The sequence below is a fragment of the Callospermophilus lateralis genome, chromosome 17 (assembly GCF_048772815.1).
Source record: "Callospermophilus lateralis isolate mCalLat2 chromosome 17, mCalLat2.hap1, whole genome shotgun sequence".
NCBI classification, from domain to species: Eukaryota; Metazoa; Chordata; class Mammalia; order Rodentia; family Sciuridae; genus Callospermophilus; species Callospermophilus lateralis.
Window position 1 is genome coordinate 40,532,817 of NC_135321.1, and position 72,089 is coordinate 40,604,905.

Consider the following 72,089-nt stretch of genomic DNA (forward strand, 5'->3'; position numbering starts at 1 on the left):
TAAGTGAAGCTAGCCAATCTCTAAAAAACAAATGCCGAATGTCTTCTTTTATATAAGGAGGACAACCCAAAACAGAGCAGGGAGGAAGAGCATGAGAAGAAGATTAACATTAAACAGGGACGAGAGGTGGGAGGGAATGGGAGAGAGAAGGTGAATTGCATGGAAATGGAAGGAGATCCTAATTGTTATACAAATTACATATAAGAGGATGTGAGGGGAAAGGGAAAAAAAACCGAGAGAGAAATGAATTACAGTAGATGGGGTAGAGAGAGAAGATGGGAGGGGAGGGGAGGGAAGTGGGATAAGAAGGGGATATGAAAGGCAGCAGAATACAACAGACACTAGTATGGCAGTATGTATACACGTGGATGTGTAATCAAAGTGATCCTGCAATCTGTACACGTGGTAAAAATGGGAGTTCATAACCCACTTGATTCAAATGTATGAAATATGATATGTCAAGAGCATTGTAATGTTTTGAGCAACCAATAAAAAATTTTTTAAAAAACAACTTACTTTCTGAGCTACATAGGAAATGTAGAAAATATTTCATGGACACTTATTCCATTATCATTATGCAAAAATTCTGCTCATGGTTTTTCATCACTGTTTTCTTAGTATACTATAAGCATTCATAAGGCCTGCTTTTTCATGATGTATAATAAAATTGCAGTGTTGTATTAAAAAAAATACATAAAAATTGAGGCTGAAATTGAAAAAACGGCAAATAGTATTAAACTATTTTTGAACATGAAATATGAAAATAAATTCTAATAAACATTTGTATTAAAATTGTTGAAATCCAATGTTGCTGTAAAATATTTACTCCCTTAATTCTACACTGAAATTAATGGTGAGTTGCAAAGTAGTTTGAATTTACATATTTAAAAAGTAGGTTTTTTCCCTACTTGTACCACTGAAAACATGCATTTTAACATGTTTATTCATATAATAATAATTTGATGATCACTCACTATATGCTTTCCCACAAAATACTTGTGCATGTAGGCTTACTTTCCCATCTGTGAAAAGCAGAAATTTATATAGCAATTGTGATGATTGAAATGATATTCATACCATAACGGCCATCATATTACTTGCCAAATGGAAAATTTTTGTTCCCTTTATTTAATTTTGAAATAATTTATAGTCATTATTTAATTTATCATCTTTCCTTGAGCCAAATATGATATTTTCCTTGTTCCTCCACCTTCTATTTGTTAATCAACCAAATACAAAATTCTCAGGTGGTACTTAGTGTATGCAGCCATTGCCAGAGGCTGAGAGGCTATTGATTTGATCGTTGTTGTTTTTGGATCAGTCTGAGCTTGGCACTTATAAGGACCTCTTGCAGCCAACCCTTCTTGGCTCACTGGACAAAGTAAACTCCCAGGCCAATAAGAGAGGCCTGCTGAGTAAAATAAATCACTTGAAATGGCACAAAAGCAAGAGTTCTTTTTCATTTTGCAGTCCCAAAATGTGTTGATCTTCTTTCACCAAATACATATTCTATCTTGGGACTGCAGGTGACAGAAGGATCTTTAAAGGCTACAACTGGAGAATAAATGACCACCTACTTCCTTAGGTGAGAATATAATGCCAAATAAGAACATGATATTTTCAAAAAGAAAAAAGAAAAAAAAGCAGTATCATATTTTAGGCTTAATAATATATCTTCTAAATTAATTCAGGTGGCATCTCTATGTATCTCAGTAGAACTATAACTAACTATTTGGAGATTATTTTCCCTAAAAGTTAAATTTCAATAGAATATAAAATGACAAATATTTTTAAAAACAAAAGCCTATTGCTTTAGCTTGAGATTGTTTCATATTTTTATTCTATCCTGAATAAGACTGGAAAGTAAACATTTAGGTATGTGTTTCTTTAAACATTTGCTTCATTTTAACATGCCTGTTAATTCGTTTCCTAAAATTTCATGTAAAATGGAAAACATTCATGTTTCTGAAAGGGCAGAAAATCCTTATTAGAATTATTCAGTATAATTTACTGCATACTGTATAGGATTACCTTTGCACTAAAAAAAAAAATCAAGAGTTGTATCAAAACACTTACTATGAGAAGATTTATGTTTAGAACACAAGCTCATTAAAGCTCTGTTGCACTGAATTCTGAAATTTGATAAGTGGCAAATAATGTATTTATCATGTATGGGGCCATGGGTTCAATGCCCAGCATCACAAAATTTTTTAAAAACTTAATTAATTTCCATTGCACTATATTAATTCTGCTAATAGTTTGAAAAATTTACCAGCTTTGCATACTGATCAAATGAGTCTAACAACTGTCTATGTTATTATCATTAGAATAATAAAGACTAATATTTAGAAGTACGAAATTCTCCACAATAGCTTCAAGATTTTGTGAAGGCCAATAGTCCTAGAATTCTTTTTTTTTTTTTTTTTAATGTGTGCATTGACCACAATGATATCTCCCACTTATCAATGTTCTTATGGTCTTTTTCCCAGGTAGGATTTTGAGCCAATGGTTTAAACACTGACACAGGATAATGTAATTCTTTTGACAACTCTTGTAAAATCTTGTTTATATTTGTTTTACAGTTCAGTTTCTTTCTTTCTTCTCTCTCTCTCTCTCTCTCTCTCTCTCTCTTCTCTTCGCTTCTCTTCTCTTCTCTCTTTCTTTTTCTTCTTCTTTTTCCTAGCACTATTTTTATTTTGTTTTTACTTTCACCTTTACTTATTCTTACCAATGACTTTGGGAATCTTTCAGATATCTTTGTCTCTTAAATGCTTTTTTAAAGCAGTGGACAAACTGCTATTCTAAAATAGTTGAAAAAGTTAGAATTTTTCCTATATATGACTGTATCTTGGAACAATATTCTTAATATCATTATTAGTATACTTAACATCATAATATTATAGCCAAAAAGTGTAATATCTTTTAGCAGAACTATATTAATGTTTGCATCCTCTTATTTTTCTATCATCCTGACAGTTACACACTTACTTTAAGGGGCCAAAAACAAAATGGTTCATTTTGAAGAATGGCCCAAGATAGCACAAGTTTAGGGAAGCACATTTTTTTTTTTTAAGATTTAAAATACGTTACATAAGTAGAATTACAAGCATCAGTGAAAGTCATTGATGGAGTGATCAGCTCATAGAAACACAAATGAGGACAATATCAAGAGCAGCTGTGTAGTAATTAAAACCAATAGGTAGTAGTGCAATTTCTTTGATTAAGACTAGAAGAGGGCTACCTCTGCTAAGAAGAACATGAGTTTAAACTCATAAATATTGAGAGTAAAATATATTTGTTTCATCATAAAAGTGGTGACAGCTAGGCCGAAAGAGCTGAAAACTTGAAGCTATACATCATGGCCTAGATGTTAGTATTATTTGCAGAATGGGGAGGAGAGGGACCACGGAATCCCAGTTCATATGGAGTCTCACGGAGAAAGGGTGTAAAGTGAGGAAAAACAGAGGACTGGATATTAAGAGAACCTAATGCAGGAAAAGCAAACACACTAACAAAAATCAAGAGAGAATCAGCCAGTTAAAGAGCTAGAAAGGAATAACAAAAGTAGTTAGGGAAAAAATAAGAATGTTTTCCATTACAGCAGTTAAAAACGTATTGATGCAGGCAGAAGAGTGATGAACGGAGAAGAATGAATTTTATACATTAAACAGATGGTCTGTTACCAATGCCATAAATCATTGAAATTTAATTGAGATAGGAGAAAAAAAATCCTATATCCAAGACACTGCTCAGGGATGAATGAGGGGCTTGGTGAATCCTCTCATGACAATTCAATGATAGCACGGACAAAATTGTTAACAAATACTTTAGAATTCTAGAACTTAACCAAAGGCATGTAGGAAATTAAGACATGCTTATTTAAGAAGTCCTGAAGCTCTATAACAACAATGTGAGTTCAGAGTTCCCACCTGGCCTATTATCCTATTCCCACTGCATATCCATTGGTTGGAGGTCAGGGAAGCCCACAAGAATATGCATCTTTGCTGTCAGTAGCATCTGATTTTATTTGACCTGGGAGCCTGGAAAAATCTATGTCAGGGTGACACTGTTGAAAACAATATAAAATAATTATAGAATAATAGCAAATAATCTGAGAAGGCAACACACTTAGAAATGATGCAGTTTGAGGCAAGCCACAGACTAGCAGACCAACCAGAAACAGAAGTTCTGGAAAATTAGACAGTACAAGGGGTCTCACTAAGTTTTCATATAGCTCTGGTAGCTGGAATATTGTGTGTTTGTGTAAGACTCTATGCATTATACAGGAAATAAGCAAGAGGCCCTACTTATCTATTCAACTCTGGCTGACAAGAGGCTTTAACTATCCAGTAACCAAAGGTTTGGGAAGAATTGAAAACATATTAACTTTGGGTGTTTTCAAAGCATACATATATCTATCATCAAAAAGGAAAACTCTTCTGGCTTAAGATTAGAGATAATCACTGGGTCAGTAATCATTGGTTGACTACAAAGTCACATGGACTCAAGAGTAATCCCTAGAAAGTCAAGGTTAAAATGTCTCTTTAAATAATTAAAAATTTTTAAAAATTAATGAATTTTTAATAAAAAATGTAAAATCTGATCAGAGAAAAGAGAGGGCATTCATCTGGGGGATGACATACCCTACTGAATCAACTCAAACAAAAAGAAAAACAAAGCAGAGTTGATTTGAAGCAAGATTTGCAAAAATATTATATCAAAAATGTCCAATTTCATGCAAAGAAACAAACCTAGTATCTAGGTTCTAACTAAGTTCCAAGTGCTTGTTGGAACCTAGAAACTTGGAAAATAGAGTAGATGGTAAAGGTTGTGAAAGTATCACTGATGAAGTATTTATCAGAGAAAGAAAAATCAAAAAGCCTATTTCAAATGAATTTAAAGAGTTAAAGAAATCTTTGTATAAAGATAGGCATGACAATATAATGACAATTATAAAATATGAGAATATTAATATTATGCAGATCAACAAAGCAAAACCTCTAGAATTAAAAATCATAATGACAGAAATAAACACAGTTTAATGGCAGATTTTACATGAAAAAAGAAAATTACATAAAAATTAGTGAATGTGAGGAAAGAGAAGAGATAAGAATGAGGTTAAAAAAACAATCTTAGATACCTGTGGTGTACCATCAAGCTTATTAACAAATATACAATGGGAAGTCTTAAAAATAAAAAAAGGCAAGAAAAGTTATTTGAAATAATATCCAACTACTTCTCAAATTTCATTTGATGTATATATTCAAGAAACCCAAGACATTCTGATTATTTAGCACTGTCTATTTTTATAGAACATTCAGTCAAAAATTAGTTAAGATTCTTAATGGTCCAAAATAAGATTCAAAAGCATTACCAGCAAAAATTTTCTTTGCAGATGGTAACTCCATGTAATGACATATACAAAAAGCCTTCATCTATTTTTCTACCCTTTGCTTTAGTTGACCACCTACAACTGAATCTTTTCATAGGAACTCCTCTTCTCAGTCTATCACTTCCTTACTGGGGTATGAAACAATGATAATTAGTGTTGGAGTCAGCTAGATAAATACTGATGATATAAGCTAAATCTTGGGAACTGGAAAACACCATGAACTTTGTTACCTCAACCAAAGTCAGAAAATGGATTCAACTCTGGGGAAGAGCTGACAATTTCCAGGTCAGTTTTGAGAATATCAGAGTAGATAATTAAGATGTTGTACTCTTACAAGTTCATGATCCATCATTGACTGGTATCCAGGTTTTTATATGAAAGCTCCCAAACTAAGTACTCCTGTGAAAAAGACAGAAGCCACATTGTTTTCTATGACTTAAATTTAAAAGTCACATAGTCTAACTTTCCCTTGTTCTAAATGTTTGGAGCACTCAGTTGCCAACCAAGTTTCAAGAGGAGGGAATACAGACCCAACACTCACCAGGGGAAGTATCAAAGAATTCATGGGCATATTTCAAAACCAAAACAGCCTGTCTTATTCCTTCATTTACCTTTCTCTTACATGAAAATTTAATTTGCATACCTTTACATCACAAGCCTGAAGAGCCAGGTTTTATCTTCTGAATCTGATCAAAGTGCAGATGGGGTTCCTTGAATTTGTTTGAGAAAGTATGATATCTCTCAATCTGAACATTTGTGAATTAAAGAAAAAAAAAAAAAAAAGGTTCTACTCTCAATCTCCCAATGAACTATTGTGAATAGATACAGGATCAGGACAAAAGAAAAGCCCATCCACAAAGAGGTGAGGAAGGAGGCATAGAAGTCCCTGGTCCAAAGCAATTCTGAAGCAAGCCAGACACACATACCAATTTTTTGATTAGTGCTATTTCTTGAGATTGTGTTTTCAATGTATTAGCTACATGGGAAAGAAGAGTAACTGGGAAAAAATCTGCAGATTCATATTAGATAGTCCTTGGTTTAACATAAGAACTTAATGGATTTTGAATATACAAACTTAATTACAGGTGAAACTGACTAGGTTGCTGTAATATAAGATAAGAAAATGCAGCAGTTTAAACAAGATGAAATGTATTTCTCAAATAATAGTCTGAGCAGTGGTGTAGAACTGATATGGTGGCTTGATAATGTTAACACAGTTCATTCCAATTTCTTTAACTTCATCCTTAAAGTGTTGCCTGCCCCAAGATGGATCAATAATGCTTATGAATACAGAAAACATACATACATAATCAATGGAAAATTTTGCCAGACCCAGAAAGGACAGTTCATCGGTAATGTATAATAAAATTGTGTCTCCAAATAATATTTAGTTTTATAGAAAAGTATGTAAACTACTTAATTAAATGTAAAATAATACATATTTGCCTTCATAATATGAACTTTGCTACACACACATGTACACACACCCCTTTATGTACACAAAATTAATGAAGTAAATTTACTCAAATTCACAGCTATTATTTATGATTTGGGAAACTGCAGGGTTTTAAATTTTTTATAGAATAAAAATTACTAACTAGAAACATCAAGGTTATTCTGCTTCCTGATTTTACAAGCCTTTACTTATGCTGGGATACTGGATTTTAGAGACTACTAAGGATATTTTATCAGTAATATAACTCATTAGAAAAAAAATATTTTGCAGGTATAATTTCAATTTATTCATGTGTTCTTTCTTCCTCAGTAATTTCTAGAATGTTTTAATGATTAATGCCTGGAAACAAAAACTGGGGTTGGACCCTCTTTATATTTTTGCTTTCTTGCCCTCCTTTGGTGTCTTCTACTTTTGGACTTGATTTCTAAATTAAATCACTACATTATTGGGTCAAAAGTGTTGAATCTCAGAATATAATCTCATTTATCAATAGGGTTTTACAGAGTCACTAGTTAAATGACATCTAGTGGGTAAGAGGGGACCCCAAAGGTAATGACTGGCATGAAGAAGAGTAAAGGATCCACAGAGACATAAAGACAGCTGCAGACATTGGAGTAGCATAGCTGGGAATCAACCAAGAGTTTTCCAGAGACACTAGTAACTAGGAAGAATCCAGGAAGGAGTCTTCTCTTAATTCTTTACAGATAGTTTGGCTCTGCCAGTACCATGACTTATAACTTAGATTTCAGAAGCATAAGAAAATACATTTCTGTTGTTCTAAGCTACCCAATTTGTGACAATTTGTTAGGGCAACCCTAGGAAACTAAACAACTGTCAGAGAAAGAAAATATTGCATTGAAATAACCGAAATAAATGACAATATATAAATATTCACATTTGTAATAACATTCTCATAATGCCCTAGAAATACACAGGCTTTGAAATAACAACAACAACAAAAGATTAATGTGAAAGCTGATCAAAAAGATAATATTTAGAAAACTGTTTTGTTACAAATTGCTATGTAAAAGTTAGTTACATGTAAATTAGAATGATTTCCTCTTCCCCACCCATATGTTAAAGCCAACCATTAACAGAGATATAAATTATTTCACACTCTATACAATTCATCTCAATGAAGGATGAAATTTAAAACTTTGAACTCATAAATCAGGGACAATGCAGGAAACATATCTCTGACTAAATAAATGAGAGTTCAAAATAATTTTCTTTTATCTACATTTTTTTGGGGAATGCAAAATTAATTACTAAATTAAAGTAATCCCAATTAATTTTGAATGCACATAATGTGAATAATTACTATCCCAATTTGGATACGAATGCTGTGTAGCACAAAATTTATCTTGGCTTTCACACTTACTTAGTTAGTAGCCTTATTAGAAAAGAACAGTGGGTATTTGGAATGTAAACAATGACTCCAACATGGTTTGAAAAAGAAAAAAAATAAAGCATTGTAAATAAGGAAATAGTTGTGTTAAGTCAGGATAACAAGTTTGACATAATAAATATTTATTAAATTTAATTTAGGATGGGTAGCATCCCAGAACATGTAATAACAGCTTACTTAGACCTCATTGTCAGTAAAATGGAAATAAACCTTCCTCTTGAAAGTGCAGCAAGATTAAACAAAACACCACAGGGTGTCTGTGACTTGTCCCCAGGTGCATTATTTTTCTTTTTTCTCTCTTGTTATTTCAGGGGTGAAGCTGCTGCAAATGCCTTTTTCAATCTTTCTTGGCCCTTACCTTCCATTTTGGCCTGTGGTATTCCTAGTGGGAAGGTTGGAAGATGAAAGCAAGTCAGGAATCAGAACATTTCTCCGCCTTTCCCCACTGCTTCATCAGCACCTTCAGAAGGCAGTGTATCCCCTCTGTATTTCCAGTTCCTTCTGGAAAGCACCAAGTTCCATTGGTTCTGATCAAATAATAATGTTTAGAGAAGTGCCATTAGAGTTATAAACTGCCATGTAGAACACTGAAGTCAGAATCAGACAGGCAGTCAGTTACAGATAGGTAAATCAAGTCAGGTCAGATGAGTCAGGGCAATTTTGAGTTAGTCTGGAGAAGTTGGAGACTGTCCCCTGAGGGATTGGAATGTTAATTCCTTCAGAGCCCTTCCTCCACCCTTCTCAAGAACCTTCCCTGCTCCAACCTGTTGCTAAGGTAACCTGTCCCAGGAATTGACCCTCACTATAGGGAGCTATATTGTTAATTAAAGTGTCCTGGGCTGCACCATCTTGCCCTTCCCCCTTCAGCCACCTGTTTCCTACCTTTTGGCCATCTCACCAAGCATTCCTGGGCCTAATCACTTATGCAGGAAGAAGAAAGATAAGGGGAAGAGGACAGGAGAAAAAAGGAAGCCTACGACAAAGAAAAAGGGCAGAACACCTAACTTCTGGGGATAACAGGATACTAGCAGTGGTCCCATTCACCCTCCTGGAGAAGTCTATGGTACCCCTTTTTAAATAAACCCTGCTTTATATGCTTGCCTCAGCATGCTTCTCTAATGTTCAAACTTCAACATGTGGGGAAGCAGGACTCATCACCCATAACCAGTGGTATCAACAATAGCCATGGTAGAAGGGTTTTCACTTGTCATTTTATCCATAATATAAGTGGAAGATAGATCTCTCCCCTTAGAACCCAACATTCAGAAACAAATAATTACTGATGGTGTAAGGTCAGGCACCAGTGACCAAAAGGAGGTAGATTAAAAGGCTGCTGAGCAAGGCTTTGTTGAGATTCCATCCTGAGGGAGACCCTCTGATCCAAGAGAGCAGGCTAAGCCTGATTGTAATTTTTATTGGGCTTAGAGGAAGAAGGGAGGGCTTGGGACAGGAAAGGGAGGGCTTGTCTTGCTGTGGTTGGCCAGGGGACTTGCTGAGATCCAGGATTTGTCAGGAGACCCACTGACTGACAGGTAGTTCTGTGGGGCACCTGATTGGTGATTCTTTTGTGCACTCTGAGTTACCTGGTGCATTGTTCCCCTCCACCTGAAACCGACCTAAAAGATGAGACCCTTGTTTCCAGACCATTTATCATTCTAATTAGCCTCTCTTCATCTTGATTATTATTACAGATATAAATGATCATTATTAGAATTAAATTCAATATTTTAGAGCTAGTATCAATATTTTTAAATTGCCACAAACTCCCGATATAAGAAGTAGCATGTCAATAGTATTGAAACCATTTTTCTACCCTCTTGCTCTTTGACCTTCGAAAATCCTGTTTCTGATTCTTAAAAATGTCCATGCTTTGCTGATCTTTCTTTTATTCTCTCACTTTTTTTTTTTTTTTTTTTTTTTTGCCTACAAAGAGGAACTATTGTCATCTGTCCTGTCAACCTTACAGGGTTTCTGCAAAGGTAAAATAGGCATCTATGCTATAGTGCTTTATAAACTGTAAAGAGTCATTCATATATTACTGAGTATTAGTGCATCAGTTTGCCCAGCTCTTTCCTTTCTCCATTCCACTGACTTTTGCAAAGGTTCATTTGAATGCTTCCTATTTAATCTTACGAAATAACTTCCAGAACACATTAGTTTATGTGAACTAATTACAGATCTCTTTTTCTGGCATGATTGGCTGCTCCCTATACATATTTTTGCTTCATCTTTCCACCATCACCTCATTCTAAACAAGTCCAAGAGCAAATTCATTATTCATTGTACAAACCCTGATTTCTTGGGCTCTGTTGACTACCTTCACCTGCTTTGTCAATATTTTTTTTTCTTTTGATCTCCAAATCTAAAATATTGATGTGTTCTTTTACTCCATTTTTATTATATTCTTTATTTTTACCTCTAAACCTATAGAATTGTTGCTTTTTTATTCCTAATGTAACTTGTGCTTTTTCTTCCTTTTGCTACTTTTATAATTTTGCTGTCATTGTTATTATTTATTTATTTTTCATTTAAGTACTTGTTTGTGCCATTGCTTTGTATTTGTGTCCCTCAAGATCACTTTGGAATCACTGATGATATCAGTTAGTTGTGGGTGGAAACTTTAATGGAATAAGAGTTTTAAGGGAACTGAAAAGACAAAGAGAAAACGGTAATACCATCTGGGAATTAGTAATAGGAGGTAGTGGCCACCATCCCACAGGGCTAGAGGGAGCAGAGTTTAAAAAAAAAAGGCTGACTTTGTCAATTTCATAAATGAACTTATTGAATTTAATTGAGGCTATTAAAAGTAAAAAGAGGCATAGTATGATAGTAAGAGGACTAAAGATTAATAATCATTGAAAGACTTACATAATCATTTTGCCTTGAGAACAGTTGAGTGGTATCAACAGGGGGCACATAGCAAGAGTTATTTCTAAATTCTGAAAGAACATTAATAGTAATATACATTGTGATAAGTGTTAAATAGAACGTATCTAAGAAAATGTAAAAGATTATTATTGATTTTTTTTTATGCTAGGCATGGCTTTCTAGTAATTTATGCTGCCCAAAACTATACTTTGCCTTGAAAATAATGAGTGCATTGTTGAAAACAGGACACAAAAAATATTCAACCAAAGGTTAAAATTGAAGCTAAAGAAAAATTTGCATTGTGAAGCATATAAGTTATATAACCTCATAGTTTCTTAACAACTTTAAGTTTTAACATCAGATGCAGAAGAATAGCAAAGAAACTCAAGAAGTGGTGCTTAAAATTTTCACATTCTGCAGAAAATTAAAAATTAAAATGATCCAGGTTCTTTGACAAATGGCAGTTTCAGCAGTGACTTTCATGGGTGCATTTATTTATGCTTTTCTCTGCACAACACCAAGTTGTCAAACAGAGCCAGTGCTGTAAATCTGTAAAGGTGAAAAATAAATCAGGGCATTGAAGAACCATCAATGTGAAATGACTGTTTACAAGCTGCAGGAGTAGCCAGGTGTGATTGCTTTCTGTGGAGACACAGTATTGCATTAAGGAGAGAAACAAAGATTTTACCATAAAATAGGATAATCAGGTGATAGAAATAATGAAGATCAGAGTGTGGGCAGAGAGCTGATCATGCCAGCAAAGAGAGAGAATCAGTGCAAAAGAGAGATGTGACTTGTTATTAAAGAGTTGAATCTCATGGACCTTAGAGTCTCTCACCACCAACAAAGCAAAGCAGCTGATGCTCTTCCTCTTATTTACCATAAAAGTTTTCAGACTTCCATTTGACTACTCTCCAGACTGTTCCTGAACTTTTCAACCTTATTTCACGTGTGTGTGTGTGTGTAGCATCGGTATTTTACAAGTTATTCATTTAACAATTTATAACTCTTAGAAAAATGTTTGAGTATGTATATATATCTAAGATATATACTATGTTAACTCCTCATTTACATAATAGTTCTTTGTAATATTTGCATATAATATATATTTGTAAAAAAGAATGTGAATGATGGAAGGGGTTATAAAATGGAGACTATCTTTGTAAAACAAGAAAAATGGCAAGGCTTAAATTGTTATAAAGTACAATAATATGACTTTAATCTGGATGAAATGAGAAATGTAGTAAAAAAGGGTTAATGGGCAGAATAATGTAGTTTGATTCAGTAATCATTTAAATATGTGTGGGGGGACAGAAGAGGATAAAGGCAAGAAGGATTTTACTTAGGAGGAAAATACCTGCTTAAAATTTTGAAGGGAAAGAGGAGAAATGCAAGAATGATGACCAGAGGAAAGCTATTCTGGTCAGTAGCTGAAGTGTAGTTGAAAAAGAGTAAAGAAATTGAAAGCAAGGGAATGCTAATCCAGTTTAGATAGATTATCAGTCATAAGTAAAGACAGTGGTTAGCAACTGAAATCAAATTAGATTGAAAAAAAAGTATGTAAATCAAGTAAAAAATGTTGCCTTTTTCATACAGTTTTTTCATACAGTTTTGAGTTTTTCTATAAATCAGTTTTTTTTCTATAAAATTAATTTTAGAATTTATTGCTTCCATTCTTTTTAGACTCGTATTACTTTCAATGGATGGGAGAGTTAGAGTAACAAGGACAAATGAATTGGATTATACAGGTGTATATAAGTGTTTTCTACTTTTACTGAAAAACATGTGGTTACCTAGAATTATGACCATGCACTAAAAGTAAGAAGTTAAATTATTTTAACCAACAGTTGTTATTTTTTAATGGACTCTTATGTAAAAGAGCAGATGAGGTGGGGGGAAACTCTTTTCAAAACTCATTATAAGTAACATAAAATTATAATAACTTCCATTTAGATACAATGATAAATTCCAAGGATCCAAAAGTGCCCAGTTGGAGTTTATCTTGAAAATGTCAGACAATCTGTTATGAAACAATATGGTTGCCTGCATGAAGAATTATGTTCATGCCAAACCAACTAGTGGGCCAATCACTAACAATCAGTATAAACAGAGAAAGAGAATGACAGATCCCCTAAGGAGATGAAGTATTTATGTATATTGGCTCAGAAACTCATTTGTCCAATAGGAAGTCCCATACAAAGATGCCATCTGTCCAGTGAAATAAAACAAATTTTTAGTTTCAAATAACATACACTATCACAATGCAAATTAATGAGAATGTGTCTGAATATGTCTTGCTAATTCTGCTCCTAAACTTACCTTAAAGGGTGAAAAGCAATCTCTTACTAACTCTAAGTAAAGAAAAAGGCATTTTCCTTGGATCAATTGGTTCCAAGTAATGCACACCTTCCTAGAGTCTAGGGTCTAATATAGCATATTAGAACATGTCCACTATTGCAGGGAAATGATGGCATTAGAGCAGATTACGCTAAGTGAAATTAGCCAATCCCCCCCCCCAAAAAAAAAACAAATGCTGAATGTTTTCTCTGATATAAGGGGGGTGACTCAAAGTAGGGTAGGGAGGGAAAGCATGGGAGGAAAATTACCTCTAGATAAGGAATAGAGGTGAGAGGGAAAGGGAGGGAGAAGGGGATTAGCTAGGATGGTGGAAGGAGAGGGTCATCATTATACAAAGTTCATGAATGAAGATGTGAATTTGGTGTCAACATACCTTATATACAAAGAGAGAAACGATAAATGGTGGTATAAAGGTGTATTAAGAATTGTATGCCAAAAAATAAAAAAGCTCATGTATAATGGCATAATTTGGCGTGAACATACTTTATATACAGAGTTACAAAAAATTGGCTCTGAATGGATAATTATGAATGTAATGCACTCCACTATTGTCATGTATGTAAGAAATAAATTTAAAAAAGAAAGAAAAAAAAAGAACATGGCCACTATAACATGGTAGAGCACATGCATATTAAGGAGTTTGCTAAATAAGAGATAAGTTAAATATTACCTCTTTTCTATCCATATTGCCCAGTCCATTTAGACCACAAAACCCAGATTTTGTCATCATATCCTCAATTCCTGATGTAATATGAGCCTAAGCACCTATTGGATCCTCTTAAGTATTAATTTGGCATAATTGTCTATAACTTTTCCACTCATTTCCTATCTCACTGAAGACTATTAACATGTGTTCACATACAAGCTATATTGGAATATTAACACCCTTAAGGGTAATTTTAGTTTCTTTTTATTTCTCTGAGACTTAACAATTCTGAAGTTAATCCACAGGGCTACTACGGAAATTCATTTTATACCATGTTCAAACCCTATGTTTTACCAAATGTTCTTTCCTATGATGAATACTCAATCCATATTTTACTACACTATAAATTTCTACTACAAACATCAATGCAAGGAATGTCCTTGAGTATATTCCTTAATAAATCTGTATCAGAGGGAAAATATATGTATATATGCATATAAACATGTAAATATGTATATGTATAAGCTGCTTATTCATAGGTTATGAGATTATTTTATTTTTATCTTGACTATTGCTACATTTCTTAAAATGACTATGATGGTTGACATTCCTGATAAGTACATGAATGGTTCCATGTATCCATAGACCCACAGTCAAATAGCATTCATTTTACAGCTTACAATTTTTTTTGCAAGTAAATATAAAGCATATAATTCTTCCTCCCTCCATTCCTCTCTCTCTCTCTTTCCTTCAGTTAACCGTTTCTCTGATCACAATACCTATTAGTGACCATTAATATGTCGGTTAAACTTGAGGTCTTATCCTTTTGTGCATCATATTTTCCATATATTACACTGAATTCAGATTATTCTGATAATATGAAGTTTAATAATAATTTTAAAGTAAGATGGAATGTGAGCCTGAATATCAAATATACCATAATTATTTAAAACAATGCAAAACTCTCTTATTCTTAATTAGATAAAACTTGTCACCTCAGCTATAAATTGAGTTCTAGTATCTCATGTTTTATGATGCTCAGGAATGAAATATGTTTAGGGGAAAACAATACAGATTTAGGAATGACCCTACAAAATTCTACTTAATTTTATGAGCAGCCTATGAAATTACAGAAAAAAAAAATAATGGACTTTTAAGATAAGTTAAGACTTCTTGCTCAGCATTAGTCAAAAAGAAAAAAAAAATGAATTTGAAGGCTTTGCCAAATAAACATATTTTAATTCCAACAATTTAAAAAGAAATAAAGTATAATCTGCTGTCTTAATACTGAGGGTTTTATTTTAGAATTGTTATTTTTCTGAAAATATGGTTTGTTAAACATTTAACATAGTTTCTTCTAATTAATTACACATTAACTCTAATTATGAAAATGAAGCATTTCTGCAAAATATGGGAAGGAAACTAGAAACAGACAAGATGAATTATATAAATGAATACCCTGTGACTGATTTAAAATCATGATCTCATTGACCACAAAAATATCCTAATAACTATAGAAAATATCCTGGAACACTGAAATTCTTGATTAGTTTTGTACATGTTTAAAAAGTTTACTAAGGTTATTTAGAAATAGAATTCTGCAATTTATATTGTATTCTAATTGTTCTGGATGTTAAATGCATTTTGATATTGCACATGTATTTGGTTCTTGGTTTTTTATTTTTTTTTCCATCTTGAATGATTGCTTATTCATAACTCCTTTTTCCCATTAACCACAAGGTCTCCTTCCTATTTTTTTTTAAGAGAGAAAGAGAGAAAGTGAAAGAGAGAGAGAGAGAGAGAATTTTTTGATATTTATTTTTTAGTTTTTGGTGGACAGAACATCTTTATTTATTTATTTTTTAATTTTTGTGTGGTGCTGAGGATCGAACCCAGTGGCCTGTGCATGCCAGGCGAGTGCACTACTGCTTGAGCCACATCCTCAGCACCCTATATACTATTGATTTACAGTCTGTCTTCTGTCTATGTAGGTTTAGTATTACCTAAGTATGTACACATCTAGATTTATGCCCATATGAATAGACAAATGAATATAATTCAGCAAGATAAAATATTTGAATTAGATAATAAAAGGAATAAGTGAAAAATGGAAGTAGGAAAATAAAAGTAAATTTACTAGAAAAAAATTATGAAATCAGGATAATATAACATTATGGGTAGGAGAACAAATTTTGAATTAGACTAAATTAGTTTTGACTCCATGATTGCAAATTAACCTGAATTTAGAGAGATTACTTTATCTCTCTAAGATTTAATAGTCTCAAATATAAATTGGTATATTGACACTCATTTCATAGAGATGGTGTAAAAATCAAATTATAAAATGCCTTGAAGCATTTAAAACTGTTCTTGAAATACAGTAAATGTTCAGTGAACACTATGATCATAAAGATAATAACATAGAGAATTTGGCTTTAAGTTTTATTGTGGCAAACACCTAAATAATAGTTTTATGATTTTTTTCTTTTTGTGATATTAAATGGCATCCATACATTTGGTGAAACAAAATTCTATTCAATAAAACAACTCTCTCTTATATGTTCTCACAAATAACACCAGTGACATGTTTCAGAGGATTTATTACGATATCCCTAGCTATAGGCTGATAGTTATAAGACAGATTACAACTTTATAAATGAGAATGGGAGTGGATATGAAGGGAATTATTTTTTAAAAAGGAGAATTTTCCTAATATTCAATCAACAGATTGAATAAACCCACACAATTTCCATAGCATATTCGAAAAAATGAATAAACCAATTTTTCATCTTTGTGTCATATTTGATAGATATCAAGTGACAATATATGTTGAAGATTACGATTTTCTGATAATCACTGTAACTATGTAATAAAAAGTTAAAATGCCAAGGGATTCGCATTGGTACTAATCAAAACAAAGAAATCAGGGGCTGGGGTTGTGGCTCAGTGGGAGAGTGCTTACCTGGCATGTGTGAGGCCTTGGGTTCCAAGCTCAGCACTGCATATAAATAAACAAAATAAAAGATCCATTGACAACTAATTTTTTTAAAGGAAGAAGGCAGATCTAATACTTCTAAGGTTTCTATAAATATCAGCTTATATAAATTCAAGATTAAGGTGTTATACCTACCCATCCCCAGCACTCTCCTTCCATCCCTAAATGTTAATGAATCAACCTATCTCTTTCCTGTACTCCTCCATAACCTTTACATTTTTCTTGGAGAGAAAACAAAATAAAACAACGAAAGAGCATAAATAGACCCTCACTGAATAATGGAACTCATTCAGAGATACAAGTAAAACCTATTAGACTTCTGAGCCTTACAAGCAAGTTCTATGAACCAACAAAACCCATTCAAAGAGAGGATAATGGGATTTAACCTAATGAGTTTTTCCCGGGTCCTTTGTGGTTGTTCTGAAATAGCACCAATGGTTCATAGGTACCAGGTGTCAAATTGAAGCCATTTTTAGAGCCAGAGGAAAAAGAGAAGTCTTAGAGGTAGTTAGAGTGTTATTAAACTGCTTAGGTTGTTTGAAAGAAAAATGAGGAAATTTGTGTTCTAGAAAGCTACTGGTGGTAATGAATTTTCTTAAATGAGTTTGGGGTAGTAATCGCAAAATTTTCAGGACAGACATTATTATTTTTTTTTTAATGAGGTCTATAGAAACTTTGAGGTTTGTGGGGTTTTTTGGGGGAGGAGGGCACATGGTACCAGGGATTGAATTTAGGAGCACTCAACAATTGAGCAACATCCCCAGACCTATTTTGTATTTTATTTAGAGGCAGGATCTCACTGAGTTGCTTAGTTCCTCATTTTTGCTGAGGCTAGCTTTGAATTCTTGATCCTCCTATCTTAGCCTCCAGAGCCGGAGCCACTGGGATTATAGGTGAACACCACTGTTTTTGGAAGCCTTGGATTTTTTTCAAAAGGAAAATGCAATTCAAAGAACTAGACAGGATTAAACATTATTAAGAGTAGCGTTTGAAAGCATTGCTTCTACAGCTCTGCAGCCTGGATATGAATTATAACATCCCTATTCATGAGTTTGAGACCTCAGTTACATAAACCATTTTCCCTAATTGCTCTTATTTATAAAATGAGAACAATATTATAATATACATGGAAACCATAGAATTGTGTGTGGCAAACATAAAATTTTACAGTTGTTAAATGAATATATGCTAGGCGTTGTGATGTGTATTTTCACGTATTATCTGGTTTAATAATTCTAAAATTCTTACTTAGGAAAGTAAGAATTACAAGTGCAGAAATTTGACATTTAATTCTTGCAGGCACTTCAGATATTTGGGCTAACACCTGCTTCCCGTAGTTGTAACATTAGAAACATATACCCTAGTGCCACATTCTGGTCCTTGGCTATGACCTTGTCAACATTTCTTACAGAGATGTTCAGAGGTCTCTATGTTGAAATCACAATGGTGACAATTTCACAATGGCTGTTGTAGTAGTTAAAATGCTAGAAGTTCATGTCTTTGTAAGAGGCATTTCTGAAAAAAAAATCACCATGAAAAGAACATCTAAGAAATAATTGTCTTTCATTGCCTGGGGCATGCTCTCACCAATCCAATTTTAAAGCAAAAACAAAACACGGGGCAGAGGGGTAATAACAGCTATGTTTTATAAGATGAAGCAAAAATGTTAGATGATTTGAAGAAAGCCTATAAATTGAGTTTCTTTCTTTCTTTTTTTTTTTCTTAAGCTGGACCCAAGGGGAGAAAAACATAAAGAGGAAAAAATAAATAAAATGAATGTGAGCAAGTATCAATAGGCTGAAGTCCAGGACCAAGCCAAAATATGTAGTAATAAAAGCATGAAAAGTAAGTAAAGTGAATGACTGTCTAGAAGGAGATTTAAAGTAAGCATCACTATCTATACAGCATAACTTCAGCTTTTATATAATATAAGGAATGCATTTATACTGGATGAATTTCCAGATTGCTGAAGCTAGAGGAAATACATGAATTCACCCTAATATTTTAATTAATTTTTGTAAATGAATGTTATTGGTATATTTTAATTATATATAACAGTGGGATTCATTATGCCATATTCAAACATGCAAATACTTTGATCAATCTCATTCCCCAGTATCTTCCCTTTTCCTCTCCCTCTGCTTGTTCTATTCTAATAATCTCCATTATCATTATTATTATTATTATTATTATTATTATTATTATTATTTTAAGCAGCTATATATTGATACACATATATACTGCTGATTAAAATAATAATTATTATATAATAAATAATATATGTATAGGGATTAACTGTGGTATTCATACATAAACATAGCATACTTTGGTAGGTAGCAATTTCTCTTACCCTGTCCTCCTCCTTCCCTGTCAATTCCTTTTTATGTTCTATTTGTCTCCCTTCTCTTTCAATTAGATCCTTTTTTTAAAAAAAATTCTTTTACTTTTTCTCTCTCTGTAGCCATCCACTTTTAAGACAAAACATTTGACTTTTGGCTTTCTGGGTCTGGCTTATTTCATTTAACATGTTATTGTGTATAGGTCAGAAATGGTGAATTTATATCTAGAGAAGGAATCAATTTTTAATTTTTTTTCTGTTCATTTCTTCATACATGAAAGATTACTATAGAGTCTTTTGCATCCCTATACTAATTTTGGGGGTTCACATAGGAAGGGATGAACAGAAAAAATGTAAAATGAATCCCTGTTATAGATAGAAATATATCTTTTTTGGAAGGTGGTGATGATAAAGTCCAGCTCTGGTGACCAGTGATCTTAAAGATCATTATTATATTTATTTAACAAACTGATCACTTCTATGTATGTAAATGAAGTCTTTTCCCCTAGCACATGCTCCCTTCAAAGCAATGTATAAAGATTCAATCAAGCTATTTTAGGGCTGGGAGTCTGTGGAAGTATCAGTTTCTAAGCTTATTTGCTAAAAGCACTTTCTCCAGATGCACTGTACTGGAGCCCCTAATTGCTGTTATGGTTTGGATAGGAAAGGTTTCCCAGACTCATGTCTTGAAGGCTTGTCCCATTGCAGCAATGTTCAGTGATGAGGCTTCTAAAATGATTGAATCATGTGGGCTCAAGCCTCATCAATAGATTAATCCATCTGATGGATGAATAATAAGAGTGGATTACAGGGAGGTGGCGGAAACTCTAGAAGGTGGGGGCTAGGTGGTTGGTGAAATCCAGTCACTGGGAATATGCCTCAGACAGCTGTAATTTTTCTCAACCTTTTTCTTCATTCTCCTCCTTCTCTTTCTCTTTCTCCTCTTCCTCTTCTTCTCTCCTTCTTCTCCTCCTCCTCTTTCTCCTCTTTCTTTCTTCTTCCTTCTTCTTTCTACTCTGCTTCCTGGCTGCTGTGAGCTGAACAGCTCTGTTCTGTTACACCCTTCTGCCATGATATTCTATCTTGCCTTAGGTCAAAGATGATTGAAACCTTTGAAAGTGTGAGACAGAAAAAATATTTTCTCCTTTAAGTTTTTTTCCTCAGATATTTGTCATAGCAACAAAAAGCTGACTAACACACTTGTCCATTGGGTAAATATGGTAAAAGAACTAGAACAGTGAGAGAGAGCCTTCCCTAACTATTAGACAGGATCCAGAACTTTGGGCAGAGCTTTGATAGGCAGTTGGTGACTTTGGCTTCATTATGTACTGTACACTCACTGCACAACTTCTTGCTGAGCTTCAGGGATGGGAGGCAGGGGAGGTGGAGAAGTGGAGGGCAGTAGATAGGAAAATCAATTGTAGAAGTGGAGTGACTCAATATAATGACTGCAAGGAACTTTTTTCAAATAGAGCCTTTGCACCACAGATAGAGGAACAAGTCTAAAGAAATACATGAAACAGTCTGCCCAAACTCACCAATGCTCTGACTCTAGATCTGACTCTAGATCTGACTCTAGATCAGCTGACTCTAGATCTCCAAACTTTCTGATCCTGAGAATATAACCTGACAAATGCTCTATATCATTAAAGAAATTTCTTGATGGAGAAACTCAATGGCATAAATAAGAAGGAAATGCAAATAAGAAAAAAAACAACATGTTTTTTCACAGTATAAATTCTTCTTCTAGTGCCTTATACATTTTTCTACTCCACTTCTTCCCAGGTCACAGAAATTCTTTCCTAGTCAGTGATTAGTATAGTTGCTGAAACATATTTTAGGTGAATTATATACTTTTTTTCTTCAGTAAAAAAATTGCCTCCTCTCTTGTACCTCAAGTTTTAGTCCCCTTAAAAAAAATGTTGCTCATAATTATTTGCTTGTTTGAGTGGTTGTGAGAATTAAATGTTACAATTTGTGTGGTGTACATTATAAATGTACAGTAATAATCAAGCAAAACAGTAATGGTGATGGTGATGGTAGTGGTGGAAGTATTGGTAACAACAATAATAGTAGCACTAAGAAAAACAGGACTTGCAATGGAATTAATACGACTGAAAGAGTGAAATTCACAGAAAGGTGAGATTTTTTTTTTCCATTTTGTAAAATAACATTTGCTAAACAGTAGTTGAAAAATCATGAATCTGTATTAGACCAAGAAGAATAGTTAAATAATAGGAGTTATATGTACTTAAATGTATCATTCTTATGTTTACATGAATTACATTTGCAAATGCTGACAATAATACGGAGGCTTGAAGTTACTCCTATAACAATTTATATTACAGGTAAAAAAATGTACCGATGCATCATGTTGTCATGGTTTTATTCATTTTGTAACCTGGAGCTATTTTCTCTGGAGTAGATGTTTCTCAATATATTTATTTTTATATTTCATGATGTATTAGTAAAAAGTTTTGAAACCAAACGAAGAATGGCATTGATGTTTAGTGTAGCTTGTGATATGATAACCATTGTGAAATTTAAGGTTGTGAATTTCAATGTAATGTTGAGCAACAAAGTTTCTATTCAGATGATTTTTCTGAAAAGATTATATTAGCAAAACAAACAAAACTCTGAAAATTATAAGAATCTATTAGATTTTTTAAAACCCATGGATAGTTACATATTTCACCCCGTTTTCACACTTACAATGGCAAATTATTTTTCAAAGGTGCAAAAATAGTTGCTTAGGAATTCTATCGTAAACTGAAAGGCAAATGCTAGGAAATTGCACCTCTGGTATACAATATTAAAATATATTTTAATAGTGAGTATTTATACAATGGATTTTATTGGCAAAATTCTTCTGAACCATTTAGAGGTTGACACATCAGTTAATGTTCTCTCCATACTAGCTATTGTTGTCTACATACCATTTGATGAATTCTATTTAGACAAGTTTATAATGAGGTGTGAACTTTATCCTGAGGTATCATTTAATTCTTTACTTGAATGCTTTCAATCTAATAAAATGATAACTAGAAGTATATCATTATACTTGTTTTTAGTTATGTGAGAAGTCTTTTGCTCACTGAAGCTGCAAAACAATAAATAATCTACTGGTAAATTAAGGGTAAAAATACCAGTCAGTGCAAAAAATAAATATATAGAGGCATTTCTAATAGGGTCATTCTTTCCTATGTAAAAACAGTATCAGAAATGTTTAACACCTGCCAAAAGATGTGTAAATATCCAAGAGACGTAGATTAGACACAGATGTCATACTTGCTTCCTGACTGGACAAGACATCAGGTGTGCTTGCTATAAATGAAACCCCACCATTTCCATTGCTAGTATGCATGGAGGTTTTTTTTTTTCCTGTTTCATTTTATTTTGCTGGAGGACAGAAGAGAGGAATGCTGGTGAATGGGTCACTGGCCCAGAAACAAAGAGTGTGAGTTTTAAAAGTATGTTCTCCCCACATGGGTTTGAACTCTTTTTTTTAGAAGCACAAAGGTCAGGAGCCAAGAAAGCCATTTATTTTTGTGAGATATTTTGAGAGACTACACTGAGAGCAGGTTTTTTTGTCAGATAGAAGGATGTGGCAGTTGGTGAGGAGACAAATCTGCTAATGTCTGTATTTTGAATTAAAATGTTCTGGCACTGAAATACAGAACACTTTTGTATTGAATTCTGGACATCTCAGTGCCCTCAATTCCCTTCTGTTGAAAGGGTATAATGATAATCATAACACTTTGTTTTTAGTGTTTTGCTAAGTATTAAAATAGAGCATTCTAGATAAAATGCTTAAAGGAGTGTCAGGCCAATTGTATCCACTCAGTAAAAGTCTAATAATATTTTATCCTGTCGTTATTTTTTATTGAACTTAGACCTGTGAAAATGCTTGAACTTCACCAAAATATTTATATGTATATATATATAATATATATTAAAAATCTATTATAAAATGTATAAGACTGTGTGGGCTCTAGTAATTTATTGATGCAAACTGAATACAATGGGTGTAAAATAGACAGTTTTGTATTTACTTATTGTCTGATCAATACATGTGAAGATTCTCTGAGGTGTTCAGAAAATCTCTTTTTTCTTTATTTTCAAATGTGCTATTTCTGGTTAATTGTTCTTGATCCTGTCTCAACAGGAGAAAAAAAAACAGCAACACTGACATTTCAAAGCCATGGGTATTTTGAACATGTTTATGTTGAAACTATATAGATCTTCTGGCCTCCACAGTTTCCTAATATCATTTATTTAATTCAGATTACATCACTATCCATGATGCTACTTCATACACAGATGTTGTACCCATGAATTTTGCCTCCAATGATGCTCTCAAAGTGATTACTGGCCTTCCTTGATAATAAATACAAATGCAATTTTTCCTAGTGTTTCAAAGGTTTTAGTCCACATTTGAGTGGTTCCTGCTTTCAGTCTGAGGTAAAGCAGGAGATCATGGCAATGGGAGTGTGTATCAGAGAAGGCTGCTTACCTCTTATCTGCCAGGAAGGAGAGAGAAAGATGAGGGGACCAGGGATAAAACGGTCTTTAAGAGCATCCCCCAAGAACCTACTTCTCCAATTAGACCCCTGGCTACTAAGTTTCTATCATCTCCTAATACTTAATTATATTATGAATCCATCCATGGTTTAATCTATTGATAAGAGTAGAATCCTCATGATCCAATTCCCTTCCCAAGACACCACCTCTGAACATTGTTACCTTGGAGACCACTCTTTCAACAGATGAGATATTGGGAAACATTTTAGATTAAATCATAACAAATATAGTATGCAGAGTTGTTTGTAATTTGTTTTCTGGTCAGGTTACACAAGTGTAATTAGTGTTATTGCTGTTTAGAGATGACACTTTCTTCTACTACCTGTTTCTACTTACTGCCTTTGTTCAGGCTCTCTCAATAATCAAATGCTAACTTTTTCTGTTATGAATTCCAGTAACTTTCTTGCATCACATTTAAGGTATGTGATATATACTTCCTCTGATATAGCACTTCATCAAAATATTTTAGCTCATTAGGAATGTTAAATTTTAGGACATCATTTATCAACTATATATTTTCCCTAACGTATTTTCTTACATGTATCAGTTATTCAGTAAATGTTCATGGAACTACAAATCATGGTTTACTCCCCCCACTATTAAATAATGTTAATAATCGAGTTATGGTGTGTCTCATTTCTTCATCTGCTCCTGTAAGTACTGAGATAGACCATGATCACACTTTATCTGTAGGCCAGCAGACTATAATACATAGACCAGATGCCTCTGTACTTTTCTGTGAGACTCTCAATATGTCTCCTCTTTCCCCTGAGCAATTTCACAATTAGCAGTTTATCCATTTAGTTTCTGATTTTAATCCACATTAAATTGTAATTAATTTCACTTTGAACTCTTATTAGCTCTTGAGACATTGCCAGTAATAAATCTGAAAGCAAAGTGTGATACAAAAAGTAAGAATAAAATTTTGGTAACTATAATCCAGAGGAAAGGAGAAACATATTTGTGTAATATGAATACTGAAGGTGTTGAGTCTAAATTTTGGCAACAATTTTAAAGACCATTATTTCAATCTGACTACATAGAGGGCTTTCTTTGCCTTCCCTTTAACTCTGTAATCTTTAATCCCAAATATTTTTATGAATCTGAATAGTGAGAAAATTAATAAAGAGGCTTATAATTTAGTGTCCATAATTATGAGTTTTAATTTAAATATTGAATAAAAAGAAAAGAATTTTCATCCCTTAAATAATGAAATGTAAATTGTAAATCCATGGTTGAGATAAGTGGCAGATAATTTCTTTTTAACATAAACTCTATTCTCTTTACATACAAATCAGATTGTCACATCAATTAATTTGTTGATCAAGCTTTAAAGCACTTGGTATGGTTCATTAATTGTGTGTGTGTGTGTATGTGTGTGTGTGTGTGTGTGTGTGTATGTGATTTTCACTGCTGTGACAAACACCTGAGAAAAATCACTTAGAGGAATAAATATTTATTTTGGTTCATGGTTTCAGAAGTTTCAGTTTATTACTGCTAGTTTGGTTGCTTTGGGCCTGAGATATGGCAGAACATCATGGTGGAAGGGCCTGAAAGAGGAATGCTGTTCAGCTCAAGGCAGTCAGGAAGCATGAGTGGGTGGGCCACAAGAAATACCTTTCCATGGCAAATGCCTGGTGATTGCTTCCCTAATAGTTTCTACTTCCTACAGTTTCCACCACCTCCTAGAAGGCCATTCAACTCACAATGGATTAATCTATTGATCAAGTAGGACCTCTCATGATTCAATCACTTCCATAAAGTTCCATCTCTGAACATTGCCGCTAATTAGGGACCAAGTCTTCAACACATGAGACTTTGGGGGACATTTCATATCCAAAGTATAATAACCTCAAGGTTTAGAAAAGTATGATGAACCAACAAGACAGAAAACAAATTAGTGGTTGGCAGGGGTTGGAAATTGAGAGAAATTAGGAGTGGTTACATATAGATATAATGTGATGAGACATTTTTGATCTACATATATGTGGTGATTACAGAATACTATGAATGTATTCAGTGTCACTGAGCCATTATTAAAATGTTTTATATTATGTCATGTGAATTTTGCCTAAATAAAATTTTCTTTTTTCTTTTTTCTGGTTATTTTTAGTTATACAGAACAATTGGATCCATCTTGACATAATTGTAAAAGCATGGAGTATATCTTGTTCTAATCCAGTCCCCAGTAACTTCTCTTCCCCCGTTCCCTGCTCTCTTCCCTGTACTCCACTCATCTTTCTGCCATTTACCCATAGCTACATTTTAATTAATTTCTTGTGCATATACAGGATGATGAGGTTCACTATTGTGTATTTATATATGTACATAGGTATGTTATGTCAGATTAATTCTACTGTCTGTCCTTATCCCAGCCCTCCCCCTTCCTTTCATTCCCCTTAGTTTACTTCATTGAACAACTTCTATTCTCTATTTACTCACCCCCACCTCAAAAGCTGTATTATAGGACTCCATGCCCAAAATTTTTGAAATAATTATTATTATTATTCACAGATGTATGGCTTCCAGTTCAATCATATAAGGCTATTATTTCAATATATTCTTTTCAAATTTGATCTTATTTTTCTACTTTTCCAATTACTGGTAGTTCCATCAATTCTTCTCCTTTCTCATAATTTACATTTTCTTTTTGTTTTCCCTGTCACATTACATTAGTCATAATGTACTCTGTGCCCAATTCTTCTTGTTGATCTCAGTGAGGTAAAATTTATACTATCCTTACCCCAAATTTCCCAGTTGAGAAATGAGTGCCACATTTTAATTTATTTTTCTTTTGGTACATCTAATAATGGCCTTCAAATGTCCTCATGTTCTTATCTCCAGAATTGGTGAATATGTTTCTTTACCTGGCCAAAGGGACCACAAAAATGTATTTAAATGAATGACTCCGAAAGAAGGAGATTTTCCGGGGTGGTCTGGGTGTACCCAATCTAACTCAGTCCTTAAAATTCTATACACCTCCCAACTGTGATAAGAGGAACATGGGTAATGTTCAGGAAGATGCAGTACTACTGGCTTTCAAGATGGAGGAAGAGATCTAGAGTCAATGAATAAAGACCATGTGTCTACAGAAACTGGAAGATGGAAGAAAATAAATTTTCCCATAGATCTGTTTAGAAAAGAATAGAGCCTTGATAACACTTTGATTTTTGTTCAGTAAGAATTATGTCAAATTTTCATCCTACCTAATTGCAAAGTAATGTTTTCTATTGTATTAAGTGACTAAGTTTCTGGTAATTTATCATGACACTAATAAGAAACTGATAAATTTTCCTCATTAAATGACTTTGGGGAACTATCTCCTTTTCTTGCAAATCTAGTTTTTCATACTTTTTTTTTTTTTACCTTGTTATGATTCATTATATTTTTTGGATAGTATCAATAAACTTATAAGCAGTTCCTCTTTATTTTTAAAGTCACTTCACTTTAATTCATTTTCCACACTGAGGAAAGCACTGTCATAAGCAGAGACAAATCTGAATATCAATTACTACTAACGCTGTCAATCATTATTAGAACCCACAGAATAAAGTTCATTCTGTTTGTGTTTCATCAGGCCTCTCATGGTCTACTTTCTGTCTCACTCCATTCATTCTTTGATGATTTATGTCCCAACTATACATAATGTTTTTGCAAAACATTGTATTTTCTTTTGTTTTCTCATATATAGCATCTCTACCTAGTCAATATGTTTATTATTTATCTGTAAATAATTTATCTGTAACATAAATGCAACATATTTTTGAAAGTCTTTTCTGAATCCTTATATTAGATTTCTCATCAATACAACTCTTATTCCCAAAGAAAACCTTTTGATAATGTCATAGTAGCATATTGTGGTTTAGTGTTGATATGAAAATAACCTTAGTTATTAGATGTGCAAAGTAATATGTAAGTCAATGAATAAATATAAATATGTATTTTACCAACATGTATCCTTATAGTATATGTATATGTGTTTTAATTCTTAGTTAATGAATTTTAAAACTTTTATAACTCTAAATTCATAATTTATATGTGTTATAGAATATTTTAATCAAAATCCTAATTCTATAGAAAAAGAAATGCTTACTGAATGATATAATTAATGTACTAAAAAAGTATAAATTATTCTTTTATGGCTAGCACATTGCATACAAAATAATATTATATCTCACGGTTCCTGTCTAAATTACAGTTATATTCCCTAGGAGGAATTAACCAGATTTTAGAAGTTTGATTTGAAAATCCAAACCTATTAAATGACACAGAATGTCTCAGCATGTCATACAGTAATGCAATTATCACTGACATTAATTATTGCATTCTAAATTGCCCTTTTAATCATGTCTTAAAAGAGAAAATTATGATTACTTTCTGCTCTTTATCTTCTCATTCTATTTGAAGAAACAGTGTCCAGGTCCAAAGAAATAGTTAAAATAAAGCCATCAATAATATTTTTAAAGTTCTCCAAAAAAACTGTATAAATATTTAAAATGTCTAATACATTAGTCATTTCTTAACACTGGTGTTAGTTGATTATTTTATTTTATCCATTCAAAAGCCATTAGACAATATTATCTTAATTTGAAAAAGTTGAAAATATAATCAATATGATTAGGGACTAAATAATTTATATAATTATTTGTAATGGAAAAAAAAGTAGAAATGGAAACTAAATTTTTGCTAATGAAAAGAGCCACTTAGCCATTCAGTAACTTACCATGTACTATAATATCCAAATACAGTAGATTCCAAGTAAATTTGTTCCAATTTGGGTTGTTCAAGCACAAGATGTTTGCTCTTGAGTACATTTTTTTTTTTTAGTACTTTGTATTTTATTTTTCTTATCATAATTACATAACAAAGAAAAAGTAGTGATTATTAATAATAATTTCACTAAGCTCTATATTAAAGCTTTTTTTACCCCAGGGTGCCATCCAAATATTAGAATTTTTTACATGTGCTGTGTTAAGGAAAACTCTAGAAGGCTTTCCTTTTTTTTTTTTTTTTATTGGTTGTTCAAAACCCTACAAAGCTCTTGACATATCATATTTCATACATTAGCATACATTAGCTTCAAGTGAGTTATGAACTCCCTTTTTTACCCCAAGTACAGATTGCAGAATCACATGGGTTACACATCCACATTTTTACATAATACCATAATAGTAACTGTTGTATTCTTCTACCTTTCCTATCCTCTACTATCCCCCCTCCCCTCCCCTCCCATCTTCTCTCTCTACCCCTTCTACTGTAATTCATTTCTCACCTTGTTTATTTTCCCATTCCACTTACAACCTCTTATATGTAATTTAGTATAACAATGAGGGTCTCCCTCCGTTTCCATGTAATTCCCCTTTTCTCTCCCTTTCCCTCCCACCTCATGTCTCTGTTTAATGTTAATCTTTTCTTCCTGCTCTTCCTCCCTGCTTTATTCTTAGTTGCTCTCATTATATCAAAGATGACATTTGGTATTTGTTTTTTAGGGATTGGCTAGCTTCACTAAGCATAATCTGCTCTAGTGCCATCCATTTCCCTGCAAATTCCAAGATTTTGTCATTTTTTAGTGCTGCGTAATACTCCATGGTGTATAGATGCCACATTTTTTTAATCCATTCATCCATTGAAGGGCATCTGGGTTGGTACATCTTAATTCATATGGAATATTTCTTATTAATTTATAAAATGATGCTAATATTCATTTTGCCTTCCTAGGTTTCATAATTATGAGAATAAATCGAATGAGATAGAACATTGTAAAATTCTAAAATTATAACAATTTGAAATTTTTACTAAAATGAAAAAATATTAGTTATGACCAGGGTAAATATTTTATTAATGGTAAATGGATAAATTAAATTATTTGCAGTAAGGAATGTTCCAATCTAAAATTTTTCTTTAAATAGTCATCAAATTTTAAAAATATCTCCTAATTTATGGTAAATATATTCTGCCATTTTCAAACTGTAACATATTAAACTACTAAAACCAGATTGCATTCTGTGTCAGACATTATTGTATGACATTGTTATCCATTTTATTTGTACTAAATAAAGAGTAATAATTTGAATCAATTATAAAGACAAGAATCTTGCTTGGAAGAAGATTATAGTACAGGAAAAATTTCAGCACTTTCTTCAATTACAATCTGATTGGTTATAAAGTTTTACTTGTTTTTTTACAAAGCTTGCAATGAAATACAAAGATCTAAAAAAAAATGCTATTTGATTTTCCAGGTATGCAGTGGGCATCATATAATTTTATATATACTACAATCCTAATGAAACTTAATTGTGAGTGGTCAGAGGATTTATCAGGTTGCACACACAGCTATGACATTAAAAAGATTCAAGTTTATGGAATTATTTAATTTGACAGCTGACAAATTCTGTAGCTCCAATGTAAACTGTAGACCTGTGGTATATAGAGATCCTATTTGCCTAAGAGGCAAAAGATGTGTATTGGGTCCAGTTTCTCGACATTTATTTGCAGACTTTCAGTTATGGATAAAACTTTAAGTCTTGGATTCCTGTGAATTAGAAAATTAAAACCTCCTCTATTGACTAACAAAGCTTGACAAAATGACCAATTTATCAACTATTTAGAAATCTATATTTCTAGTTCTGAATAATGGAAAAGTAAAATAGTAAAGCAAATAATTCATTGAACCTAATGAGTGATTAAAAGATACACATACTAATTTTATTATTTTTAATTAATTAATTATTTTTCTGGTACTGGGGATTGAACCCAGTGGCATTTAACCACTAAGCCACATTCCCATCCCTTTATATATATATATATATATATTTTTTTTTTTTTTTTTTTTTTTTTTTTTGGAAACTTTGAAACAGGGTCTTGCTAACATGCTGAGGCTGGCTTATAACTTGTGATTCTCCTGCCTCAGTCCTTGAGTCTCTGGAATTATAGGTGTGCACTGCCACATCCTGCTTATTCATTCTAAATAAATTGTAAATGATATCCAAGGATCAAATTAATGGCAATTAAATTGAGACACTTTCAATTATAATAAAATATAAGCTGTATATATAAGAATCTATAAAATATCAAGGATAAGAAACATTAGATAATATTGTATTAAAAGAAAAATATAACACTTAAAGGAATTGGTGGAACAAGTCATGCAAATAGTTTTGTTTTTTCCAGACAGAAGAAATAGAAAAGTCAAGGCAGCCAAAGTGGGCTTCTATTTGATATGTTCAAGAAAGAGAAGGAGTCCTCTTGTTAGAGAGGGAGAAAAAAGGAGATGATGTCAGTTTGGTTTGGGGCCAGATCATTTAGAGAAAGACTGTAAAGTTAGGGGTGTTAATAGAGTAATGACATATATTCCAAGTTGTCCCCTTTCTAAAGAGAGTGTGAAAGGAGTTGTTCACAGGCTTTTATATAAGGACGAAGCTGATCAATATAAGGAGGGTATTGTGATAGGTGTAAGAGACAATGGGTTTTGATGAAAGCATTTGCCAATTAAATCATATCTTATGGTCATGCTTTGAATAAATATTGAAGTTATAACCCGTAGAATTTGCTTGAAGATAGAAAATAGCAAGCACATTTAAAATACAGAAAACTTATTTCAAGGTTTTTGTTGTTGTTATAGCTTTGTTTCATTTGCTGCCCTAATTAGCAATGATATGACATTTATAAAGATGCAGATAATTGCAGCAATAGTCAGTGTAGTATATGGAAGTTTGCTGATTTTGGATGTTAATTTTGAAATGACTAGTAGACATCTAAGATGAAGATGTCAATTAGTCTGTTTGTTATACATGATTTGCATTCAGAACATGTGTCTGGCCTGGGTTAGAGATTTAAACTTGTGATAGTTAGCATTATGGATAATATCTAAGCCCTAAGATTACTTGGACATGTAAAGACTAGAGTTTCCAGGACTGAAATCTGAATTCCTGAAAATTTAGAGGTCACATGGAAAAGTGAACTGAGAGAGCAGTACCATGGAAGTCAATTTCCATACAAGCAATAAATGATAACTACATGCAAAAATATTTTTGACAGTGTGATAAAATTAGTATGATAAAAATAAACAAACAGTTTATAGAAATGTTTGTTTGGATCCATCCTGCTAAAATTTTTATAAACATAAAACCTCATTTAGGCCCATTTAATTGGTTTAGCAGTTACAGAAATTAAACATGAACTCACTTAGAAAAAGAGAAAATTCCACAGAAATATTGAATGACCAAAGTATAAAGACTAATATAAACTTTAATAACAAAAACCTCACTAGAACCAAGGACTTGAAAGCCATCACATCTACACCTGTGCTTTTTCTCCACCTGTGTGCTTCATTCTCTGTCTCTCTCACTTCCAGCTGATTTCTCAGGAGACGACACTTGAAGGTTCATACATCTCAAACCCTCCTCTAATAATAGCTACTCCCTTAAAGCTTGAATATGTCAAAAACTCCCAGGGAAATTCTCTGTATGGCTTAAGCCCTTTACTGACTAATCATATGGAATCAGGAGAAAACACAGCAGTTTTCATTATAAACAAAAGCATGAGGAGGGGAAAATACAAATTTTCTGAAAGAAAATGAAAGAGGTAGTGCTATTTTCAGAAAAGATAGTAAGCATTGGGGCAGGGAGAGAAAGAGTTTCCAGTAAATTTTGGGCACCATTTTCTTGTATATGAAAACCTCACAATCAAACCACTATGTCTCCAGGTTCCCTTGTTTTAAATTGTGAGAAAGGGTTTCATTAAGTTGCCTAGGTTGGGTTTGAACTTGCAATACTCCTGTTTTAGCCTCCAGAGTCACTGGAATGACAGGTGTGCACCACCATTCCCAGCTAGTGTAAAATTATAATTAAATTTATGGAATTTGAACTTCTTAGAAAATTGTGTTTTCTTCAATTTAAGCACAATTTTAACCCAATTTATTGAAGACAACACCAATATTTGCATTATCATTGAAATCAGTCTTTTGAGGTTTCCTGTCAGGATCTATGAGAAATATACAACTTGGTAGCAACACCTCCATTTCTACAGGATTTCATTCAGGGGCTTTGGATTGATACACTTTTAATTGATTTTTATGAAGATAAGTTGATAGCAAACTAATTTTGTATTTTAGAGTGGTGTTCTTTTAAAATAAATGGAGCACCATGTCCCTCCAAACACACATGTACCAAGTATATTTAATTGCAGGAAAAAACTGTCTCTCATAATACTCATTTAATAAATGAAGTATAAATTTGATTATGAGCTACAAAGTGCATCCTTAGCACGTAAGTTATGATAGTAAAAATAAAATTCTTTGTACTCTTTAAGTTTTAAAAATATCCATGTATATATTTACAAAAATAATTGCCCATTGATTTTTTTAGAATCAACTCTTTAAGCTCTTTCTGTGACAGTTGATAGCATTTTTGCCTGTCAAAGTTATTTTAGATTATAGAGAAAAATATATAACATTTTTCTCATTCATTTAATATATCTTGATTTTGGTTTCTCGGTTTCCTGTGGAGCTTAATTTTGTATTATATCAACTCAATCTTATCTGAGCACAACATTGGATGTTTAAAATCTTACCTATAATAACCCCACATCATATTTCAAGAGCTATTAAACTAAATTAGGATGCTCATCTCATACATTTAAGTATTGTATATATTCTCCCCCAACTACTTCAAGATATTCTTAATGAAATAAAATTCAAAAATATATTTAAATCTTTTTACTAAGCACAAATGCAAACAGTTTAGAGTTCTAGCATTGATACATCTTCATCTTTAGACTGTTTTCCAGGAATGCTCTACTAGCATATGTTTCTAATCAAAGTTACATATAGATAGAAAATTTTCTTTTCCTCAAATATTGTCAATTGTATTTGTTTTGCATTTGGAATTATCTGAATTTCATGTCAATAAGCAATATGAATGAGAAAGCTAATATACGCCTAAAATGCTTCTCATTTTCTCTTAAGCTTACAGACCAAAGGTTGAAGTGTTCAGTAAAAATTTTTTAAAAAATCAAAATTACAAACAAGACTAAACATTTTTCTGATGTTTTCTTTTCTTCTTTTTCTTTCCCAAAAGTATTCAGGGAAAAAGAATAGGCAAACTGTTGAGTTGCTGAAGAAAGATAATGATTTATTTCTTTTCACAAAGCATTACAGAAATAGGATATGTTGTTATATTTTTAAGTATTGAAATTTATCTATTTGTTACATTCTACAGAGTAATGAATTGCATGTACTTCTAGTTAAAAAATTTAAGTGTACTGCTGATGATAAGTTATATAGAGGTATCAGTCTTGCATTTATCCAACTTTCCACAATTAAGATAAAAATTTTGTCATGAGTTAGTGAAGTAAATTTTTTGTACATACGAGGAGAAAGAAGAAAATGAAAAATATCTGTGGTGATGAAATAGGAATATAATTTATTGTCCATAGAAAGCTAGAGGACAGACTGCAGAACAAAAATAACCTCTGTGATTCTGACAATGCCAGGTGCAAGCTACCTAAAATAGACTTATTTCTCCTTTCACTTGCTAACATTTTGTTTGGAACTGAAACTTTGAATGCACATCCAATGGTCCTTCCCAAGTCATCAGAGGCCAAGGTTTTTCTTTCCTATTCACTTCACTACAGAGATGATATTTCTCTCTCTACAAAGTTGTAGATCTGGGTTTCTGGTTTCACAGAAATAATTTTTCCAAGTATGCCCCATTCACTCCATCTGTATTTTGATTTCTGAGTTTCCAAAATACATTAAATGAATGAGAAAAAAGTTATATTTTTTTCTGTATTTCTACTGTTCCAAATTCTGGAAGACAAGAAAGCAACAGAAGACATTCAAATGATTCCTAGAGGACAGGAGAGCACATTTTTAAAAAATGCCACTTTTACAATTTTTGTATTCTTAGATTAACTTACTCTGTCTCAGTTTTGTAAAGTATAATAAATTATAAAATGGTTTTCTTTATAGTTTAAATTTCTTCTTGAATCCAATAAAATATACTGACTTACTAGGTGAGAAACTTTCTTGCCATCTCTGATAAGCTAAGGAAAAATTGAAATCTAATGAAGTCCTTCTCAAAGGCCCTGAGTAAAGTCGCATTTTCAGTTGTTGATTCTCTTTCTTGTTTCTGGTGAAAAATGAAAAAAATAAATTCATTCTACATCCTGTTTCTTTGTTAAGTTTTCCTCATTAATGAATGTGGAATGGCAACTTGTACAGTGGGCATGACCATGTAAAGACCCTTGTGAGGGACTGATTTTTCTGCTTTTCCTGTTTTATAAGCCCTAAACCTCTTCCGAGAATGATGAGACCTTCATTTTGTTCAGTAGTGACCCAGCTGCAGAATCACTGATTAATCAATATTGGAGCATGCCAAGTTCTTACTGAAGACACATAAGGCCTGCTTCACAGTCCCAGAATATCAGACATAAACATGACATGAAGAATATATATCAATTGATCTGACCTTAAAGTCCCAAACACAAAAGTCTATATCTCTTTATGTAAAGAAAAGCTCTATGTGTCCTTTCTTTTCTTCCCAGTTATTCCTACACCCTCTGCAGAATTGCTAGTGACATGAATCCTGATTGCAGGATAGTCTAACCCATTAGGTGCATCCAACAGAAATGACTGCAAGGCAGGCACTAGTTGCCACATGCTGGAAGCTCTGATTAATCCAATCCTGTCTCAGTCTTAGCACACACATCTAAGGGTGAGATGAGCCTCAGAGATCTTATGATGCATACCTAAAAATGAAATCGAACTTCTGTCAATGTCAGATTTTCCATAAGTCATATCAAAGAGAAAAATTCTTAATTACTCTGTAGCCCTCAGGTTTTCAGGGAAATGACCTATAATAAAATAAAAGTATTTTAGACCAGAGAAAAGTATCTTAATTTGGAATGACACTTAAACAACACACCTTAGCTAATACAATTTCAGATTGCAAATTCTCACACCTAGAGATCCTTATCCATTGTGCCTATGGAGCCCAGAAATCTGCCTTTTAGAAAACATCACCAAGTGACATTTTGTAGATGACCTGTGCACAAGATCTTGTAGAACATGATATTATACAAATGTATCACATCTAGGCTATCATGCCCTTGCTTTTTATAGATAATCAGAAATTCCCAGTCTTGCAAATACTCTGCAGTTGTTGAGTGATATGAACAACAAAGTTGTACAGTCAGTTGATCTCTAAATAGATCCTTCTTAGGATAAAAATTCTGTCCTGATGGAGCTGATCCAGTTCTTAGTAATTAAATCAAATCCTATTCTTTAAATTTTAAAGTAATTAATGAGCTAGTTATTATGCTGAGAGTTGAATTTATTAATAGGTCAATCAAGAGGGCATGCTTCTTATCTTTAGTTTCTAAGGAACCAGTGTTTCTGTGTTGGTTACAAAAGAGAAAGAGAGGGTCTTGCCTTCAAGAAGTTTACACTCTATTGGAAAAGATATAGGTAAGATCCTCTTGGGCTTTGCTTGTTCATCTATTTTTAATGTGCTTTCTAGAATCTTATAAGCACAGTAATAAATAATTTTTGTAGAAAAAAAAAGAATGTGAAATATAAGTTGATTTTCCTTAAACTAGAGAATAAAGTTCTCATGACTGTTTAGATGCTTATAGGAAATGTAAGTTGATCATAAAATTTTAAAAACAGAATTGGAACTTCTGTGAGACAATGTGCTCAGCTGTGCATTAAGCCGTGGGTTTTCCTGCTTTCACACTGCTCTGAGTTGCAGAGCTCTGATGAGTGATGTATTAGGATCATGGACCTAGTTTACTACTACTTTGGTTTCAAATGCTAACTGTTTCTAGTACCTTCTCTTGCCCCAATAAACTTGGTTAAATCTAGCTCATCCCAGGGTTTTGTTGTTGTCATTTCTGCATAAGCTCAAGTAAGGTTGGAGCAGTAGCTTAACAAAATGTAACATGGAAAAGTATTCCTACTTTTAGTAAGAGTCAAATTTAACGAGGTCCTCCTATAATTACCATGGAAGACCAAGTTTTCTAGGTATTAAACTAAAACTAACCTGAAGTACTAATAATCACATGAAATAATTAGATTGTAAAGATGAAATCATAATTCCAATCAAATTGAGGAAGACAGCAGATTTAAGAAAATACAATAGCACATTTAGTGCTATTGTTTATTTTTCTAGAGCTTAATTCTAAACTTTCACTTGTTATTAAAATTTTCACTCAAACTGCCCAATCTTTGATGAGGAATATTACTTTCATTTAGATCCTTGCATAACTTTTGAAATGTTAAATAACAAAATTGCTGCTATTGTAGAAAATCTCATATGCTAATACAGTAGAGAGAAGTCTTTTTTTTAAACTTCCCCAAGTAACTTCCAAAGATAGTAGAGTTTATAACAGCTCTTTAATATTATAATCAGGAGTGGGAAAAAATAGAAAACTATATAATAAGGACACATAGCCAAGTAGCCATATTGTCCCAATTGTTACCTTGTGTTGATCTGAAAAAGGATGGTTAGGAAAAAGATAAAACACACACTGAGGTCCTCAGGTACATATAGTGTTGTTAAAAATCATGTTTTATACTGTGAAGCCTAGTCCACGTAGAGATTGAAAAAAAAAAAAAAAAGAGAAATCTGGTCCTTTTGTCTATTGAAAACTGCAGCCATATCGTCTGCAGAGACATGCTGTAAATCAAAAATATGGGAGAAAGAACTTCATGTGGCCGTTGGGAAAAAATGCCCCCAGCCTTTGAGAAAATTAATATTAACATTTGTGAAACAAATAGATTCTATGCACAATACACATTTATAATATGGATTTAAAATTGAAAGTCAAGCAAATTCACAGTAATTTTATTAGTAATAAAACTTTATTGTTCAAAGTTTTGATATTACATAATTATTTATTCAGCAAGATAGTAACTAGAATCCTGATGATATTAGTTTCTCAGTTTGGATTATTATGAGACCATTATATTAATAAATATGAAACATTTTAAGGGGTAAAATTTTTATCAGAGAATATGTGAGTTTACTTACATTTTTGTCATTTTCATATATTCTAAAATAGAGTTGTGGCTTGGCATCTCACCAGCAATGAAGGAAATCTAATTGAATTTGAGTGCTAGAGAAACATAATGATATTATAGAGTTTTCAGTAATGCCATTATAATTAAAGCCTTGAAAATCTCCTTCCTCAGAAGAGTCTCCAGGTCTGAGATGAAGAGTGAGTCTCCACCCCTTGATCCCTAAAGAAGAGAAAGAACTGGCCTAAAAATCTTCTTGATGGTGAGGATCTGAGTAGGGAGAGAAGAACAGCCATTACCACAATATCATATTAAATAAGTACAGCCTTGATTTCAGCCGGCTTAATGGATGGCAAATTAAATTCATAAAGAGTCTATTTCTGAGAAAGAGTCTTTATTAACTTCCTTTTGGAGGTGGGAAAGGTGCCAATCTGTAAGGGCAGTTCTGTCCAGGTAAAATTATTGGCAGCCTCCTTCTTTAAGTGAAAAAGCTACTGCCAGCCAGAGAGTGACCCTGGGAGGAAGGTGAAGGGATCCTAGAGACCCACTGTAGCACTGCAAGGGTTCACATCACTCTGATGTGATCTCAAGGTTACACAGATTTGAATCTTGGGAAATGGATTTTTCAGACAAATGGTTTGCTTCCTGCTGATTAAAAAAAAAAAAAGTGTCCCTTTGCCAGAGAATGGCTTTTTACAAATTATCAAATAATATTTGTCCCTTTGTTTAAAATAAAGTAATTAATGAATAATAATATCCTTGCTTATATCTAGTTTTCTCACAGCATTTTACTGTCTTTCCCTTTTGGGGTGCAAACTTTCCCTTCATAATATAGCCTGGAGGTAAATACATTTGAGAAATAAAGAACTAAAACGACTCAGGTGTTTTGAATTATGCATTTTAATGCTAAATTTGTGATAAGAGGAGGAATACCTCAGAAGCTATTCTTCATCAAAACTTTGCAACTGTACATGCATAGAAGCTTTGGTGACTGTATAAGGTAGCACCCTACTGTTAAGAGCCAGTTTCAAGCTCTCTACTCTCATATGACATATTAATGAAAGCATACAGAGAAAATAATCAAAAAGTTCATAGTTGGCATATTATTTATTTTAAAGAATACTAAAAGATTTAATTGGTTCTTTTTCAAATGTTTAAAATGATATTATCTGGTGTCCGTGAGTGAAGAGGAAAACTAAGATCAAAGATTCAAATGATTATAGGATAGTATCTTTACTCAAAATAGTTTTTGTTGAAATTTCTAATGCACACATAAATATGTGATAGAATAAGCCTCAGATTTTTATATTCTTACTATTTTATTATTTTAAATTAATATAGTGAATGTACCTATGTATGAGGCACAATGTGGCATTTCAGTATATAATACAATGTTTAATGATCAAACCAGGGCAATTAATATATCAATAACCAAAAATATTTACTATTTATTTAGGCTGGGAATGTTCAAATTTGTTTCTTCTAGTTATTTTGAAAGATAAAATAAATTATTGTTAACTATACTCACCCTCTTGTTCTACAGAACACTGGAAATTATTCCCTCTCACTGTATTTCTGTATCTGAAACCATTCTCTTCCTGTCCCCCTCCATACCTTCCCCGACTCTAGTCACGACTGCTCTGCTCTATGTCTATGAACCTGTTTTAACTTCACATATGAGCAAATTCATGCAGTATTTATCTTTTTTCCAGGCTTATTTTACTTAACACAATGTCCTTAAATTCCAGCCATGTTGCTACAAAGGATAGAATTTTTAATGATTTTTAGGATAAATAAGGTTTCCTGAATAGTATTTCACCATCACTAATATAGACAAAGGAAGTTAGAGTATACATACCACGTTTTCATAATCAATTCATCAATCAGTGGACTCCAGCTTGGTTCCCTAATTTCACTATTGTGATAGGGCTGCCATAAACTTGGGAGTGCAGATGTCTTTCTGATATTCTGATTTCATATATATATATATATATACACATATATATATATATATTAGGGTGATTGATAGATCACATGGTAGTTTTGTATTTCAGGTTTTGAGGAGACTTATTACTGTTTACCATAATGGTTGAACTAATTTAAATTCCCACCAACAGTGGATAAGACTTCTTTTTCCACAGCTTCCCTGCTTTTTATTACTTTTGGACTTTTGGATAATAACTTTTTTTTGTACTGGATAGGGCGCCCAGAGACACTAAGACACAGCTACACCCACAGCTCTCTTTATTTATTTATTTTGAGACAGGGTCTCCCTGAGTTGCTTACTTCCTCACTAGCTTGCTGAAATCAACCTTGAATATGGGATCCTTTTGCCTCAAGCTCCCAAGTAGTTGGGATAGCCATTGTCAGGAGAGAGTTTAAAACTTGAAGCCTTTGATTCTACCATACTGTCTTTTATTTTATCTAAGATTATAATGGAGATTATAAACAACTCTAAGAATTGCTATCCACTTCCAGAAATTTTACTTAGCAAAAATCTGTTAATTTGTTTTGCCCTATTTTCAATGGATGTGAGTCCTGCATGCTGCCTGCTTATATTTCTGGGTAGCTTGCCCTTAGGTAATCCTCTATAGAAAGATAATCAAAGCATCTGAATTGCACACTCTGGTATACTGCTTCTTCACAAACACATTTCAGGCACTACTTATAATAATATCATTCTTAATTGGAAATATTCTGATAAATGGACTACATGATGCTAGATTTAAAAATTAAATGATGATAGAACAGATTTAACGAGTTTTCATATGTATATAAATAAATAAATGGATCTATCAATCAAAAATATTAAAGTATTTTTCTATTAAATACAAGAAAAAATTACTGTAGTTCCTACACTTAAATTGTGAAATACTAATAAGTATGGAAAATATTGAGATTGATTTACTTTTACCTAATTTGAATTTACTTGGATTTCCATTGCTTTAGAAAAAAAAATGTTTGCTAAGAGATTAAAAAACAAATATATATATATATATATATATATATATATATATATACACATATATATAATATACATTTAGAGATAAATATATATATATATATATATATATATATATATATATATATATATATATTAAACTATAAAACAGATCAAAATGCTGTCTATGTGAAGATAAGTTTTTATAATGTCATACATATACTGTTAATTTTCCTTTGGAGTCAACATATGGAAAAGGTAACCTGTTTTCTAAATACAGCAACATGGTCAGAACATTATTTTGCAGTGTCTGTGCATTTTAAAATAAGCTATAAATACTTTCTTCAAGTAAGCAAAGTATGTACATAAATGTGTTGGATTAGTTTCAATTACCCATCAGATTTAAATGCAAAAAATGACACTGTTAACAGAAATCTGGCTATAGATCTATGCTTTCACACGAATTATAAAATTCAACTTTCAGGCAGGTTTTTAAAGCTAGATTTATTATATTTGAATACATATAATTATTTCTCAAGATCTAAGTGCCCAGAAATCTTAGTTTCAAAACCTTTCTGGTAACTTAGTCTTAATAAAATTGTATATGAAAAATAAAAGTTGGCACATGCTGTTTATGGAAAAGGACAGATCACTTTAAAATTGAGTTGGAGTAATTAGTTTATTTTGAAGTGTGCAATGCAAAAAGCAATGCCATAATATTATGTCTAAAGTGCTTCAATTTTAAGGTGATATTTTTATTAAACTTATGCTGCCAAACCCAGATTACTAAAATTGTCTACTCTTTCTCTGTATGAAATACTTGATCTCTAACTATGCTTCGAACTCTAAATGTGCGATCATAGATGTTCTTTTTAATTTTTCCTCATTTTAATGGTTTTAAAAGTATGTGAATTTAATTGGACTGTAATTAAAGTGGCCATGTGTTCTATGCTCATGCAAAATTGCTTATTATTTACAAGGCACTCAAATATCCATTAGCAAACAAAATTTCCATTCTCTTATTCCCATTGTGGTGATTACAAGATTACAATTGCTAGCCTATCAAATCAAACATTTTGGTAAAATATTTATTAAATGCCCATAGGACATTTGACTTTATTCATTCAATGCTTTGAAATGACTAATTTAATACTTTATGGCAATGAATCTCTTACATTCCTACAGTCAGTCTGGATGACCTGAGTACAGCCATATCTATTTGGCTTTAGATTATGGTGCAATAAGTTTGCTCCATCTGCCTCTCCTGCCTTTTTATAAATGTTGATTTTGTGCAATTTGGAAAGCAATGACCATGATTTGGATCACAGACTCTGAACATGCTACCTGTGCTATATCCAATATGTTCTTATAATTAATAAATATAAATTCAGAAGAAATTCTGTGTTTGTCTGCAACCAAATTATCATTCCATTGTTGATAATTTTGCAGGATGTATTTATACACACACACACACACAAAGGAGATAAAGGCTATCAAGATAAATAACCATCTTCTGTTATTCAGAAACACACTATTTACTTTCCTATACCCACAAATATGCCTGTCCCTATCGCGTGGCCAGATGTATTTATTTATATCTGAAGAATTGTATCTTAATATATTGGTGTTCTAGCCAGAGGAATTGTAAACTGTGATGATGAAAAGATGGTTAATTTATTTGCCTGTCATTGGGGCAAGTAGGTATTGAACAGTGCATTCTGTAACCAGAATTTGGAGAGTTTACATGTGTATAAAATATGTTTTACTCACAATGCTTTTCTGGACTATTCATATGTATTTTATAAGTGAATGTTTTATACAATCATACATTTTCCCCTTTATTTTCAACCATGGATTCATAAAATCGCATTGGAGACTGAGGTAGGAGGATCTCGAGTTCAAAGCCAGCCTCAGCAATTTAGTGAGGCCCTAAGCAACTCAGTGAGACAATACCCCTAAATAAAATACAAAAAAGGCATTGGGATGTGGCTCGGTGGTTAAGTGCTGCTAAGTTCAATCCTTGGTACCAAAACAACAACAACAAAAACCAAAAAACAACAACAACAAAAATTGCATGATGACATCCTATAACTTATACTCTTTTAAGAATATTGAATATTTTGAAAAATTCAATATTGACATAAGTTTTTCTAGTTTCTACTTTATAACTGGTACATAGCTTTTATGGCATCTAACACATTGTATTTATTTATTTGATGGGTTTGGGGTCATTTCCATTACTCTGCTATGATATTTTATAATCATGTAATTTCTTATCCATATTTGTTTGAATATTTGTACTCAAGTTTCTTTTTTTAATTAAAATAGGAATTTATGAGTGATACACATTAAATCGGATAAAATATGTCAATTTCCCCAAACATTTACACTAACAGTAGATAAAGGGTTTATGGTTTACTCCATTATAACCCACTGTTTAATTCTACTTTTACTTGTTATGAACAAAAATAGTAACTTTATATTGTTTTAGTTTTTATTACTAAAATCAATTCACTTATTATAAACCAATAAGATTCTCTTCATGTGGCTTATTCTGATTTTTTTCTTGTTGCTTTTCAGAGTCCTGTATACATTAGACAATAATCATTTGATGTTTATTTATGCTACAAGTATTTTTACCTGATGTTCATTTCTTTATTAAGTTTTACTCATATGTTTCTTTAATTTTGATGTCTTAAATTAACTCTTCATTTTTTTTGGTTAAGTGTCATATTTAAATATTTATTTTAACACAGATTCATACAGCTCTTTTTCTAGATTTTTTTTGGAGGCTTTTACTTTTACATGAAATCTTAATACAGCTGATAAACTGTTAGTCCTGTGTGAAATAAACCCTGTTCTTTTTCAAATAGCCAATTAAATTTTCTTCAATTTAGAAATCAAATTTTCACAAATCAATGATGCCAGTTCAATCATATGGATATGCAAAGAGATTAACCAGTAGCTGTTATTCCTATCACGTGTCAAGTCCTTCACAAAGATTGCATCATTTGATTATTACACAAAATTGTGAAGTAGAAAATATTGGGTTGTTCTTGCTGTTATTGTTCATTTTGGTGATGAATAAGTGATGTCTTTTGAGGACATAATTGCTTCACTCAAAGTCACACAGCTAATAATTAGTGGATGTAAGAATTGGCATTATATCATTTTCAAATAAATAAACACAATCCATTCTATTCTACAGGTAAACATAGTACAGTATTTTAAAACAAAAGTCTTTGAATCCCATGATATACTTCTCTATTATTACTCCTTCAGTCTCTGCGTCTATGAGAGAGAAAGCACACAAACCTTGTCATGGTTTAGAGGATTTCACTCATCTAGTCCTGACCCACATCTTGTCCTGAAGATGTACAAGTTCATCTGCTTTGTCATCCTATCTCCACTTTATTTTGTGCCCCATGTAGCACTATCTCAGTTTCTTGTGACATAATAGTCTCAGTTTTTCATTGATGACTAAGATTTCCTCTCTGACAGGAAAAATTGACTAATGTTAATTTTTAATTAATGTTAATGTTAATTAATGCTAGTTAGACAACTCATAGTTATCTCTCATGAGAGCTCTGGAATCCTTTTTTTTTTTCAGAAAGAGTATCCTAATTCCTCAATCTGAACCAAATATGCTCTCTCTATTCTATACATCATCTGTAAAACTTTTGCCACCTCATAATATTTTTTCTTGCATTATATATATATATATATATATATATATATATATATATATATATATATATATATATATTTCAGAATAGAGTACAAGCACCTCAAACAGAAATGTAACCTATCCCTTTTGTATTCTAAGCACAGGATCTGATAACAGTAGGCATTCACTGAAAGCTCACTCAACAAAGCTTAACTGAAGAATCTTTATGGTATAAGGCATAAGATGAATCATTATGAAAACTTTTACAATTACTATTGTTTACAAACATTCTTTATGTAACCCCCTTTTTATATAGTCTCATTCTCCTTATGTTAATTGTGATCCTCAGCAAAGGAAAGCAACATATTTCTTATCCAACCCGAAAATCTGGGTGGCTATACATAATGGACATGATGTAGGTTTCTTCTATGACCAGTTTCATATACCTCATAGATCAAGAGTATGTCTTGTTTGTAGTATAATGGGAATAAGTAGTGATCTCCTCTAGATGAACAAGCACTGCTGAACAAGTTGCCCAATTAAGGGACTCATGATTGTTTTTCAGAGAATTTTAGTCTCAGTATAATATTATTTTCTTCTCTCTATTGCAGCTGTAATGGGTGAAAGAAATGTTGAAACACACTGGAACAATCATAATACATTGGCATGAATTGACCACTTTTCCCTATAGTAGATAGGGTTATATAAACAATTGAGACAGTTCATCATAGAAAAGGATGCATAATTTATGATTATCCTTTCTGGGGCTCATCTTCAGAGTCCACATATATGTTAAACATGACAGCTGAAATCAACAAATTTCTTATGAACTGCTACATACCTTCAAAAATCATCCATAGGAGGCTATGAGAAGAAAAAAAAAAAAAAAAGAAAGAAACAAATGTTTAACTACCCAAATAAATAATTTAGTAGATTTTTTTTCTCTACAAATCATTAGTTGAGTCCTCACTCAGAACTCAGTTTTAAAATAGTAATCTTCTATCTTTATCTGCTGGGAGCCACAGCCAATTAATATGATGCATGGCATTTTTGATTGAAAGGTGATGCCAGCTAGCCATTGAGATGATATGATTATGTTAAAAATTACATTCATATGGATACCGGACTCCTGCTGCGGGACTCCTGGAGAGTTCCCATTGGTTGGGAAAGTACAGTAGGAGGGAATTCCGGGGAGGCGCTTGCGCTGGAGTTCCGGAAGGAGCAGCAGAACGCCGCGTGGGTGGATCGGGAAGCTTCCCGGGCGGACATGTTATTGGCGGTTCTTTCAAATAAAGTTTGTTCCTGTTTGAGTGGCTCGTGATCTTGTGCCCAGCCAGACAGCGGCAACTGGTGGCCCTGTACGGGGAGCGCCTGAAGCTTGGAGGTGAGTAAAATTGCTCGCCCCTGAGGGAAGGCGACAGAATGGGTGACCATTTCAAAAAACAATGTGTTCTTCTTTTGATTTATTTTGTTTTTGTTTCAAGCTGCCTATCCCTAGAATTTTCTCAGGCAAACTGGGAAAAATGGTTGGCTCAAGGCTTGAAGTTGTTTGGCCCGGAGAAAGAGAAAATTGATACAACTATTCTTTGCTCCGTTTTTGTTTCATTCTGTTTCGGGTTTGTTTTATGCTACCTAACTGGGTTGCGTTACCTTTATAGTAGATTAGAAACTAGTAAAAAACAAACCGAAAAACTGTTAAGTAAATTGTTAGAGGTCCAAACTGTGGTAGAAAACATGTCAGGTCAAGCAAAAGAGAAGGTCTCTCCAGCTAGTCAGACAGAGGAAAATTTGAAGAAAGAAAGCTTAGAGGAAAAACGACCATCAGTTGGGGAGTTACAACAGGAGGCTGCTACTAACTCCGTTCTATCACCAGAGGGCGTAAGAGCTGAGCGGCCCTCAATTCCTGTAGTTAATGCACAAAATCCTAAGGCAAGATCCCAAAGACTAGCATGCCCTGTACTTGAGCAGGCAGGAGGGCAACGAATTCATCGCGCTCTAGATTTCAAAACAGTAAAGCAATTAAAAGAGGCTGTAACAACCTATGGCCCGCAAGCACCCTTCACCATAAGCATGGTTGAATCTATTACCAACTTAGACATGACACCAGCAGATTGGGCTAACATGTGTCGATCTGTGCTAAATGGAGGACAATATTTGTTATGGAAGGTTGCCAATGAGGAATTCTGCATGGAGACAGCTAGGCGAAATACAGCAGCCGGTTACCCTCAAAGAAATCTGGAGATGTTGTTAGGAAAGGGACCTTATGAGGGTCAACGGCAACAAATTGAATATGATCCTGGTGTATACGCACAAATTGCTGCAGATGCAGTTAGGGCATGGAAAACTTTACAGGGGCATGGAGATTTACAAGGACAGTTATCTAAGGTAATACAAGGAACTAACGAACCTTACGCTGAATTTGTAGATAGGCTTATTCAGACAGCTTCTAGGATATTTGGAGATGTAGAACAAGCAATGCCATTTATAAAACAACTGGCTTATGACCAAGCAAATCGTTGCTGCAGAGAGGTCATTAGACCATGGAAACATGAAGATTTAAACACATATATTAAATTATGTAGAGACATTAATGAACAAGGACAAGTCTTAGCAGCAGTACAACAGACTTTAGATGCCAGGCCAAAAACATGCTACAATTGTGATCAGACAGGACATTTTAAAAGGAATTGTCCCATAGGAGGAGGGTTTAACAAAGCTAGGTATCAAAGAAATAGAATACCAGGTATTTGCCCACGATGCCGTAGAGGGAGACATTGGGCTAATGAATGCCGTTCTCAAACTACCATAGAGGGCACTCCGTTATCAAAAAACGGACAAGGATCAAGTGTTTACCCACGATATCGTGGAGAAAGGCATCAGGCTCCATTGCCAAAAAACGGACTGGAGGGCCCAATGCTCCGGGGCCCAAAACCACAAATATACGGGGCAATGGAGGAACCCAACAGCACCATCAAGGTAGTGCCCAGGACACATTATCCATTAAATCCCTCATCAGACAAACTAGAGGGAGCGCAGGGCTGGACATCTGCGCCTCCGCAAGAGCAGTACTAACTCCAGAGATGGGAATTCAAATTATTCCCACAGGAGTAAAAGGACCTCTTCCCCAAGGAACGGTAGGCTTATTATTGGGACGCAGTTCTTCCACACTAAAAGGACTTATGATAAGTCCCGGGGTAATTGATCCCGATTATGAAGGTGAAATAAAAATTATAGCTAGTTCTCCAAGAGGCATATCAGTTATCTCACCAGGGGATAGAATAGCACAGTTACTAATAATACCCAGCCTACATGATAAATTTTCTAGTCGTACTGTAGAAAGAGGTACCAGGGGATTGGGCTCCACAGGTGTAGATTGGGCTATGCTGTCTTTAAATTTAGATTCTCGCCCCATGCTAAAACTAAATATTCAAGGATACGACTTTAATGGGCTACTGGACACAGGTGCAGACCTTAGCATCATATCTAGTCAGGAATGGCCAAAACATTGGCCATTACAACAAGCCACTCAAACGCTTCGAGGCCTAGGAGTGGCTACTAATCCCCATAGAAGTGCAATGGTATTAGATTGGAAGGATCCTGAAGGATGTGAGGGAACTATACAGCCATATGTATTGGATCATCTTCCTATAAATTTATGGGGACGAGATGTCCTAGATCAATTAGGTTTAACGTTAACAAATAACATCAATCCTAATGCGCCCACTACTAGGGCTAAACAAGGTTTTAAAAAAGAAAAAAGATTAGGAAAACAAGGACAAAATATAGCAGCACCAATTCAAATAGATCAAGGAACAGACAGACATGGGTTGGATTTTCAGAAAGGGCCACTGAGACAATAAAAATTACTTGGAAATCAGAAAGACCAGTGTGGGTTCCTCAGTGGCCCCTGACTAAAGAAAAGATACAAGTAGCCCATGATCTGATTAAACAACAATTAGCGAAAGGACATATACAACCTTCCATATCTCCCCATAATACTCCCATTTTTGTTATTAAAAAGAAATCTGGTAAATGGAGATTATTACAAGATTTAAGAGCCATTAATAATGAGATGGTTATTATGGGACCTGCTCAATCAGGGATTCCCCAATTGTCTGCTTTACCAAAAACCTGGTATGTTTTAGCTATAGATATTAAAGATTGTTTTTTTTCAATTCCTATTCATCCTGAGGATAGTCCACATTTTGCATTTACTATCCCTGCACTAAATCATGAAGGTCCTGATCAGAGATATGAATGGAAAGTACTCCCTCAGGGGATGGCTAATAGTCCAACTATGTGTCAAATTTATGTTAACAAAGCAATCCAACCACTTAGAAATCAAAATCCTGAACTACAAATATTTCACTATATGGATGATGTATTATTGGCACATAAAGATAAAAACATATTGCTGGAATGTTATGCCACACTTACAAACTTATTAAAAAATTATAATCTAGAGATAGCAATAGATAAAGTACAATTAAATCTTCCAATTAATTATCTAGGAGTCCTGTTATCCTCAACCATGGTCCGTCCACCAAAAATTCAAATACGAGTAGATCAACTCAAATCACTTAATGACTTTCAAAAGTTATTGGGAGACATAAATTGGATAAGGCCTTATCTAGGCATACCAACAGGAGAGCTAGGACCTTTATTTGATATCCTAAAAGGTCCATCAGATCCAAATTCACCCCGCATGCTAACGCCTGAAGCAAGAAAGGCATTAAAAATCATTGAAACATATATGGAAAATATGCACTTGGATAGAATTGATATAAGTTTGCCTTTATTATTTATTGTACTACCAACAAAAAATATTCCTACAGGAGTATTTTGGCAAGAAGGTCCATTATTGTGGATACATTTATCTTATTCTCCTAATACTATTCTTACTAGATATCCTGAGGCTGTAGGACAATTAATACTCAAAGGAATAAAAGCAGCAAAGGGAGTGTTTGGGATTTCTCCCAATAAAATTATTACTCCATATACTATGGATCAAATTGATGAGTTAGCCAATGAGTTAAATACTTGGGCAATAATCATGTGTAAATCTAATGTTTCATTTGATAATCACTTGCCATCTAATCCTTTGTTGTCTTTTTGGTCTAAGCATCCTGTAGTTTTTCCAAAAATGACAAGAAAGACCCCTATCATGAATGCTCCAAATATATTCACTGATGGGTCAAATAATGGTACAGCAGCAGTAGTTACCCCTGATCAAACTTTTACATTTTTAGTACCCAAACAATCAGCTCAAAAGGTAGAGCTTAATGCAGTATTACAAGCTTTTATGATGTTTAAAGATTCTGTATTTAATTTATTTTCTGATAGTCAATATGTAGTTAATGCTATAGTATCCCTTGAAGATGCAGGTAGGATTTCCCCTTCTTCTACTGTTTTCTCTTTGTTTTCCACTATACAAAGTCTAATCTGGGACAGAAAAGATCCATTCTTTATAGGACATATCAGGGCACATACAGGATTGCCTGGAGCCCTTAGTTTAGGCAATGAATTAGCAGATAAATCTACACATGACATACATATTTTCTCCACAATAGAAGAAGCTATAAATTTTCATAAAAGGTTTCATGTCAATGCTAATACTTTACAAAAACGTTTTAAAATAACTAAAGAACAAGCCAGACATATAATAAAACAATGTCAAAATTGTGTGACATTTTTACCACAAGTTAATCTTGGAGTCAATCCTAGAGGACTGATACCTAACCATATTTGGCAGATGGACGTCACACACTTGCCAGAATTTGGAAAATTAAAATATTTGCATGTTACAGTTGATACTTCTTCTGGATTTTTGATGGGCTCCCTTCATGCCGGAGAAAAAACTAAAGATGTTATAGCTCATTGCTTACAAAATTTTGCCACTGTGGGCGTTCCAAAACAGTTAAAAACAGATAACGGTCCCGGTTATGCTTCTACCTCTTTTAAACAATTCTGCTCATCATTTGGCATTACTCACATAACAGGAATTCCATACAATCCACAGGGACAAGGCATAGTTGAAAGAGCTCATCAAACTATTAAAATGTACTTATTAAAACAAAAGGAGGGAATTGGAAAGGGGTATATATCCCCCAAAGATAAACTTAAAATAACCCTCTTTACTCTAAACTTTTTAAATTTGGATTCATCAGGACTTAGTGCTGCGGAAAGGCATATGTATCCAAAAAATGTGCATAAGCCTAAAGTTCTTTGGAAAGATATTCTAACAGGACAATGGAAAGGTCCTGACCCAGTAATTGTCTGGAGTCGGGGCTCTGTTTGCGTGTTTCCACAGGGAGAACAGCAGCCGATTTGGATTCCAGAAAGACTAACTAAAACGATTTCTACAGATCAAAAAGAAGATAATTTGACTCAAATCCATAACAGCTGATATCCAGAACTCCAGCTTGGCCATTCTTACATCTGCGACTGATTAACCAGGATGCTTTTTTCAATATCTATTTTATTATTGCATTTTTCCATATCATAGGTTCTATTTTATTTTTGAGCTCATACAGACCTAGGTTGATGTTTTTCTGATCAGTTTTATTTTTTAACTGTGGAGTTTTTAACATTGCAATGGAGATTTCACCTAGGTGAAACTACAAGGCCTTTACTATTGTCTTATGTGTTGTATGTTATATGTGCACACTTCTGTTTTGTGTTATGTGTCTATATGTGCGTATGTCCATAGATCATATATGAGGAGTGCTCAAAAAAAAAAAAAAAAAAAAAAAAAAAAAAATGGATCCAAGTACTTTTTATTATTCACGTCATTTTAATGGTTTAATTTAAATTGGGTAAACAGCTGTTAAAAATTATTTTAATATGTGTACAAATAAGCAGGTTAACAAATCTGTTTGTTTATTTTCATCTTTCCTTTTCATTATATTTAATAATTCTGTTCAAGATAATGTAAATTGTTCTAAAAAAAAAAAAAAAAAAAAAAAAAAATGTTTTCTTAGTACCTGTTAAAATGTTACATTTTTTTTTCTTTTTCTCTTTAACATCATTGTCAGAATTCTTATTTTTCATCCCAGTGCCGGTGAAGACAAAGATGAAACCAAACTACAACTTCTTCGATAATTATCACAACAAACTGTATAAACTGATATATCAATGATCTTGGGAGGAAATGGACATATTGATAGATTCCTCCACTTTGAACTGCTTACAAAACTTGCCTGGACTATGTATCACTTGTATGCACTGTGATCTATCCGTTGATACAACAAATTATGGTAATGCTGGCGTATCTTTGCTGATGTGTCACCAGTGATGCAATTTTCCCTAGGAGTCGTCAATTGATGTGGTGTTGTGGCATTTCTGTATCCTCCTCCCTTCTACTAGTGATGGTCTAATTTTGGGGGCCAACAGAGGTGAGGCAAAGAACTTCACCCCCCCACTGGCACCAAGGCCAAATCTGGGGGCCAACAGAGGTGAGGCAAAGAACCTCACCCCCCCACTGGTGCATAGGCCTATCCACAATTATGGCTATTTGCTGGACCGGTAGTCAGTGACGGGTATGATCCAATTGCAATGGTATCAACCTAAGACAGGAGGCTGACGCCTAAAGGTCAGTTTTCCAATGACGGGTAAGAACCATATGTTGAATTGGACAAACCTAACAGGCACGGTCCCTAGCCACATTACTTGCTTCTTAATTAAACAGAAGGGGGGAGATGCTGGGAGCCACAGCCATTTAATATGATGCATGGCATTTTTGATTGAAAGGTGATGCCAGCTAGCCATTGAGATGATATGATTATGTTAAAAATTACATTCATATGGATACCGGACTCCTGCTGCGGGACTCCTGGAGAGTTCCCATTGGTTGGGAAAGTACAGTAGGAGGGAATTCCGGGGAGGCGCTTGCGCTGGAGTTCCGGAAAGGAGCAGCAGAACGCCGCGTGGGTGGATCGGGAAGCTTCCCGGGCGGACGTGTTATTGGCGGTTCTTTCAAATAAAGTTTGTTCCTGTTTGAGTGGCTCGTGATCTTGTGCCCAGCCAGACAGCGGCAATCTTCATGGTATTCAAAAGAGTTACTGTAAGGAATTATATAATGTGACAACACTGGTTTTGAAAAAGTAGGCTAGGATCAGTGGAAGGGCTTTCTAGAGTACTAATTAGTTATTCAAATTTTTTTTCTGTGTGGGTTAAAATTATTAATGTGGCACTTTTGAAGAAAATTTGTCTATGTTTATTGGAAGATTTGGAGTAGAGATGTCAGAGCATCCAATTGTTAGGAAATGGAGATGGCAGTTTTGGTATAAGACTATGAGTGGGAAAAGATAAGAGGATGCTGATCTGAAGAAATTATGCAATAAAACGAGACACGAGGAAAGGACAGGAAGCAGGGATTAGAAGAAGCTTTGATTCTTGTCACTGGGTAGGCTTGATGGAGTAAAGCAGTCAATATAAAATTTTTGAAGTGAGCAGTAATTACTGGATTAATCAAATCAAATATCTACAATACTCCTCAGAGTTCTTTGTAACCTTGTGGTCTTAGTAATCCCTTAAATATTTAGTGTCCTATCTTGATAACTTATTTGTTGAGGAAAGTAATTATTTCCACTGCCTTACAGGGACGTGAGAATTAATAAGATAGAATTCCTGAGGACATTTTGTGCTCTTCATGTGACATTCTCTATGTAACATCAATAGAGAAGAGATTCACTAGAGCATGAATTACAGTTTTGCCAGAGGAAAAACAGTTTTACAATAAAAGGAGGGATGAAAAGAATAGACTTTAGAAGACATCATCTAGATTTTTTCCCCGATGATGTGAAATGTATTAATTTGAGAGTCTCTAGTACATAAACAGGCTTTAAAATTAATATATTTTCCTATTGGGGCTTTGTTCTTTTTATTCTTTTTTTTTTTTAAGGATTTAGTGGTGGATCATTTTCTCTTTAAATCTTTCCCACAATAGCACACCCTATCAATTCACTCTTTTAAACTCTCTCCTTTGAACCTCCAAGTAATTATTGTCTCTTTTGCCAAGAATTGAGATGCTTTCATCTCTAAAATATCTACCAAGACAGAAAACTCTTAATTATCATCATTAAACCAGGGGGTCAAGACTGCATCTCAAAGGAGTGTGATGAGGCAGTTGAGATGAGATGGTCAGGTTCAAGGATTAATCTATGACTTTCTTTGTGTTCTTCTTTTTGCATTACTTTTGTACTCTTTCTAAGCAGACTTCCTTTTACACATACACATGCAGACACACACATGCACACACACACATTTTCTTTATCCATTCCTTCATCCACAAGTGCTTAGGTTGTTTCCATATCTAAGGTACTGTGAGTAATGCTTCAAAGAATTTGGAAATGAAGATATCTTAATGCAGTGATGATCTCACCTCCTTTAAGTATAATACTAAAAACGATTCCTGGATCATATAGTAATTCTATTTTTAATTTCTTTGTTATGTATTATTAGTGTATTATAGTTATATATAATAGTGAGGTTTATTTTGACAAATTTATGCATACCTATAACATAATTTGTTCCACTTGTAACTCCAGTACTTCCCCTTTTCCTCACCTTCTACCTCTCCCTGATCTTTTTCTTTGACTCTATTGTTCTTTATTTTTTATACTTACATTTAACAATTAGTGCATTATGATTATACATGAAAGTAGGATTCATTCAAAACTCTACTGAGATTTTACCACAGCTTTGTTAGAAATGTAAACATTAGGAAGATGATAATAAATGCTTGTAAGAATGTGAGGAGAAAGAAACACTTGTATATTGTTGGTGGTAATGCATATTAGTACAACTACTATGGAAATTCTTATGGTGGTTCCTCAAATAACTGTGAATGGAGCCATCGTATGATGCAGCTGAAATCAACAGACTATAGTGATACTTTTATTCCAAGTCTTGTACCAGCACAGTTATCAATAGCTGAGTAATGGAACCAGATGAATAGATTTTAAAATGTGGTATATATATTACTATGGAGTTTTATTCAGCCATAACAAAAACAAAATTATGGCATTTGCTGATAAATGGATGGATATGGAGACTCTCATGCTAAGTGAAATAAGCAGACACAGAAAGTCATATTTTTTCTCATATTCAGAAGCTTAAGAGATATAAAGAATCAAAAAAGAAAGAATCTTATGAAAGTGGAAGGAAGAAGAGTAAAACAGAGGAAGGGAATGGTGGGGAAGAGAGGAGGATTGAGAAATAGGAAGAACAGAGAGACAAAATTGACCAAATTATGCTATGTGCATGTATATAGAGTAATCATTCTATTTTTAATTTCTTAGTAACTTCAATATTGCTTTCCATAATGGTCCTACCAATTTATATCCCACCATAAGTGTGCAAGTATTCCCATTTCTCAGTCTTGCCTACATTTCTTATATCTTGTCTCTTTTGATATTAGCCCTCCTAGTTTGTGCAAAGTGATATCTCATCTATCTCACAGTGGTTTTAATTCACATTTCCCTGGTAACTAATGATGATGAGCATATTTTATACATTGTTTCTTTGTGTCTTTTTGGAAGAAATGTTTATACACTTGATTATTCCTTAATTGGATTTTGTTTTTACTATCAAGTTGTAAGAGATCTTTATAAATTTTGAATATTAACACCTTGTCAGAAAGATAGTTTATATGCATTTTCTTTAACATGTTTTAATATTTTCTTTAATATTATCTTTTTTATTTTGTTATTTCTTTTGATGTGGAGTGGCTTTTTAGTTTGACATAGTTCATGTCTTTACATTGGCATTTGTAACCTGTGTTTTTGGTGTGATATTCAAAAATTGCCAAGGCCAAAGTCAAAGAGATTTTCCCCTCATGTTCTCTCCTAAGGTTTATCTTTAGAGTCCCACATGTAGTTCCTTTATCAATTCTGAATTGATTTTTCTGTATGGTGTTCTGCTCAGACCCTTGAGTTATTATGGCTTTGTCTTTATCACTTAGAAACAGGTTCAAGTATGTGCACTCCCAAAATCCAGTGCACATATCTCAAATAGAGCATTAATTGATATCTATTAGTTATCTTTATTCAGAGTGTTCTTTCAAATTATGAAATTGTGCAATTAGAATTAGGAAATTATTATAAGGGTTAAGAGGCACAGATACAATTTCCTATTACTAATTGATAGTAATACAATTTATAATAAATATTTAGCAAATGATTGGTACATAGATAGTTACACACCTACTAAATTCTGCAAAACATAAATAAATAAAAATATAATTTTGTAATTGGGCAATGAATAGTTTATAATCTGCTCTCAAAAAATTATATATTTTCTCAAATAAAAGTTCCTAATATTGCAATATTTATTAAAATTTATTTAAAATAATTTTCTGCAACTTATAAACTTTACATATTAAATAATACAAAGGTTCTCTAAATTCAGTGAAATGTTAAATTAACAGAGACACATTTAATATGCATATTTTTTCATTATACATTTTTAAAAGTTTATTGTCTATGCCAAAATATTATGGATCACAAAAAATTCATTTGAAAATAAAACCTTACATATTATCAGTACTCAGTGCATATTTGAGGAGGATAAGCTCATGTTCTTATAGGAAGAGGAACAGAAAGAAAGAAACTCATAGATGATTTTCCAGTAGTAGAAATTGCAATTCAAACTATTTAGTGGACAAAATCTTTGAGTTTCAGCATACAACATATAAGTCTCTTTGTATGTTTTAATTTTCTGCATCTAAAAATCTAACACTGAACACCATAAAGAAGAGTATTTTCAAATACTAAATGCTCCAAAGCTCAGCACAAGATGTGTACCTCTTCTTTTTCTGAATGTCACTTTTGTTAGTACTATACTATTACGAAAAAACATTTCTAGTTACAAGAAAAATAATTTATTCTGTGTATTACCTTAGAATGAGGAACATTGAACAACCTTTGGAAAAAGTTTCAGAAGAAGTTACCTAGATGCCAAAGGCATAATGAATCAGGATAGTATTCTCTGAAAATCAGATGGGGGACTTTGACTAAACCCTATTAAGAAATAAAAAAAATATTATGAACAGATTATATATAGATACACATATGTATGTATGTATATATATATATAGACAGACATATATGGAAGTATATTATGAAAATTCTATTTATATCTTTTGGAGACTGAAATCTATGACTCAATTATCTTTTCTTCATAACTACCAAAATTGTTTGTACACAATTTTATAGTTTTTTTAAATTTTATATGTTGAGTCACTACATGTTACCATATGTAAAATAAATTTGGTAATAAAATATCTGAATAGCAAGCATATTTGTCAAAAATACATGGAAAAAATGAAAATGATGTTTGAATATGAAACTTACACTTGTTAGAGACATTGACATATTTTATGGTTTGACTATAAGCCAAGGTGAATTTGACTAGATATATTAAAGATTGTTATTTCTTTACATATGGTATCAATATTAACAACTATCATAATGAAAGGTAATACTTCTTTAGCAATGCATACCAAATATGTTAGGTGATAGAATAATCTGTCTCAGAATAATATGGGAGGAGGAAAAGTGAGGATGTGAGGTACAGAGAGACTTTAACTGATTTAGATAAAGGTCCATTAGTCTAACTACTTGTTTGTATATTTGAAGTCTTCTATAATATGTTTAAATATATAGATGTATGCAGAGAAAACAGAAAAATAGTGTAACTTTATTAATAAAACTTTAAAATATTTGATAAATATTTAGTAATTTTTTGAAAACTTCTGTGACATGTATAAAAGGGTTCTTAAAACACTCTTCTTTTATAGGTAGATGACTAAGTCATACACAAATGACAATTTGATTACTGGTTTCTAGAATAAGCTTATAAGACAAGTGGCTCGACTTATTGTCCTGGTTCTAATACTTCCAAGACAGTATTATAGAATAAAGAACATTTATATAATAATACATTTTTACATTTTATTTTTAATTGACAAATAATAATTGTATTTAATTATAGGGTAAAATGTGATCTTTTCATATACATTTATGATAAAACAAAGCTAATTAATAAATCCATAGCCTCACATACTTGTCTGCTTTTCTGGTGAAAATATTCACAATCCATTCTTTCAGAGATTTTAAAAAATAAAAATGCTTTATTATTTATTAAACATATCTCTCTGTGCACCAGATCCCTGAAACATGGAAATGTTGATCAAAGTGTTTGCAGTTTCAGTCAGGAGGAATATGCTATAGCGATACATTGCATACATTATATCGTATATAAATTAATGGACATATTATAAGAATGCTAATAGACCATTATAACTTATTTCAGGCTTTCATAAAGAACCCTCAGTTGTTTTGTATTAAGAAAAGTAATGGAAATTCTGGTGAAGGATGACAGAGTAAAAGTAATTTTGATACCTCACTTGAACCTACCAAATACAAACAAAAATATAGATCAAATCTCCGTTTCAATTAATCCTGGCAATGGTTGTAAGACCAAAGTGAAGTTATGCATGGCACCACATTAGAACAGGAGAACTTTAAATGTATCTTCAGGTTTTAATCCAGGAACATGATTTAACACCAAGAATCTTCAGAAAATTCTAGCCTATGCTCCTTTCCAGGGAATGCTAAAGATTCTGGGCACCACCCATGGAGGAGATGACTCCCTTCTATTCCTTTTCCTCGCAGCAGCCCAGAAAGGGAGGAAGAATTTAAGAACAAAAATTATCAATATACTATAGTATTTTTCAACAATACTCTCTCATATAAATTTGAATTCAGAAAACTGAATGTGGGGCTGGGATTATGGCTCAGCAGTAGAGCACTGGCCTAGCACACGCTGGACCCAGGTTCGATTCTCAGCTCCACATAAAATAAATAAATAAATAAAGGCATTGTGTTGTGTCCATCTGCAAAAAAGATTCTCTCTTTCTCTCTCTCTCTAAAAAAAAAAAGAAAGAAAGAAAGAAAACTGTGCTTTAAAATAAAGGTACATCTGTATCCTTGACCAATAAACTAAGAAATTAAGTTTGAAACATTTAGAAAGGATTTTGATCTATACTACTGTTCTCAGCCATTATGTCAGCTTTCTTATATATTTTGTCTATGGATACATCACATACTGTGTCTCCTATTTCAAAATCTTAATTAAAAAAATAATCCAGGTATTGCAGATACATGTGTGTTTATATTTATTGTTATATGTAACAATATAAACTGTAAACTATATTTAAAACTATTTTGTCACTTTAAATTATAGGAATAATGTATAAAACTATATTCTTTTATTCCTTTTGGTGTTAAGATGCAATATGGTATCTTCTCAGTTATTAAATACAAATGAGTCATCATTGTTTTTCGCAGACAGAAAAAATTACATGGAATGTGTTAGTAAAATGTGTTGATTGTTTTAAAATAATAATTTAAGCTTATGAATGTTTAAAGCCTTTTAATTCATTACAACAAAAAACATTCTCAGAAAAAGAGCAAATCCATAAATTTCAAGTAAATAACCCATTCAGCCAATTATCAAACAGTTTCAAAATTTATTATCATGAGTTAGGCTTTAGTAAAGTGGTAATAGATGCCATTCCTGGCTTAAAAACTGCTACTCCAAACATACATGCAAAAGAAAGAATCAAGGGATATATTAGTATTTAACATAAAACAATTTTCACGGGTCTGGGTTTTTTTTTAAGAATTCAAAAATAGCATATAAAGTTAGGAGAAATAAATATACCTCAGTTTTTAACATTGTAGAATTTTTGAGAAAACTGAAGTCCTTCATTTTAATTGAAATTTCAATTGGTTGATATTAAATTTGTACATAAGTATATAGCTGAAATATATATTTGAGGTTTAGGTAATTATTCCACCTTCTCCTTTTGCAAATGTATGCATTCTATAACACACTAAAATTGACTGGTGTGCTCAGAAGAAACTCGGGATTCTTCTTCAGCACTCATTTAACAGATCTGGAATCTCACACTCTGACATACAAAGTGAGTCCCCCAAAATACCAGAGCTACTCCTAGTACAGTCAGAAATAGATCTTGGTTCTCCTCCTGCACAGAATATTACTTTTATATTTGACCACATTCCTGTCATTTTTCTGAAAACGAATCAAAGAGCTACAACCTTTTCATCTGATTTCTGTAATGCTGGCCCTACAAGCAAGAAGGCAAAAGAAAATTTATGAGCAGACGAATGCACTCATGTTTCAAGGGCATGGAATAGGACAGATATCAAATGCTAATTTTAAATGAAAACATTTCATTTTAAAGACCTGATAATCCTCTAAAGTGGGTTTCGTTTTCTTTAAAAGTGACAAAGGCTAAACGAAAAAAATAGAGTTATTGAAGTTAGTGGTGCCCAGAAGATAGTCAAGTATATATGGACTTAGCTTCTTGACATCAACTCTCTGCTCCAGAAATGACTCACAGTGGACAGTTGCTTGAGCAAATTAACACAAAAAGAGAGGACTTGAAACAAATCTTTGGAGGCCTACAATTGATTGAGTTAATAATCTGGAGTCAAGAGATGAGTGAGATCACTGACAGGCTCACAGGCCTGCAGGGAGATGTGACTGGAGTTAGAAGCAACAAACTTAACAAAAAGGTTTAAATATCAAAATCCGTATTAACAGTAAAGAAGGAGAAGAAGAGGAGGAGGAGAGGGAGGGAGAAGGACAAGGACAAGGAAGAAGAAGGAGGAGGAAGAGGAGAGGGAGAAGCTAAGGAGAAGGAAAAATAAAATAAAATAAAATAAAACAATGGAACCATGAGTGTGTCTAGTGTTGCAGATCTATGTGTCTAAAGGAAAGAAGAAATATATTTTTTTGTGAATAATTTTTTTAGAAGAGTCAATAGTTCAATCTTTGAACACACTCTTTAAAAAAAATGCCTTGATCTTTTAGATAATCAATTCTCCTAGAGAAAATACAGACTAGTGTTTCAAACAATTTTTAAAAAATCATTGGCAGAATATGAAATATTATTGTTTTCAAAATTGACTTCTTCAAGCTATTGCAACAAAATATTTCTAAGCAAATGTTACATATTAAATTTTTGTTAGAAAAATTTGACCACTTGACATTATGTATTTCAAGTGATTTTTGATTATTCCATCCAATGAAAAATCAATCATCATTTTTAATTGTTTTTGGTATATATCATATAGTTTCTTCTGACTGTGGATTTCTATGTCTGATTGCATTTTACTTATAATAATGCCAGGCAAGTCCAGCATAAAAAGATTTGAATATTTATGTCTTTTAAGTCAAATCTTTTAGGCAAGTGGCATCCTACACCCCATGTTTACACACAATTTCCCATATACATATACATGTATAGATATGTGTGTATACACATACACACATAGGCTTACAGAGAGATTATGTGAATATGTTCACATACACATATATATTAGCATTCAAATGTATCTTTTCAAAATATCAATTATTTTATAGGGAAGGAACAAACAAATACATGTATGTCTGCTAAATTTTTCATTGAGAAGGAAAAACACTATTTTCATTTTTAATGCTATAATTGTGTTAGATGATGGAAATGGAGTCAGTTCTAAAAAAGCTTCTATCCAATTTCTACAGGTGTTATGTCTTAAACTCCATCACAATAAAATATGTACATATATCCTTTAACATAGACACCAGTACAGTTCCTAAAACAAGCTAAAGTGAAATATTGAAATTAAAAAATCATTTTATAATTATTGCCATGGGAATTGCCCTCTTTTTATTTTACTTAGCAGGGGATGAAGAAAAAGTCTTGCTCTAAACATATTAAGCCATGGAAATGTTGTAATTAATCTTTTAGGAATTTTAGCATTAGAAACACTGCTTCAATAGCTCAGCATAAAACCATCTGTAAAAATGTATCACTAAGTGGTTTTGAAAATGCAGAAGAAAAAGCTAATGATACTTACATTGTTAATCAAACTATAAACATGCATTATAATTATAGTCTTTTGTGGCCTTAACATAAATGATAATATTTTAAATTTTTTCTTCAATACATTGCCTTATATTTGCTATACTGAAATATATTTTCTTATATACAAGAACATGGAACAAATTTTAAGTGTAAGCTCTAAGAAATAAAGTGTTAAATATCAGACAAAATTAGGAAATGAATAGAAAGAAAATGAAATCATCAGAATGCAAATGATACTGCTGAACATTTAGAAGCAATATTGGATAATGACAACACACTTGTTTTGTTTTGTTTTAATTGTGAGTTGTATGTCCTAGGAGATGCTTTTAAATTAAGTTGAATTTGGCAATATGCATTAAATAAAATGGCCTAAATCATCATCATATATTAGAAGTTAATGTAGTATTTTAGAAGTTCATTTGATGGTTATGTAGATACAATTACAGATTATCTGTACAGATTTATTTTAAATCTATTTCTACAGAAACACTACATTGTATAACTCCTAAATTTTTAGGAATAAATATAGATACCTACATAAACTTGTTCCATAAAAATGGAAGAAATATTAAATTAAAACATGAAAACTTGTAGATTTTCTATCCCTTGTGATTTTTGAATATTTCCTTTATGGTTCCAAGTGAAGAGTATTATTGTAAAGGGAATATTAAAAGTAACAAGGATGTGTACACAGAGAGTAATCTGGAAATGCATCCTCCCAAGAAACTGTAAGTTACTTTTTTGTATTGTCTCTCACTTCAATAAAAAGAATATTAAAGATATATATCAAAATGTCCTTTCTTTATACTGTCTTAAAGTCAATGTAGGTGCACAATCACTTAAAGGCAGTTTAGGTGCATAATCATCAATATTTAACTTCTAAGTTCAGATACCTTCTTTCTTCCAATAAGATGTTAGATTATATTTTATCACATGAAAGTATAATCTTTGTAAAAGTGATGAGGATATAGCAGTTATTTTAAAAAATGTGTTCAAAAGAAAAAATCAAAGTTCAATTTTTACAAATTTAAATTTGAGGCATAGCTTTTTTATTTTAATGTATTTTCTAATTAGTTCATTTTAAATCATTTTAAATAAAAACATATATATTTACATTTTTCTATTTGGTTTTCATATTTGAACACAATATCATTGACTATTTTTTTGAACTATTTATGAAATATTACATTGTATTTAATTTTAATGTCTTAACTTCAACATTCGAAGTGATTATTTCTGAAATTATGTGAGCCTAATAAATGTTCATGAGATTTCTTCCTATATTCATAGGTGTATCTGCTGCATTTCTTTTACTTTTTTTCTCCAGTAGTTATAACTTTACGAATTTATCAAATTTATAATGATGGTCAAATAGATCATACTTTATTATCAAAAACAGTTGAAGACATTTTTCAATATTCTAAGGAGAGCTGTTCTAAAATTGCATTTCTGTATGAAAGCAGAAACAAAGTAATTCCACATCCATAATGAAAATACAGGAAACTGAAAATAAGATAAAGAGAAGCACATTGACAAGATAAAATCAGCAAGTCCAACTTAAGTTGAGGCCAATAACCAAGGTAAACCAAAGGGCAAGTTGTTCATTTAATTGAAAGAAATGTTTCATTAAATTAAAAAATACATGCAAAAGTTAGGTGACATAATGTCTTTTTGGTGTTAATGTTACTATTATTTTTATCATAAAAATTCTAAATTTCTGTTACTTACAAGAATATTTGTTAGCCATCTTTCTATTACATTAATGTTAATTTAGCTAAAATTCGATAATTTAATTTAAAAAATATACCCAACAGTATGCGTGTAAAGGGAATGTGGGTGGAAATATGTTTCAATATCATGAAAGAATATCAGAACTGAGGACCTCAGTAAAATTCCCTCTGCATTTGAACTGTCAGTCTTCTCTTATGGCACCTGTCACATTAGCTATTAGTGAAATGTGGTCTCTCTAATATTTTGGACAAACAAAATGTAACCTGTGCTAAAATTTTTTTCTACAACCCCAAAGGATTCCTTTATATGCCAATCTCAGGTTGGGATTTTTAGTAGACAGCATCTGAGAAGATTAGTATGTCTTCATCAGTTAAGCTGCTATAACAAATGCATTACAGACTGGGTGAGTTAAACAAAGATCATGTATTCCTCACATTTTTTTAATGTTGGTAAGTCAGTAATCCAATATGAACATATGTGCAGTAAAGGCCCACTTCCTGGTTTCCAGACAATCATTTTCTCTCCATGTCTTCACATGGCAGAAGAAGTAAAGGGTGTTCAATAAGGGTACTAATCCCATTCAAGGGCTCTACTCTCATGCCTCAATTACTCCCAAAACTTCCCACCTCGTAGTATAATCACTTTGGATGTTAGGATTTCAAAATATGACTTTTAGGGGTGTGGCAAAAACTTTCAGTTCCTAAAACATGAAAGAAATGTGTTCTTTCCTTGAGCCCAACTTCTGTGCAATGAGTGAGAAAGAAAGAGGATTGGTTAGAGGAAGAACTAGGTATATCCAAATACCAGTAATACTTTCCCTAAACAAACGAAAAATAATTGAGAACTTATTGTTTTATTCATCTGAGCCCAAAATGTCCTCTGGAATGCACTGGCCCTTTTTAGGATGTCCTGAGTTTGGGTGAAAGACATGGACTTTCCTAGGATATCCTGCAAAGAAATGTGTAACCTTAGTGAAAGGTTGTCTTCAGCAGAGTCTCTTCATCAAGACCTAAAGAAGCCTCACAGCCTGAGGCCACTGGCCAACAGCTGTGTTCCAGAAAGGGGATCTGAGCAGCACATTGTGGTATCTACCAAAATCCCCCACACACTATAGTTTAAAAAAATGATTATGAAACATAGTCACAATGTAGCAGAAAGTGACTTGAGAGTGGAATTTTATCTCTGATATTTATATAATCATTGCAACCATATGGTTGAAATTTTGGTAACAAATTTATTCCATTCATAATTATCATATAGTAACACCCTACCTAGAAATACCAAGATCAAGAAAACAAGGTCAATCACTCTTGTTAAGAAAGATTAGCTTGCAAATATTTAGGTGTAATAAAGCAGTATAGACATGATCATAGAATCTTGTATGAGGTTCAGGAGAGGTAGAGGCATCTAGGTTCTATTTTACCCAGAAGATGCGATAGATGGGAAATCTGGTAATAATCCATAGTAGAAGCACCACTGGAGCTGATTCTTTTTTTTTTTTTTTTTTGGTTGTTCAAAACATTACAAAGCTCATGACATATCATCTTCCATACATTTGATTCAAATGGGTCATGAACTCCCATTTTTACCCCAAATACAAGTTGCAGAATCACATCGGTTACACATCCACATTTTTACATAAACAAGAGAGATTGTTAGCACAGACAACGAAGACCAATCCAAAGCTTTCCCCATTGTGCTTATACATTTAACAAATATTATTCTTCATTCCAGGAAGAGCATAATGAGTTTGGATGATAGGTTCCAGACACCATAGTACAAGGAGTACAATGCAATGGAGGAGTGGGAATGCAATCCTGAAGAACCCGCATTCCTTTGCTAAGAGTGGGAGCTTTGCTTAGGAGACAGTGTAGAGTTGTTTAGAGATTTTCCATGTTAATAATTACAGAAAGATTTCCTGAAGTTATGTAAAGAACTAAAGAGATAATAACTCAAAAGAACACTTTTACATATATTATTTAAAAATAAAGTGATAAAAGGATGATATAGTAATTTAAAAGAGAGCACTAGAATACTATTTCAGAAAAAAACAAAAAGAAATTTAAATGAAGAATACATCAGATGTAGGGATTATCCTAGGAAGAATTGATAACTTTATATTTGTTAATTTTCGCATTCATGAGCAATGTGTTTTTCCACTGATTTAAGTCCGGTTAAGATTCCAAATTCAGTTGGTAAATTTATCATTTACATCACTTTAAGACAATGCCAATAGTTATACCTCTGTCATCTTCTTTCTTTCCTGGGAATAATCTGATGGAAACATAGATTGGAGTTCAAGTGCTCAATCCTTTCTTTTCCAAAGACATCATGATGAACATTATTCAGCACTATTCTGTTTATTTCTTGAAATTATTTCCCAGGCTATATTTCTAAAAATGGAACTTTTTAGACTTCATATGACTCCTCAATTTTTTGTAAAACTGCTGTCTATAAAATTTGTCTTGATTTTCACTGCAACCATGTATGTGATAGTAGCATTACCTCAGTAACTTTGATGAATTTGATTTTTATTGCCTTGAACCACTTTTGTTTTGTAACTGATTGCAATCTTGTATCTAGCTTGTTGAGATTTGAAATCAATAAGTCCTAACTAAAATCCAACATCACTCTTTTATCTAATTTATTTTAGGAGGTACTATTTTCCTTTGGGAAAGCTACAGCAAGCCATAGCTTTCCCCAGGATGCTTATACATTTAACAAATATCATTTTATTTCTCCTTTAAATTTGTGCCCATTATATTCATCAGAACTCCAGACTTCAATGAACAAAACATTTTTATGTCCTCAGTCTCTGAAGCCACACTAAAGGATGATGGCGACTTCATTTCCCTTACCACATCCTAGCCTATGATCTGTCTTCTGCTGCTGACCTCATTATGTTTTGTTCAAAGGGATTTAATGTGAAAGAAAAAAAAATGACCAGTCTTTTTTGTTGATGCTGTTTGTGATTTAATGTTGATCCTTGAGGTTAGTGTTATTTTATGGAAAATTGTTGCTTTTCCCAGAATAGTCTTGATAGATATTTGATAGAAATTTGTAAATACAATGTCCCAGACAGAAATTTGCCTCCTTAATAGGCTCATTTATTCTTGGAGCATCCACTTTGTTCCCTAGGAGTTGCTGACTTTCCCAGTTGTGTCTCTTTACCCTCAAGGTTATTGTATTAGAAATATTCCCTTAGATGAGAGATCAGATCTTTTTCCTACTGCATGCTCCTGTGTTCCTTTTTACCAGGAAATGTTTCCCCCAATAGGTGGAAATATAGTTTCTCCCAGTGGAAAATCTCTCATCTTTCACTTTTTCACTTAAGCCAGATTTGCCAAAGTCTTTCACACCAATCCTAATACTCCCTAAGCTCAGACTCTATATAATTTGTTGTCTTGAAGACCCTATGCCTTGCTTATGCTTAGGAGAACCTCTCTCATAACTTCCTTCATAGATAACAGTGGAATCTATTAAATACTTCAGTTCCCTGCAAAGGAATCCTCTTTGACTCTTCACTTTCATTCCTTAAAAACCAGAGAGAGATCATATTTGGTTTAACAGTCAGTTAGAAGTTCTGGATGGGAGCCTCAATACCTATTTGTGGGGCTATTTGGCAGCTGCTATATTTCTATTAAATCTAGAGTCCTTGGAGAAACTTTGAGAAAATGCATGATATTAAAAATTCTGTTAATTTTTTTTTTTTTTTTTTGCATTTTTCTTTCCTCTTTTCTCTTAAGCCAATTGCCAGTATTTTTATCTAAAACACTTTTTGTCTTATCAGGGCTTAATGAATTGCATTTTATAGTTCTTCCTGACATTGCTATTAACTTTCATGTGGAATTTACAAGTGGATGTAATCACCTTTTATCACCGTTAGAAGTTATCGCTAATTCTTTCAGCCTACTTAGTACAAGGCACTAAGAAAATAATTCACCACTCTTTACATTAGCTTATTCTAGAATTTAGCTCCATAACTTTCTGAAAGAAAAATAATGAACTTGTGTATGTGGTTGGCCTATATCCCTCAAAGCAAATAATCTAATTATAACCTTAAATGCACATAGAAATCTAGAATTAACATGTTATATACAATTCTTGATCATATAATTTCCTTATGTCTGTACATTTAACCACATACAGCTGTTATACAATAGGAAAAAATGTAATAGGAAACAATGGATATGCAGGCAGTAAACTGGCTATTTCTTTACAACTAAATACCAATCAGTTTTTGAGTCTCATTTTTCTTTTAATAAAGGAATGCCAGTCCTTGCCAAGCTCAAAGTGGAATCAGTCACTGCCAGTTTTTCCTTCATTTTTTTTTTTTTGCAAAGGATTTCAAAATCTTTATTATTACTATCCTTTTCTTTCTAAGAAAGACCTGTGCTTGAATGTGCTGGTATGATTTGAAAGTCAGAGGAGACCTAAAAGGGGGCATCTTGTGACATGAAAATGTAGTGATCAAATCCTTCTTTAGGAAAAGACTTTCTGCCCAGTTGCAATGAGGGTGGTCAGTTGACAGCCCACAACTAGTTAGCTTAGCTTTTAAGTCCAGGTAACCCTATTTTTAGGCAGTGGCATCTGAGGACTTTTCTTTCTTTGCATGCCCACCAGCTAATAATTAAATAAGGCAGCTCTATAAGAGTCTCATCATTTCTATCAGACATGTGTCCCTGGATCTGCCCATTGGGCTGACAGTCTTTGTCAAATCAGCATCAATATCTAAAGGCTTCCCCTGCCCAATCTTGATTTCTTTATTTCCTTTCACTAATTTTATTCCCCAGTTAATGTTTCTGCCCCTAACTAGATCTCAGTACCTGTTATCCAGAGAACTCACACCTGGATGCCTGTCTATATAGGGAGGAGGTCTACTTTTTCTCCTCAGATATTTGTCCTAGGTAGTGTCTTCAATGGATGTGATTGATCTGGTCCGTTTGGGGGCCCTTGGTCTCTTTCCCTGTTTCATTTTTGCTACAGATGCCTTGATACTTCTTTTATGGGTTTGTGGTCTTCGTGTGGGTGTAGTTGCCAACTTTTGATCTGATCTGGAGGCCTCTTCAAGTTTGTGATCTTCTTGTTTGTTCTTTCTCACCCGTTGTGTCAAATAGGAGAGATGTTTGTACATGGACAGCACAGGGGAGGGATGGTCAACTTGAGAAAATTTTCTACACAGGGTTGGTACAATATCTCCTACAGAGAGCACTGCTCTAGAATACCGCTACACTTTGCTTGTATTGTTATTAACCAGGAGTAGTTTGTTGTGGCAAAAATAGTTGCTTTCTTTGTCTTAAATAGGAAAACGAAGATTTTCTCAGAATTAGGTAACTCTGATATTTTATTACCTAGTATTTGGGCCTTGAGAGAGGCTTGATTCCTCTTCTTCCTGATTGTACTACCTCTGTTTCTCTTTGAACCCTCCTTTGAATGTGAAATTTCAGTCCACATTAAAAAAAAAAAAAAAAAAAAAAAAGAAAGAGAAAAGAGGAGAAGGAGAAGGAAGAAGGAAGGGGCCATATGGTTTTTTCAAAACATGGAGGTGACATCTCTGTTAAAAATGTAAGGTAAATGTGACTGCATTTGAAATGTATCGGCCTTTAACCTCATTTAGGCCAGTGGATATTGAAAACTGTCACTTCTGCTGAAATGTGGGGGAAAAGATAATGAGTACAACTCTGAGAGCAGGGCCAAGAAAACCTGCCATAGCTCTTTCATGACATCATTCCACATTTCTACCCCTGGGAAAACAGAGAGTCTTTGCTAAATTGATACAGTTGGGAGAGTTTTCCATATAAGTAAATACATTTTTAAGCAATATTAATAAAATAAGCAATATTATCCAAAAGAACTCTGTTGCTACCTTGGTTCACAAATATGTCTCTGTTTTCCTACTTTCCTGTACCTTCGGATTATTTAGTATCTTTATTCAGATATTACACTGTCTTGATTAATATTGCATTATGATACCATTTTGTTTTTTACTAGAGAAAGTTCTTTCATATTTTTGTCTTTCCTTTATTGCCTTGACTATTCTTGACCTGTTATTCTGTTACACACATACACATACACACAATGAGAGAAAGAGAGAGAGAAATTAATTGTGCAACTTATAAAAAAATTTTAAAACACTATAAAAATTTGCATAGTTCCAAAATGACAAAGTAAATTTTATATGTATCATTCATTAATATGACTCATCATATCAACATTCTGAAATGAAAGTAGCATTTTTAGAAGTTTAATATTTTATTCTTTGAAAGGTTCAAGGTTGGAGTAAGCTCATCTTAAAAAAAAAGTTTAGTAAGGTTCAGTGGCAGACGACATGTGTGAGGCACTGGGTTCAATTCTAAGCACTGCATGTAAATAAATGAATAAAATAAAGGTTCATCAACATCTAAAAAAAATTTTAAAAAGAAGTTTAGTAAAATTACCCCCAACACTACCTCAACCTGATTTTTTATCTCATCACCTCTACAATTCATCTCCGCACTGCCAAAATCAACTTTCTGTTTTAATTTCTTCCTATGAGTGCGTTAGAGGTTTGAAGAAATTCTATACTTACCAATTTAGCTCATTGTTGAGAGCTAGATAGAATCAGAACTAATGTAACTCTTTTTTTTTTAAATTAGTTTTTTTCTTATTCTTTTTCTCTCAAAATATCACCACTGTTTATTTTTATTTATTTATTTTTCTAATTTCTAGGCTGTTTGAAGAATCAGCTATTGATTCTGATTTTCTTCATGACTGTTTTCTATTTAATTTATTCCTGCTCTGCACTGTATTACTTTCTTGTTCCTCTTGATTTATTGTTTTGCAAGGTTTAGAAGCACAAAGCCAAGATCATTGATTTTTCATCCTTTCTTTTATAGTATTGGATTTTCTCTTTGGTATATGAGATATTTAAAGGTAGGTTTTTAAAATTTGTAATATTTGAAATCTCTCAAATTATATTTTCATTAATCTCTAACTATATTGTCAGCAAAATGTTATTTGTATAATTGCAATTATTTAAAAATATTTGACACACACTATCTTGTGCTTCTTGTTCACTTATTATAAATGCTTTGTATCTGCTTAAAACATGCATTCTGTAATTTTGGGGGGTATGGAATTTGTATATGTCTTCATGATTTTTTTAATTGTTGTTCATAATTTTTTGATTGTATGTATCTTCAATAATTTATTGTCTAATGCCAAACTTTTATAGAAAACTATAGTGTTTGTAATTTTGTAAATTTTCACTAATAGTTTTAGTAATTCCTATTAAACAGAACCTCTTTAAGTAGATATTAAAAAATTTTAAATTGTTTTTATAATCCTTGTTATCAACATATTTTTCATTATCTCTATATGTCATCTATTTATTAAGTAGTATTAATTATTACTATTATTTTTATTAAGTATTTATCTATTATTTATTTATTAAGTAGTATTAATTACTACTCTGGTGTAAATACATCTCTGTAATTTTTGTTAGTTTTTTTTTAATTTAATTTCACTATCTAAATTTCATTCTTCATTTTGTCTGAGTATTTCTGACTTAGTTATGCCCCTTGTAAAATGCAGTTAGTCAGATTTTTCAAAAAATCTAATGTAGCAAATTGATAAGACTAAGAAAAGACAGTACATATGCCTTTAAACTTGTACTTTTTGTGTTGTTATTGGAATTTTTGTTGGAATTTGTTAGGCTGTCTAATGTGATCGCACTTATTCTTACAGTCTTATGTGACAATTATTATCTAATTATTTTTCCTTCTCCTTTCATTTTGAGTGTTTTCTTAAATATTTTGCTTATGTCATGGTAGCAAGATAAATTAGAAAGACATGAAAATGAGCAGAAATGATTACTAGCACAATTTCCCAGATTACTGGTTCATTCATAATCTTTAAACTTTTTACAACTATGTAAGTTGGTAAACACTCTTAGAAATAAAAAAAAAAAAATTCATAGAAATGCAAATGGATTGTAGTGTGCAACTAATCATTGCCCTCTAAATACCAACTAATTTTGCAACATTTTGTGACTACTTTTCTACATTTCTGTTTCGCATATGTTTGTGTGTCTATGTATGTGTATTAAATTTTCTGTTGAACTTGTTTTTAATCTTATTGATGACCACCTTTATTAATGCATTAAATGAAATCTTTAAAACATTCATTTTATAATTTTATGGGCGTCCCGAACTAACTTTCTTTAAAAGTATGTTTTAACAAAGCGAATGGCATTAAATAGAGAATTTGTAAAGAAGATAAAGCACCAGGAAAAATTTAAAAGAATGGACAATTATAGCATAATTTTCTTGTTGAAGTTACTGTGGACAGTTCAAACTGACTTAAGAAGAAAAATATTCAGAGAGAATGGCTAGAACCTAAGCAATTTTTATCAACTCTATTATATACAGAGTTATGAAAAATTGTGCTGTGAATGGATAATTATGATTGTAATGCATTCCACTACTGCCATGTATTTAAGAAATAAAAATAAATAAATAAGATTTGGGTATTCAATAAAATTACAGATATAGAACTCATAATTGGGTTTACATTTGTAAAAGTATGGTAATTTGAAGATTAAGAATCAACACTTTTCTAAGTCTGGATCATCTTTCAATAAAACATGTGTTACAGAATGTACTGGTATTCAGTTGACTAAAACACACTGAACAATAGTAACATTCAAATTAGCAATAGATGACTGGAGTTCAAAGTTTCTAAGGTTCTGTATTTTCAGGTAAAGAAACTATTT